This window comes from Lycorma delicatula, chromosome 7 (assembly GCF_047948215.1).
Source record: "Lycorma delicatula isolate Av1 chromosome 7, ASM4794821v1, whole genome shotgun sequence".
In the NCBI taxonomy this organism is placed as follows: domain Eukaryota; kingdom Metazoa; phylum Arthropoda; class Insecta; order Hemiptera; family Fulgoridae; genus Lycorma; species Lycorma delicatula.
In genome coordinates this window covers 12,968,816-13,040,904 of record NC_134461.1, presented here as the reverse complement: position 1 = coordinate 13,040,904, position 72,089 = coordinate 12,968,816, and the positions used below count along the sequence as shown (strand labels likewise).

At 29.8% G+C, this 72,089-nt stretch overlaps 1 protein-coding gene across 1 annotated transcript; it reads right to left on the bottom strand.

Annotated features, from left to right (window-relative positions):
• Positions 1–40,083: 40,083 nt before the first annotated feature.
• LOC142328063 (partner of xrn-2 protein 1-like) lies at positions 40,084–47,357 on the bottom strand. The gene is made up of 3 exons (XM_075371532.1): positions 46,854–47,357; positions 45,831–45,973; positions 40,084–40,226 (listed from the first exon to the last, which is right to left on the bottom strand). Coding segments are annotated over exons 1-3 (318 nt in total). The 5' UTR covers positions 47,027–47,357; the 3' UTR covers positions 40,084–40,224.
• Between the last annotated feature and the right edge of the window lie 24,732 nt (positions 47,358–72,089).

The window sequence follows — 72,089 nt, the reverse complement described above, 5'->3', positions numbered from 1 at the left end:
AATACAGACCCGCAATTGTATATGCGCGCGCATATACAATTGTGTTATTATTACGGTATTTGTTTAAATATCATATCGGAGATTAAAAAATATATATATTAATTTTTTTTAGATGTAACGTGACCTCCACGCTATTAGAGGGGTAGCTTCTTACCTACCAGACTAAAAGTTCCGAATTCGATACCCGGTTAGGATCTGGAAAATTCATAATAACGCAGTCCCTAATAATGAATTTCATAGTCATCAGCTCAAAAAGGTAAATAACGAGCCACATCTTTTACGATATAAATTATAGAAACCACAATGGTACGTAAGGAGGTAATGATTAGTATTATATCTAAATTTCAAAGTTATATCTAGTCGACCTCCTTATTTTACGGTTAAGCCCGTCTAGAATATTCAAATAAAATGAATGTTGTACGCCAGCGCGTACATACACCCGCAGATCTACTTATTAATACACTTTCTTATACACGTAAAGCCTAATTTAATTTTATTTAGATCTTTTAAAATATATTTCGTTGTTCTTAAATAATACTTGGCTCTCGATGAATGAAACAATTTAATTCAAAAATTATATTGAAAGTCCATTAAATGACATGGAATTAAATTTTGTCGGATTTTTGTAATCTATTTTGTCACCTCCGTAATAGAACAACCGAATGATATACTGAGGGTTTTGGGTTCGATTCTTGGCTTGAACGCTAGCTCACATGTTTAATGCTTATTTGGGTATTGCCAATTAAAAAACGTTTATCATAATCTGAAGATCTAAGATTTTTACTCGGCTTAAAGAAAGTTCGCAGCGTAATATGCTTACCCGAGTATCATTTTAGAAAAAAAAAAAAACATTGTTCATAACGTTAAGACCCTGTGATTGACTCTTAGTCGCCGCACAGAATTATTTGCGTAATGCTTCTGTTTCAAATCGCTTATATTCATATAAATACTAGATACGGAATCGATTTATGCCTCGCACAGTTAAACTTTACTTACGTAAGAATCATCTGTAAATAAGTTCATAATAGAAATTTTGAAAAATAACCGATTGGATACGCCGGAAACCTCGGGCTCGTTTCTCAGTTTAGACGTAATCTTACAAATCTACAGGTTAACCAGTTTTATTGCCGGCCTCTGTGGCGCGATTGGTAGCGCCTCGGCCTTTCATCTGCAGGTCCCGGGTTCGAATCCCGGTCAGGCATGCCGTTTTCACACACGCTATAAATCATTAATTTCATTCTTCGAAGCGATATCTGACGGTAGTCCCGGAGGTTAAACAAAAAAATTATCCGGATTAAAAAACTGAAGATACTGGGTTCCGCTCTTTGAATTAGCGGTTTTTTTTAATATTTCATTATTAGTTTGCACATAAAAATAATTCTTAAGGCGACAACAAATTCAAAAATAAATAAATAAAAACCATCAGATGGTTTTTATTTATTTATTTTTGAACGAACGTAAAGTGTAAAGTTGCATGTTTTATTTTATATTTTCGACTCTATTTAATTTAGTAATAATATAACACTCAATCCCGCTATTGCGTAAGGGATGTATAAAAGCAATAACCTCTGTTAACCTTGAACGTTCATAGTCGGTTAGTAGTCGGAATGTTTACAAAACAACTATGTTTACTAACTGTCAGCAACGACACGCTGGGGCCAGACAGCACGGCAAAGAACTTTTATCTTCATCACGCATTATTAAAACAAATATTCTTTATCTATTTTATCTTAAATTTTTTATTAATTTCAACTAGCAGATCCGGTATACTTCACTATGCTAGATTTGAATATATATGTATATATATATATATATATATATATATATTAAATGAACACAATTGAAAGTTAAAGTATTAACAAAATGAACCTTACGGAACTTCACAAAATTTAACCTTTCCCTTTTACTCTTTCTCCCCATTTACTTTTCCCTTCCCCCTTCCCTATTTTCATTTTACCACGTTTCCTTTTCCTTTTCCCCATCTCCCCTTTCCCTTTTCTCTTTCCTTTATTTCCCCCCACCTTCCTCTTTTCTTTCCATTTCCTTTTCCCGTTTTCCCCTTCTTCCCTTTTTTGATTTTTCACTTTTCTTATTTTTTCCTTTTCCGATTCTCCCTTTCTTCCTTTTTCCCCGCGCGTAAATCGGTCCAGTAGCTTTTTTAGTCTACAGGGGACATATATCAGGAAACATTGAAATGGAATCGTAAAATATTTAGTACAGCATAAACAATGGTAGATTGTCATTATTTAAGTAATCTTTTTATTACAGAATAAATTAAATATGGATAGTTTTGTTTACTGAGAAATTTAACATTTTGTGTTTTTGAATCAACAAGAAGTTTCAGACCATTTAACTTTTTTTTCTTTTTTTTAGCTCCCGATTCATTGAGGATGTTTACTTATGATATGAAACTTTATATATTTTCAAATAAAATTATAAAGAGTTCCTAGACTACAAAATCATTAACGCTACTTAATTCCAGTGTCAAGGTGGCAGTTACCAGCTTGGAAAGCGACAAAGTTATGTACACCTGATTACTTTTTGATAGTCAATTTCTTTTCCTCAGAAAATCATTAAAATTCATTTAAGATAATGCAATTCTTATTGAAGATAAAAATTAAAAGCGAACCAAATTGAACTGTCAGTTAAAATCCTTTTGTTTTTTTGTGAAAAAAATATTAATTACGTTTAAAAAATACATTTTTTAATATATTATATTGATAATAATTTAAAAGTATTTTAATATAAAAACTATTAACTCGAACATTAAAATTGATTAATGCAGATTAATAAGGAAATAATAGTAAAAAAAACCTAACAGTATAAAATAAAAAGATGGCTTCTGAAAAACGATGGAGGGTAAAAAAATTAAAACTGCTAACTTTGTACGTGGTGGTGATTGTGTACAGAGAATGGAACAATTTAACCAGTGGTGCGAGTGTATCCCTCGCTCGTCCATCCACCTGGTACGCGCTGCAATCGTCAAAACAACTTCATATGTCAAAATGTGTGTTACATTGTTGAAAAATTATATCAGTTTATAATATTATTAGCTGCTTCCATTATATAAAGCGATGTAGTGAAAATAAACAAAACTTACGTAGTAATATTTTCTTTCTGATAACTTATTAATCTAATATAAGTATTGTTAACGATTAACGTTGTCAAATCAGTAAATAATATTTATTTATTTGCGACATGTAGTGCCGTTTTTAAAACAGTATCAAATTTCGTTTACTTGTTTTGTATTTAGAGTATCAGTACATATAGGGATATTTTATATGAATCTAAACAACCGTTTAGAAAAGAATTTCGGGATGTAAACTAGGTAAGTTTTTTCAGTAATATTATTTTATATTAAGGAAAGTTGTACACAATTAAATAATGTAATTTGCATGTATGTTAATATTAATTATACGGTTAGGTTGTTTACGTATATGGGATTTAATGAACTAAACGTTCATTATAATAAAATATACTATTATACTAAACGTTCAATATAATAAAATATTATTATATTTAGCTTAGCCAAATATATTTTAATTCTTGTTATTTTAATTTAAATAAAATAAAATCTATATAGATTACTTTATAAAAATACCCAATAAAGCAAAATAATTTGTTTTTTACGGATACACTAGAAGAGGGATTGCCGATTAATTTGTAGATTTGAATCGCTGAATATTTGATTGTAATATTTTTTACAGTATAAGTTAATATTTTATAGCAGTTGAGCTGGAAAAGACTTTCTTAGTTGGGAATAAGTTTTCAAATATTTTTTCTATCCATAGCCTGAGTATAAATTCCCTCTTTTGGAAATATTATTATGTGTAATAATGTTTCATGTGTTTTTTCATTCATGTCTGTTTTTTTTTTTTTTAAATTTAAACTGAACATTTTAATTTTTACATCTGTATATATATATATATATATATATATATATATATATATATATATATATATATATGCAGCGATTTTTTCATGTCATACTCTTCATATTCATCTAAATGTAGTTTATTTTAAATTACATGACAGAATATATTCTACAAATATCTGCTTAATTTCTTTCAATCTTCACTCAAATAAGAATAATATGTATTTCCATTTCCTTTACTCACCTATCTTTCTTCTGCTCATTCTTTTTGTGTTTTTATTTACAGTTCCTTGTTATTACGGAAGTTGTTTTAATTGTTTACTGGATAAAATTTTTCTTATTGAATCTTTTAATCCCTCCTTGCATTTAAAGACTGAAATCACTTAATTTAAGAAAATTACACTTGTTATTGTAACTGTTTAATTCTTTTTCTTTCCATTTTTCTTACCTCTTATAACTTTTAGATATTAAAAACAATTAAAACTTTTTATGAATAAAATTTACATCTTTAACTTGAAAAACTACATGACCTAGAATACTGAATTTTGTATTCTTATCTAAAATGATGAATGATTATATACAATTATATACACATTTGTTTAGTGTACATAAGTATGACAACTCTAAATAAATTTTTACTCCTTAAACATAGAAAAATAAGATTTAGTTATTGCTTTTCCTCAAAACAATTCAGAATAAGACCACCATACCTTGAAGCACTCAAGGGGCTTAGGATTTAATCAAAAAACTTTAACGGGAAGGGTAGAGTTATAACGGCTCATTTTAAAGGCATTAAAAAAATAATATAAAAATGGCCATAAAACATCAGGTTACAGCAGTTCTAACCAAAATGGCAGCCATATTTTTTTTCAAAAGTGGCCTACAGTGTAATCTATTTCTGTGGTATGAAACCACCACTTCTTATGTTTATAAGCTACTATTTAAACTAGCCGTAAAAGGTGTTAAATGGTCTCCATTTTGGTCAGAGTTGTATGATCATTTTTTATATAACTTTTGTTTTTCAATGCTCTTTAAAATGATGTGTCATAACCCTTTTTCTTTTCATTAAATTTTTTTCTATTATCCCTGTTGTGAGTAGAGATGTGGTTTATGAAAAGTTATTTAAAGTTTGTTATAATTTATGAATATATGTAATATATATTTATTGTGTTTGTGTGTGGCCCATGGATGTGCATTTTGAACACACAATAAATGTTTGTGAGTGTGTGTATATAATTAAAAGCAGCCTATACATTCATATAAATATGTAATGCTTATATCACATACATATTTAAATGTAATAAAAGCAAGTATTCTCTCCCCCTACCAAAAAAACACATTGATATAGTTGCTAGCTATTTTAAAATCAGAATGTCTATTTAAACATTTCTACCGGTATAATTATCTTCTATTACTAAATAATTTTCTTCATGAAAATCTTTTCCTTTTCTTATTATTTTACATGTGATTGGACCTCCAAAGGATCACACATCCTGTCCTGACTTCTTTCTTTTCTAAAATTCTTTCATTCTTTCCTTTATCTTCTCTTTCCTTGTTAGATTCATCCACCGTTTCCTTTTCTGTTTCTTTGAAAATTTAGATTCATCTACTAGTTTTATTTGTCAAAAATTATTTCATCAGAAATATATAATAATTTTAGATCTTTTCCGATTTCTTTGAACTAGCTTATTTTGTATTTTTCATAAAGTAATTTTTTACTTTTACTAGATTTTTCCTAAGAAATTCTGTAGGCCTTCCGAACTGCATAAGACTTCAGGCAAGGCTATTGCTTTTAGTGTCTTAATTTTGATTTTTTTGATAAGGATATTTTATTGTAACTTTTTCTTTAAAATGATAAGCCGTTTCCATTTTTTGTTTTAGCTTTTATTCTTTCTTTTTTAAAAAAGTTTACATAGTCTGATAAAATTATCATACTTCTTTTGTATGAGTGGCTTTTTGACATTGTGCCAAGAAATCACTAGAACAATTTTCTTTTTAACCAATACACTTTTAAAATGCTATTGTAAGTGGTAATTGAAATTTAGTGATGTTTTGTTACAGTTTTAGTCTTAAGTCATTTCCCAATAGTTTTAGACTAATTTAAACAGTAAGAAATGATGAATTATTTTAAAACTTGTGTAAAACATATTGAAATAATACTTTCTTCACCTACCTAACTTTAATTCACCTAATTTGATTAGATCATACTTAATTAAAAAACAAAAAATTATTCCGTTATTTATGATATAAAAAAACTCATGAAATTAATTATACAGAATTTTTTCAGCAGAATTATAATAGTACTCCTGATAATAGTAGTGATGAAAAGGATAAGTTAAATTACAAAAATAATATAATAGAAACATTAGGTTGAATTTATATATTAATAATATAATATATTTATATATGTTAATACTCAAATAGATTCGTCAACAGCATAAGCAGGATAAATAAACAAACCGTTAACAATAAACAAACTGGAATCATTAATAAAACTATTAGCTCAATATTTTGATCAGTTTAAAAACCAAAGGTTGAGTGACCACATTAATCAACTTAACTATTTGGAGTAGATGTATTAGAATTAATTACTGAATATGTCCGGTCGCAGTTTGATGAATGTGAACAGTTATTAAAAAATAACTGTTATTATTTTTAAATTCGGTTATAAAGAGTTCCTAGAATGTCAAGTCATTAAACATTACTTAATTATAGTCAAGGTGGCAGTTAAAAGCTTGGAAAGCGACATAGTTAAGTATAGCTGATTACTTTTTCAGAAAAGTAATTTCTTTTTCTTAGAAAGTCATTGAAATTCATTTAAGATAATGCAATTCTAATTGAAGTACAAATTAAAGCGAACCAAATCGAATGTCAGAAATCCTTTTGTTTTGTGTAAAAAAATTATTAATTACCTTTAAAAAATACATTTTTAATTATATTATATTGAAAATAGTTTAAAAGTATTTCACTATAAAAAATATTGAGTCAAGAATTAAAACTAATTAATGCAGATTAATAAGGAAGTAATAGTAAAAAATCTGATGTGGACACCACATGATTATCTGATACATCTATTAAATTCCATATAACATTTTTAAAAGTACATAAAATTTTTATTCTCTATAATTTAATTTTCTTAGTGTGCGTCAAGTGGGCGAATCGAAGTTCAAATCCTAGTAAAGGCAATTACTTTTATACGGATTTGAATACTAGATTGTGGATACCGGTGTTCTTTAGTGGTTGGATTTCAATTAACCACATATTTCAGGAACGGTCGACCTAAGACTGTACAAGACTACACTTCATTTACATTCATACATATCATCCTCATTCATCCTCTGAAGTAACACCTTACGGTGGTTACAGAGGATAAAAAGAAAGAGTGAAGAGAGGCCCGACATGAATGTACATGTTCTATCGGTACCTGTAGGCTCCACTGTGTTCCTTGTCGACCACTTTCTGACAGGTCCGATCTTCATGAGTTATTTGTGGAGGGGGGAGTTTAGATTGTGAGAGCCGACTCAAAAAAAGACAACTAATATCTTATAAAATATCTGAAGTATATATTTATATATATATATATATATATATATATATATAAACATGTAAAAATTATAAATTTGATTCGGTTTGTTAATACAGAGAAGTATGTGTTTTTAAATTAATATCTCTGACCATCATGGACAAAGATCTATGAAGTAATTAAAAATGATCACTGGTAGTTTAATTTATTAACGAAAATGTTATTTGAATTTTTATGTATAACTACTATGTTTTTGTGTACTTTTAAATTTAACAAAAACATTATTATCTTGTCTCAGGGTTGTTTCACATCCAAAACTCCAGTACGAGGGGCCAGTGAGGCATTCAGTGCTGTGGTACAGGCACATATAACATAGTCCGTACAATCCTACACGTTTCCAAAATTACCCATCCTTAGGTTTTTGGAATGATGAGTTTAGGATCCAGGCCAACCTTTTCTATGGAAATCTTCAAATTTTTATTAATCAATCCAGTTACTGTTATCAAAATGGTAATGACTTCCACTGAAAAAGTCTGTAAATTTCCTTATACTCTATTGCCAGAGGGTTCTACTTCGTTATTTCGTCTGCTTCAGCCTTATTAATACTGTGATCAGGTGGGTGAGTGACATCAATGAGAAAAGTTGTCTTTTCTCTAATGTTGTGGAGAACCATGTCTGGTCTATTCACAGCAATATCAGTATGTACAAGGAGATCACAATACAGTCTATAGTGCTCATTTTCCAACACAGATCTGGCCTTATATTCATAATAAGGACACTTTTCCCTATCATCTACGAGTCCTAATTTCAACGCCAACACCTGATGAACAATATTTATTGTAAGATCATGGCAATGCAAATATTCTGTGTTAGTCACACTGGAGCACCCAGTTATCAAATGATCAATTGTCTCTGATGATAGATGCCACATTCTGTACACATCACTGATGTCCTGATTTTCTATGAACTTCTTGTAATTGTTTGTCACAACGACCTGTTCCTGGATGGGATGGATAAACCCTTCAGTTTCTCCAAATAAAAACCCATCATCCCTCTAGCAATGCATAAATGTGTCCTCATCAGCATTTTCGAGAGAATGGGGAAATATACTGTGGAATACCTTACACTTCCATCCTTGGATCCTATTCCTAGAGGGATAGGAAGGGAGTAACCCTTGTCAGATGCAACTATTGCTTTGTGCAATGATGATGTTTCAGATCTGGAGAGAAAATGTCTGTTCATTGGGGCAATTTGTCTGTTATTGTTCAGGTCTAGGGGGCCTCTACCTTCTTCTTTCCTAGAGATACACAAATGTTCCACTGCGGATTTAGGTTCATGGATTCTGTATTTTGTCAATGTTGTATATACCAGGATGTTCAGGTTTTCAAGATCTGTATGTTTTTCCCTGTTTAGCCTCCGGAATTACCGTTCAGGTATTACTTCAGAGGATGATATGTATGAATGTAAATGAAGTGTAATCTTCAAATATGTATAATTTCAAGATCTCTCTGGAACCAATGAACAACTCCAAACGAGTATGTGACAACTTCATTATTATTATTTTTTTGATTTTAATAACTAACAATCACTTCTAAGAACTTTATGAAAATTTCAGTAAATTTTTTATTTCTATATTAAACCACTAACTGTTCCGTGAACGAAAAATTATTTAGAAAGTCTGTTGTGCAACATTATATGTACGTATATATACATATATTTATATATATATATATATTTTTCTAACATTATAATGCGATATCTAATGTATTAAAGTGCAATTGCATGTGTTGACATCATTGATCGATCAGTTTGTTAAAGCGTTAAGTGATATCTAGTATTGTATTTTCTCACCGGGTTGGTCTAGTGGTGAACGCGTCTTCCCAAATCAGCTGATTTGGAAGTCGAGAGTTCCAGCGTTCAAGTCCTAGTAAAGCCAGTTATTTTTACACGGATTTGAATACTAGATCGTGGATACCGGTGTTCTTTGGCGGTTGGGTTTCAATTAACCACACATCTCAGGAATGGTCGAACTGAGAATGTACAAGACTACACTTCATTTACACTCATACATATCATCCTCATTCAGCCTCTGAAGAATTATCTAAACGGTAGTTACCGGAGGCTAAATAGGAAAAAGAAAGTAGAGTTGTATTATTACTATTATTTATCTGTTATGTTCGCTTTTGTTTTTTTCTGAATAAGTAATTTTATGCCATTGTTATATAAATCAATCGAATTTAAGTTTTGAGTTTTTTGTATTGATGAAAGGGTAGTGTGGGCTTTAACATATAATGTAAATTAATTGAGTTCGTTGTAAAATCGTTTATTAAGGCAACATTCATATGTCGTGGGCTTATTATTATTATTATTAGTCGTTTTTAATTAGTTATTCTCTTTCTATTTATTGGAAATTATTGTACAACAATTTCAGCCACGGAGCAATTCGTTGGTTATGTAAATTGTATACATTAAGTAATGCCGGATAACCAGTTATTAAGCCTTCCTTTATTTACTTTTAAAATTTACATTTTATTAATTAAACATTGCAATGAGTTAAAATAATTTATGTTTCTGGGTATGTTCATGTTTATATACATTAAATATGTCTAGCCAGAACAATAAAGATTTAGTGATGTTGCTAATACATCCTAAAGGAAAGTAAATTCATGTAATTAATTCTAACAGTAATTAAGATAAGCTGGTTCATTAACAAATAAGAAAGAAATGACAGGAGATGTTTACATTAACCTACAGGACAAAGAAAACAAATGAATCTGAACATACTGCCTGTCAAAAAAGAATTTCTTTTTTCTTATAAAACATGAGAATATCAATATAATTAAGTTATAATATAAGGTACATAAATGTTATACTAATACAACTATAAATTATATCAGTATGATTCAGAGGTGTAAGGTAAACCAAGTATATTTATTTTACATTTTTGTAATCAATATAATACATAATAGTGATCACAAATCATTGACAATGTAAAAATAATAGTAATAATAGTAATACAATATGAATAATAATCATAATGCTCATAATTTCATTAATCTTGATATGAGAATCATAAATATATAACAATAGTAATCTAGTATTCATAATGCTAAAAATATTAATAACTTTGTAAAAATTTATGCAAATATATATATTATTGCAAATTTGTACCTATAATCTTATAGCAACTACGATTTATTTAAATATGTTGTTTGTGACGCACCTATTGTGAGAAAATGTACCCAGTGATCCTAATTACCATGGTGTCATTGGCTAGAAAGTGTGACAATGATGACTTATTGCACACTTATTTATCTAATATATAATATCTGTGTGTGTATGTGTTATCTGTGTATGTGCCTGTGTGTGGTATATATGCACATGTAAATGTAGTATAATAATTAGTATGTAGAGTAGAGTGTTAGAAGAACATATGAGTAAAATATAAATATATTGATATAAATACGTAATATTATATTATTTATATATTAGATTTAATGATAGTAAGTTGTTTTATAAAGATCTATTCTGCCAAACTTGAAAGTCCTACATAAAGTATTTAAGTCATTATTATTATATGCTATAGCTTGCTGTAACTCTGCTTTCTAAACTTTATAAAGTAAAGTTACTTCCCTACTTTATAAATCACCATTACTGTGGAACCTGTGGGCGGTTAGATAATTTTACTACTAACTGAGACACAAAAGTGGGCGGTAGGTATAAAAAGATTGACTACCGCTGGTCTACTGCATTGTTGAAAACTTGGAGCATTGGATGCTCCAGTGATGTGTACTTCAAAATACTCAGTTTGATCAGGAATACAAGAAATTCAGGTATTGCTGCCATTACTTATATCAGCTGAATTACTACAGAATCAGACAAATTCATAGTTCCATCTTAACTTTCCTCTGAATTGCCCTCTATAAACCACTGATTGTGGCCCTTTTATTTAGAACTAGTTTGTCAAATTCTGATTTGTATTCAGGGTTTTCATTAGAATCTGTGCCAAAATGAGCATTATCAGTAGAACCATTTAAAAATACATCATTCAATATAAAAGTGATTGCAAATTGCATGGCAATCTCTGGGGAGATGAATCTTTATCACTAAATATAAGAAAACTAGTTAATATAAACATAAGTCAAAAAATGGTTTGTTAGCAAAATATGGCTCACAAAACATTTAGCCCGGCTTTTTGCTCCCTTTGTGAAATTAAACCTTTTCAAAATTTTTGTGTATAAATCGAGGGGTAAATTTGGTGCTTCACTTGGCATTCTTGTAAGCTTATGCATATGAGCCATATGTAGTTCACTTGGTCTCTGATTTGAAGAATCTGTGTTGCAAGGGCCGTGTCACATGGCCTCATAAGAAAATTTAATGTGAGAGCCGTACATGGCAATCAATATTTAAATGTTCGCCTGTTCTTTTGTTTTCATTAAGAAAGCTTGCATCAATATCAAATATAACCTCATTCAAGCCACCATAAAACATTAAGCCAAGAATAATCATTAACAAATTACAAGAGACGTGTCATGAAGTCTTTTTTTTATATACTTTTTTGTTTTATTAAGATTATTTATTTTAATTTTTGTTTGTATTTTTTACAGGTAATGAACAGGCCTGTAAATAATTCTTTTAACAATGAAGCTCTGCCTCTTAGTAAAAATATTAAATTAAAGAATGAACCGGATAATGATGGAGACATGATATGCATTTTTTTACCACATCACAGGATGGAAACTGATACATCATCTTAGTATGTAAGCTTTAATTTTTTTTTTGTATATTTGGCTGTCTGAGAATCATGAAGCAATATTTTGCATTCATTCCTCTTCTGTGTGTTTTCTTTCCTGGTTTTCCTACAATTCTTCATTCTTTTGCTTTGTTTTTGCCTTCTCTCTTCTGAACAAATGTCGTTGTTTCTTCTTTCTCCTTCTCTTTGAAATCTATGAAATCTTTTAGTAGTTTTATGAACATTGTTCTATATTGCACGTGCTCTTCCAGATATCTTCATTCCATTTAGAAACACTGAAATGTATTGATTTCCATTGTTTTTGCTGTAAATTTAGTTGAAGATCTTTTTTCTGAGCCTGGAATCTTTTTTTTTTACATGGAATCTGACATTTTCTCAGTTTCATTGAATTTGTAAATACCCTTGTTATTTCTTAATCAGCATCAATTCTGTTGTATTCTTATTAGTCCTAGCATTTTTCTGAAGCTTTTACTTTCTTTTTTTCTACTGGATTTATTTTATCTGATTTCAAACTAAAGATTCATCTGGTGCAAACAGGCCTTCCCCAATTTTATTTAGTGGTGTGTTCAAAAATCTTTCTTTTTCTTCCCATTCTCTTATTACTTTCCCTAGGATACAAATAAAAAGACTTTATAGTAATTCATTCCCTTGTCTTATTTCTGTTTTAATTTCTAATTCTTCTGACACCTCTGATTTTGTATTTCTAACAGTCTGTTTAGTAAAGTAAAATTGTTTTGGGATTTATACCAAATTCTAGGATGTTAAATGAGGAAGTTTTGTCAATTGAGTTGGAAGTTTTTTTGAAATCTAGAAGACAGTTACTTAATTTTTAAACTTTGTCATTTGTCCCTTATTATTTTTTTAAAGTTGAGATTTGTTTTGAACTTCCTTTTCTGAATCTTTGGAATTCTCCCCGTTGTTAAGTCTACAATTATTCTTATTCTATTTGAAAGTGCTTTTGAAAGGATGTTGTATGTCAGATGTAAGAGGGAAATCCCTTTGTAGTTATTTATTCTGTTTTATCCCCGTATTTGTATAGTGGATGTATTAATTCATTTTTCCAATCTTATGGAGTTTTTTCAGGTTTCCATGTACCTTCTAGGAAGAGGTTTCTTCAGTTTTTCTTTGCTGTTTCATAATTCTTTCCATCGCAATCAAGCCATCACCTGCTAACTTGTTTAATTTCCAGATAATCTTTCAAAGTACTTGCTACTTTTTTCCAATTGTCTTTGTTGTTAAGGCCTAATTTTCCATTTTTATCCTGAGCGATGGTCGGGTTATTGGTAAATGGCTGTTTTAAAATGTAAATTTTAAATTTTATTTATTCAAATAAACTAGTATGAAATCTGTGAATATAAAATCGTATTAAAAAAGATAAATAGATAACAAAATTTTCATTCATAAGTTGATAATGTAGTAACAGTACTTAATCAAGTATTATAGACGTCTAGCCAGCTTAAGTGTACTTTACATAATAAAGATATCCTAGTATTAGGTGATGAATTAGTATTAGTATGAGAATTGATTGAAACATAAAAATATTTCAATAAATTAGGATAGCCAATAAAATATTATTGGCAAATATTAAATCTATCCTTAAGATGTGATTCAGTACTTGCTTATTTTAACAAACTTGAAATGTGGATTAAGTTATGATGAGTAAAGTGTATAGTCACTGATCTTATAGGCAGCATGTGTAAGAAGATTCTATGAGGTATGTCTAGTAACTTTATTTGCAAGTCAGTAAAAGGTCACCATACAACAGAGCCATAATTTAGTACTGCATATATAAACGCATAACCTAAAGTTTTGAAGAGTTAATATTTATAAAATTTGTATAGAATAAAATTTACAATTTTTAGTGACAGATAAGTATAACCATTGTATTCACTGAAGGATAATTTGTTATCAAAATATATACCTAAGTCCGTAACAGTAGATATCTTTTGTATTGTAGTATTATTCAGTAAATAATGTCAACATTTGCAAACCTCCCAAATTGAATATGAAAACAATCTTTTAAAGTTACAAGAAATACCATTTGTCGCATCATTTTCACACAGAACTCAAGTCAGTTTGAAGTAATTGAATATCAACTAGATTTGTAATAAGCTTAAACAATTTTGTATCATTTGCAAATAAAATAAAAAAGTGAGTAGCATATAATTAAATGTAATTTATAAATACTAGGATAATTGGTTGAATCCAAATGCATGCCTTGCTCATAAATAGACTTAGAGATAAAATTATCAACTTTAACACAGAGAATTCAAAACAATTTCTTATTAAATCCACACACAGCAAGGTTTCTAATAAGTAATTTTATATTAATTTCATCAAATACACAATGAAAATGTTTATAAATTGCATCAAGGTAATCATCATTTAGCGCATCAACAATATCTTCTATATATGTGCATAAGGTCATTTGCATAGATTTACTTTGCAGAAAACCATGTGGTTCAGAACTATAAATTACTGTATGCAAGGTCTAATTTTCATACGAACTAGCTTATCTAAGATTTTGACAAAAACATTGCATTTTCTGATAGGATGTTAATTATTGATATCTGAATGTCACTACTAGGAAAAACACCAGTATTAAAATAACGCTTGAAGATCTTAGTTAAAAATTGTACAAAACAGGCAGAGTATTTCTTAACTAAAAGAGGATGAATTTTTTCTGGGCCCATCAAAGAATTATCATTAAATCGACTTTTAATGCATCATTCTTAGTTAAAATAATTTAACTGAAGCGATCATAACAGTTAAATGTTAAAATCATTTTAACATAGAAAAATCATTTACTGTAGTCTTAAATTTTTTTTCATACAGTCTTAAAATTTTTAGCAAAAAGTTATACAGTATCACCGTCCTCATTGGCATACTCATTTTCAAAACAAATATGAGATGGATAAGATCTATTGTCATTTTTATTAGCAAATTTAAAAAAATCTTTGGGAACAGGCTCAACATTACTCAACATTAACAGTATAATTTTATAATAAATCTTTATGATTAAAAGTATTGCGTACAATTTGATCTTAAATAATTCTTAATAATAAGTATCTATATTGTTTTTGAAGCCTATAGAACTTTTCCTTATTAATAGTTGTGATGATAAGTTCACTAGAGAAATGCTTCAGAAAATTGATTTTTTTTTTATAACTACTTTTGTTACATATGTATCAACAATATAAACGTATAGTTGCAATTCCTCAGCAAAAATTTGTCATGATCAATATTAAATCCCGGTTAGCATGGCATATTTTCATACACTACAAAATTTGATTTCCATGTTCAACACATGAGCTTCAAACTTATGTGGTGATGTGTAAAAAATGAATAATAATAAATAAATATTATTTAGAATCAAACTCTCATTTAGTAAATATTGAATCTTACAAAATTAATATTTTTATAATCTGGTATGTATTTATGAGATTTAAGAAATTTGGATGATAACATTTAGCAAAAGAAACATTTTATAGGTTTTCCCATACAAAAGCTGGCAAATTACTTTATTAATAATAATAATAATTGAACTAAGGCTGCACTGTTAATGTATGTGGTAAGTGAATTACAGATACAATTTATCTTTATAATAAAAGTTATACAAAAAATCGTCAACATATTTACTTTGTAGCATTCATTTTTTATTTTGTGTTACAGCAAAAGATTTAGTACAACTGAAAGAGGAACCGCTAGAATTTAATAGTGATATTACAAAAGATCCTTTAGCAATTGAGACCAACTTAGTTAAATCAGAAAATTTAAAAGTTGAACATGAACTGGTAAGAGTGTTATATTTTTTATATAATAGAACACCAATTATCCAGATGGACCTTTGCAAGGCTAAATCTGGATAATTTAAAAAGGTTTTATCATATATATTGGACTGATCATTATAATGTTTAATGGGTAACACAAAATAAAAACAATAAAATATAAGGAAAAAATATTTATAAAATTAAAAAGAAATTGGAATACATACAATACAGAATAAAACTAGAGATTTACTTTTATAAATGGTTTAATTCAGGTCTAAATATATGTATATTTTTTTTAATTAATTGCAAAAAAGTCAGTTAAAAAACCCAGTAAAATAAGGATCGTTAAAAAATCCCTGTTGAATTAAAAATTTATCTGGATAGCATTTCAGTTATTTCTAATTGCATATTAGTTTTTTTTTAAATTCCTTAGTCTGCATTTAAGTAATTCAGTAATCCAAATTGGCATCTCTCTCCGTATTATCTTTGCATTATTGTGCTTGTTAATATGTAAATTTTGTATTACATACAATTCATTTCTTAACTCTTATACATAGCATATGATGATGATCTCCCACAATTTTAATAACTCACTCTATTCGTAAAAATAATGGAAAAAAAATCATATAAACATATGCCCTAAAATACATAATTTGTGAGTTACGACTAGCGAAATATTTTACTCTGATCTCGGCTACCATGGTGAAACAAGGTCATACTGAAATTTTTAGGACTTAATTAAGAGGTAGAATTAGTGATTTATTATGAAATTGCCTGAAAAATCAAATAAAAATGGTTCCAGAACCGTATCTGCAGTAGCTTTTGAGAAATCTAGGGTGAAAACCAATAAATTCTGGTAAAAAACCTTGGTTTTTATGTTTGACATTCAATAAGTTTGATAAATAAGTAGTGAACACATAAAACATGTAAACAAAACTTGTAGAGAATTTAATTATGAAGAAAATGATGTAAGATAACTTACACATGCTTTCCACAGGCAGAAAATATCAGGATAAATTTAATCATGAATTTTTTGAAAAAGAATCAGGAAAAAATTTCAGAGAATTGCTTTTTTGTTACCAAATTAATATTATGTTAATTATTAATAAAATATTTTTTAGATAATGCCAAAATATATTGGATATACTTTCCTGATGTTGGGAAGTGGTGACCCCATCACCCAGCACATTGCAATTTCATGCTTAGCAAATTAACAATGTTCATTTTTATGAAAGATACTTACTAAATTTTTTTTTTGTACTTTGTAATTAATTTACTGAGACTCACAACATTTTTAATATATCTGTCAGGAAAAACAAATCTTAAAATTTGGTGGGAACGCTATTATATCTTCCCCCGAATTCCAATATTAGTGAGGATGATCTGTACAGTCCTTTTTCATTAATTCCTTTACCCTCCCTAATAATTGGTAATTTCAACGCCCATCACCATTCATGGGGCTCTTCATCATGTTCTTCCCAAGGCAGTATGATTGATCAACTGAGGCAGAACTTAGATCATCTCTGCTTATTGAACGATGAATCGTACATGTTTGTATCATCTTCATCAGGTACATCTTCACGCATCGATCTATCGTTGTGTTCAGCATCCCTACCCGTGTCTAATTGACGCGTTTCCAAAAACATTTTTGGAAGTTATTACAGACCGGTTGTTATCTCGGTTGATAGTAAGGATTTGCCTCAGAATCAGGTATGCAGATGGGTGGTTAAGAAAGCAGACTGGATCGGATACAAAGATACAATTAGCCAATACAACGAAAATTGTGACACGATCCACCAGTTTTCCAATTTTGCAACCCTGGTACTCGATAGTACAAGTGAATATATCCCTCTAACATCTGGAAAATCATGACACCTGCTGTTCTGAAGAAGAGAGATTGATGAAAAGAAGAATGCAGAAGTGCTTTAAGGGATTGTCTCAGGGCTTTATGTAATTTCAATCGTACACCTATGATAGAAATGCTTTGCGCCTACCGCAATGTGAAAGCCGTGTGCTATCGAGTGTTTCAGTGTGCTAAACCGAAATCATGGCTAAATTATGTCAATATCATTTCTTGGACAACTCCACCATCTGTTATTTGGTGAAAAGTACAGTCAGGACAGCCACCATTGTCAATTGGACTGAAAAGCAATGGCATCCACGTTACTGCACTAATTGATTTGGCAAACATGTTTAGTTACTCTTTTAGATCAGTTTCACTTAACATCATCGTACTGTCCGAGTTCAAGGTATAAGTTGCAGATAAAATGTGTGCCTTTTATTATTGGAGAATCACATAATGAATTGAATGTGCCATTTTCTTTTCATTATCTGAGGTATGCCTTGGATATTCTCGTGACACTTCAACTGGAAATGCTAATATCAGGTTTAGTAAAAGTTATCTAACTTCCTGTTTACTGCACTACATCTTTTTATTTACAATAAAATATTCTCTAAGCAGGTGTTTCTAGCTTCTTGGTTAGAAGCATTGGTGATTCCTGTACTGAAACCTGGCAAAGATAAATTGTGTCCTTCAAGTTATTGTCCTATATACCCTTGACCTATCCTGTGCATATCGCGATGTATCCTGTGCATGCACAGAGAGTTTTATCTAATACTCGATGGGGAGCTGAAAGTAAAACTTTTAAAAATGATAGGCATGCACAGAGAGTTTTATCTAATATTCAATGGGAAGCTGATCCAGTATGCATGTTGTGTTTCTACCAAGCTCTAGTCCTTTCCGCTTGGAGTACAGTTGTGTATCTTATTCATCTACTTGTTTCACCGCTCTTAGAATGTTAGATGTAGTTTATCATTCATTCATCCATCTTGCTAAAGGTATATTTCATTCAAGCCCTGCGGAAAGTGGTGAAATGCCTTTGGAATAGACAAAATCATATGATCTGCATTTACATAGCTCATATTAAAGTGCAATGAAATCATCCATCTTTTGATTTCATCAAAAGTGCAATGTTCTCTAACACACATCTGAATCAATACGAGGAACAGTCGAGATCTACTGCTGATTTTATTTCGCTTTTTGGGTTTTTAGTTTTTAATTCTTATATTTATTTACGATACTATATGAGTATCCTGATCAGGCACTGCAAATGACATTTCCTTGTGTTCCCAGAAAAAAAAAACAGAAAGGATTCCAGCACACAGATTATCTTTCACTATAGTAACCCATTCCTTGATCAACAACTGATAATGGTGCTAATAGAAGCAGTGTTTAAGGTGACACTCAAATAACTGCAATTCAAGCTTGCTCTGTTTGTTTTTTAAGTTGCTCACATGTGTGTGTATTTGTTTATGTTAGTCTAGGACTAATCCTCATTAGTATAGACACTCTCAAGATTGTGTGGCAACATAAAAATGAATAATAATAAATAACCATTATTTGGAATCAAACTTTCATTTAGTAAATGTTGAAGCTTACAAAATTTATTTTTTTATAATCTGGTATGTATTTATCAGATAAAAGGTTAGAATTCAAAATCTTTGCTAAAGTTATATCTGAAGGTGAATGATATTTATCATGATAAAAAATTTCATCATAAGCAGTATTAACACTAACGTCAGTAAGATTATAAAAAAAACTAAATCAAGAGAATTACCACAAGAGTTGAACAAATTATCTTGATTGTAAAAGATTTCACTTTATAGAAAAATCTGTAAGGCAAGTGCAGCATTTTTAGCATTAAATTAGGATAAAATTTAGAAAAATAAACATTTTCTGGGTTTTCCTATACAAAACCTGGCACATTAGTGATAATAATAATTTATCCAGGCTGCACTGTTAATGTATGTTGTAAGTGAATTAGAGATACAATTTATCTTTATAATATAGAAAATACAAAAATCGTAAACATATTTACTTCATAGCATTAATTTTTTGTTTTGTCTTACAGCAAGTAGATTTAGTCTGACTGAAAGAGGAACCGTTTGATATTATTGATGGTGAAGTTCCAAAAGATCCTTTAGCAATTGAAGAGACCAAGTTAGTTAAATCAGAAAATTTAAAAGTTGAAAATGAAGTGGTCAGGGTGTATTTAAAAAATAGTTATTTATAGCTCTTAAGGAAAATTCCTATTTACATTTCTTAACTACTGTTATATTAGTTAACATCGTACTATGTTCCAAAAACCTGTTTACAGAAAACAATAACATTAAATCAATTCTATTAATCATTTCTATCGCTTAATAATTAATTTTGTTAAATCTTTCAATACAGACCATTTTTACACAAAATCGTGATCAATGAAGTTTTTATCAAAGGTTTTATGAGATAACAAAATTAGTCATTTCATTTCACAAAACTTGAGTGTGCTGTGCTGAAGCAATGAAGACAAAAGAAGGCATCACATACAGAACACTTTGCTGTCACCTTCTTGACAGTTTTTGCTGAGCTTTCTTTATCTTCTGTTTGCCTCTTCATTTTGTAGCAGCCACTGCATCTCTGTCTTGTTGTTGACTTCTTACCTCTTCACTGATCAACCTAGGATGCGGTCTTTTATAGATCCAACTTGACTAACTTCAATTTTCACATCACAGTCAAACATTTGTAGAAAATTAACCCTCTCTTCTGTTTTGATACCGTTTCGTCTCTGTCTTGTTGAAATCATAACAGGGATCTTTCTATTTCAAGACTATATTTTTTTTGTCTTGAACATCGACCTTGTAACTACTTCACCTTTTTTCAGTTTGGTCTCTGTTACTTGTTTTGGATTTCCGTTTTTAATTAATCTTTAAGGTACCAACATGTGTGTAACAATCAAATACCTGAGATGCCAACGATAAACTTGTGTACAAATTGTCACAATAAAATGTTCGTTCAGCATCAAGTAATGGTTTAGCAAACTCCAGCGCATAATTTTCTGTAGCCTCTTTGCCTGAAATTTCTTATTTTCCAGAATTTATTATGAGATTCCACGTGTAATCACAGACAAGGTATAATTTGAAAAGTTTCACCTCATGCTGGTGTGTTTTGTTTGTATTGACGAAAAACAAACTGTACAGCGAAAGGAAATATTTTTCATTGATTTGCATCTCTTCCTGGGGATTCATTGCATCTTGAATGTTTGGGAGAGAAGCAAGTCAATGAGTTGTTGAACTTTGTACAGTCTGCCACCTCCTGGTGCATTTTCATTATTTGAACTGTGAAACATTCTCAGAAGAATTTCAAATCTGTTGTGGGACATTAGCATACTAACCTGGTTAGAATACAACAAACGGGCTTACTGCTTTACCAAGACCGATCCACAAAATTATCCTAAAGAATTTTTCATTTTATTTATATTGAATGGATTGAATCTTTTGTTCTGGATAAAAATTTGTTTCGTTGACTAATAAATTGTAAATGGCATCATTGATGAAAGTGCAAAACACGCTTTTTGGGGGCTCATGTCTGTACCTTTGCTGTTATTTCATCATTAACTAACAGAGGAAAGGCATTGGGAAAAATAACTGGTTTTCAGTGGCAGGTCCCCATATAATATTACCTTATATTCAAGTTATTAACTGCAGTTAGATTACATTATTGTCTTTTCTAGTAAACTGTTGAAAACATTGGAATGTTGGAGACTCCAATGGTGCATACTTCAAAATACTCTGAATATGATCAAGAATACAAGAAATCTGGGTATCGCTGCCATTACTTATGTCAGCCGAATTAATAACAGAATCAGACAAATTCATAGTTTCATCATAACTTTCCTCTGAATCACTATAAACCTCTGATTTTTTTGTCTTGTCATTTGCAGCTGGTTTGTCAAATTTTGATCTGTATTCAGGGTTTTCATCAGAATCAGCATTATTACTAGAATCATTTAAAAATAAATCATCATTCAGCATACAAAGTGATTACAAATTGCAAGGCAATCTCTCAGGAGATGATTCCATCACCAAAAATATGAAAAATAGTTTCTAAAAACATAGGTCAGAAAATGGTTCATTAGTGAGATTTGGCTTGCAAACATTTAGCTCTGCGTTCTGTTTCCTCTGTGAAATTAAGCTGTACAAAAATTTATGTTTATATATCAAGGGGTAAATTTGGTGCTTCCTTATGGTGTTTGTTCTAAGAAATTGAATAAACATATACCCAAACCTCTCTTTTGCTTAGTTTTTAAAAAAATGTGGTAAAACATGAGAAATTTTTATTAGAAAATACACTTTTTAGTTTTGGAATGAAATATCTGTTAATTTACCAATAAACAAAGATGAATTTGTAGTTAACTTTGCAGAGACTTTACTTCTGAGAAAATTTGTGTAGATAATGTCTATTTAAAACACAAATTTGAAAAGCTCAACTTTAATTAGAAACAAAACCCACAATCTGGATTGGGAAAGTGATATAATTTTAAATAGAACAATTTTCAGCAATGTTTGGACAGCATGTAAATGAAAACAAATAGAAAACTTATCAATAACAGAAAAAAGAATTAAAAAAATAGAAAAAAATATAAACAACATACTTTTTTTTCTAAAAATTATAAAACATCAAAATGTTTGGTTATTTGATAAATTTGCAAAAATTTTTTCAAAGCAGTTGCTCAATGTGGCCGCCATTCTGTTTAATATATAGTTCAGCTCAGCAAATCCATGCTAGTTGGGCACATCTAATGTCATCATTATTATTCCCAATAGTGTAGCTCCTGCTTCAATCTCTGTGCACAGAGCCCATGTCGATTTGAAGTAACTGAATATCAGTTGCTTGTAATAATAAAAAAAGATTTGTAATAAAAAAAAAATGCAAATACCTTATAATTAAACTGTAATTTATAAATAGTAAGAAAATTGTTGAACCGAAATGCATGCCTTGTCTTACTCATAAATAGGCTTAGAGATAAAATTATCAATTTTATTGATAATTTTGTTTGTAAATTAGAAAATTTGTAAAACACAGAAAATTCTGTTTGTTCAAAATTAATCAATCCAAGACAACAATTTATTATTAAATCCACATGCAGCAAGTTTTCTAAAAGTAATTTTGTATTAACTACATCAAAGGCACAAAAAAATCTTAATAAATTTCATCAAGATAATAAACATCATTTTAATGCATCAACAATATCTTCCATATATGCACATAAGTTCATTTGCATAGATTTACTTTGCGAAAAACATGTTCAGAACTATAAATTTCTTTATGCAAGGTCTAATTTTCATACAAACTAACGTATCTAAGAGTTTGACAAAAACATTGCATTTGCTGATAGGACAATAATTATTGATATCATAATTTTACCACTAATAAATAGCTATTATTTAGAATTAAACTTTCATTTAGTAAATGTTGAATCTTACAAAATTATATTATCTGGTATGTATTTATCAGATATAAGATTAGAATTCAAAATCTTACGTAATGTTTTCTCTAAAGGTAAACTATATTTATCATGATAAAAAATTTCATCAAGAACAATATTAACACTAATGTCAGTAAGATTGGAAAAACCTAAATCAAGAGAATTACCGCAACAGTTTAACATCTTATTTGATTGTAAAAGGTTATAATTTGTAGAAAAATCTGAGGTGGAAAGAAATAATATTTCAATAAAATATTTTCAATGAAATAGTATTTCAGTAAAATAAAATAAAACTTGGAACATCCATACAATGGGAACAAATTTTAAAAAATTAAGAGGTTAATGGGAATATTGAACTACTAATCCTACTTGTATTATAGAATCGTCTATTTCATTGTTGTTTCTCCATTCAATCTGTTATTTCAATAGATAAAGTAAAAGCAGATACCACTATTGCTTAAGGTATGTTTTGTCGGAAAGGTACAAATAATATCTAACTTTTTTGTCACCTTTGTTTATTTATTTACTATCAAAAAAATACATTAAAATATAAATACAAAATTTGATACAATACAAACAATATGCATTTGTTGAATTCACGTAAAATAAACAATTAATATTCGTTAACAAATTTATTTAATAAACTTATTAATTATTTAACAAAATACATTAAAATATTAAGTGCAAAATTCGATACAGATATACATTTTTAAAAGAAATACAGTTGTGTTGATTTCACTTAAACAAAAAAAATTCTTTTTTTACAAATTTATTTAACAAATAATAGATTATTTAATTCATTTCTTAATTTTGTACTGGTTTTTTATTTGAAACTTAATCTTCAAAAAAATTATTTTGTGCTAGTTTCATCAGTTATGTATTAAAAGTAATGAGACTGGTTCAGAAAAATCTTTTATTTACAATTCAGATGTGGACACTATCATCTTCAAAATAGTTCCAACCACGCAGTGCTTCAAACAGTTTTTCCACTCTTCATAGCAGTGTTGGAACTCAGAAACTGGAATATCCTTTAGATGGTTGGATACGTTTTTTTAAAAATATTTTTCTCTGTTCCAAAATGGTGTCCTTTGAGGTGTGTTTTTAAAGTCGGCAACAGGAAAAAAAACATTCCAGGGATTCAAGTCAGGCGAATAAGGTGGTTGAGGAACTACAGGAATGTTTTTCTTTGCCAAAAGCTCATTAACTGAGAGAGCATTGTGACAAGGTGCATTGTCATGATGCAGCATCCAGTTGTCTTTGATGGGTGGTCTAATGTAGGCAACTCTTTTCCGTGGTCTGTCCTGCAGACAAAAACTTCAAAAGTCTCTGATTCGCAAAACATTGTCATCACTTTTTGTTCTTTCCGTACTTACTTGGCTCCAGGGGGCTAGTTCTTCTTTGCTGACAAAACCTTCTGAAAACACACCACATTAAAACATGAAAGCTAAAAACTCTATTATCGGTTTTTACAAAAGGTTTATCATAATTTTTATTACATATTAGATTATGTTTAGATTACAAGAAAGAAAATATATTAAGTTATAATTTATATTATGCAATTAAAAAACCATTTACTACTAATTTTGTATTAGATTAAATAATTTATTATTTTATAGACTTTATCATTTGAAAAAAATATATAAAAGTAAATTATTAATTATGTAATAGCCCAGTCAGGGTCTGCCACCTGAACCCTCGACGCATTTGTTATTCTCATGGTGGTGAGAATATTAATTGTTTTACAGATGTTCATTAAAGAAAAAAGAATTAGTCATTTCATTTCATTATAGTTTTATTGCCATGATGACAGAAAGTTAATGAAATAAGAGTTAATTTTTGTTTCTTTAATGAATATCTTTAATTCAGAACTTCACCCCAGAGGAGGCTAGAGCCTCTACCTACAACTTAAAAGTATTTTTGTTATTACCTGAATGTATTCTGAAATTGGAAAGCGGTCGGTCAGTTAGTTCTTTCGTGATGCTATTGCAAACAGATTCACAAACTTTTGCATTTACATATCAGATGAACCCTAACATATTTAATAAAATAAAACAATAAAAATGAAATTTTTATAAGTGGGTAGAACAATTCAAAAGTAGTCAAACCTCAGTTACTGACGAGCAACATCATGCCGGCCAGTTGAAATGTCAGCTCCTTCACGTGAAACCTGCATTGACGACATTATTCGTGAAGATATATTACAGTTGAACATACAGCAAACACAGTTGCAGTAAGTTTTGGCACAGTTCATAATGTTATCAATAACAGACTCAAGTACAGCAAAACAAGTGGAAGGTGGGTCCCAAAAGAGTTAACGCAATAAAACAAGGAAACAAGACTCAAAATGTGTACAGACTTGAAAGAATAGTATGAAAGGGAAGGGGTGACCCTTTCTAAACAAGATTTTAACATGTGATGAAACTTGGGTTCACCATTTTGAACCAGAGTCCAAAAGCCAAAGCATGGAATGGAAGCACACCAGCTCACCTGACTGAAAGAAATTCAGAATGCAAGCATCAGTGAGAAAATTCATGTTGACCGTCTTTTGGGATGCCCAAGATGTCTTTTGTGATTATTTAGAAAATCAGCATACAGTAAACGGTGTCTACTACTCAGACATGTTGATGAAAAAAGTAAAGCCAGCAATGACAAAAAACATTGTGGATCTCAAAGTAAAGGCGTGTGATATTGCTACACAACAATGCTTACCCTCACACCACTCAGCTGACTCAAGAAACCATTGGAAAGATGGGTTGGAAGATACTACTAATTCCTCCCTGCAGTCCAGATTTGGCTCCCTTGGATTTTCATTTGTTTGGTCCACTCAAGGTTCAGCAACACCACCACCAAAGTTCAGCAGCAACGAGGAAGTCAATGACTTTGTGGGAAAAGGCTCAAACAACAAGACTAGACTTCTTTACATCATGTATAAAAAAAGTTCATCGTTGGAACAAGTGTGTTAGTATTTGGTGGGGATTATGTTGAGAAGTAGTAAAAGTCTCATTTTGTAAAAATACAGTTTTTTTCTAGATCGATTTTCTTGTTAATTATTGAATGTATCTTGTACATTCTTGGTATGATAGCTGTGGTTAATTTTATTTTAATATCATTTATGCTATTAAAATTATGTTTTAGATAACACAAAAGTGTTTTTCCACCAAAAAAAAATTTGTGAATGTCTGTTTTATGTGTGAATTCTCTAACATACCTTGCTAACAGATATCCTGTTCATCTTTAATGGAAATATACAAAAGTGTGATAAATATAAAAAGAAAAACTTAAATACACTTGTTACATTATGAGTATTCTTAATGAATGTTACATGCAACCATGTAACTTAACGCTTCATTTGCATGTACTTACACTTATCCTTTTGAGTTCAAGTCTCATGGACAACCCTTAAATGTGGCAGTAACTGATTTAAGGGAAGACTGTTTCTTTCATGGAGAATTTTATATATCATGATCTAGGGTGAGAACTCACCCAGTAGGCTATGTGAAAGATTAGTTATGTAATTTACAAAGAAGTAATAAAATTTTCCCAGAATCTGCCCTGCTAATACAGTAATACACCTATTCATTTGCATGAACATATGCACATGCTAACAACTACATACCTAACATTCACTGTAAATTTTTATGTATACACTTTCATTTTTGTGGAATACTTTTTTCAACTCGTGCTCATTTTGTACTATTTGTTTTCATTTCTTTTTAAGATACTTTATATTTTTAAATAATTACTTGATCTTTGTAATTAAAAAAAAAATAATAAGTTTGGCGTTGAGAAATTAATCTTTGTATTAATGTTAAAATTCTAATTCAGCATTTCATGAGCGAAATATATGATCAGAATCAGCCGCGACGGAGTATGCTAGTATATAAAGGTTAGAGTACAATATTTAGCATATGAAATCATTACTGGTATGTATTTCTGGAATAGCAGTTATTCTAAGAAATGTTTATTATGTTGAAGCCTTTGTTTTATATAATCTTCTTTAGTCGTGCGTTCATTATTTTAGAATGAACATTTAATGTAAAGCCTAATACTAAAATCATTGGTATGAAGTTATTTTAAAGTCTAACATTATATTAAAGATTTGAACTTGGTTTGTTGGAAGGCATATCTGACAAGTTTTGTTCTCATTCTGTTATGGAAAGAATATCTATATGTAAAAAAATAATTTGTAAAATAATAAAGTTTTTTTAAAAATATTATTCATTAAGAAATAATTGGCACAGTCGGTAGGACATCTTCAAGGAGGATTAAGGAATATAATTCTCGGTCAGTATCGACTGTTCACCAAGGAAACAAGCACAACAGGAATAAAAATATTATTCTGTGAACTGTAGTGAATAACTGTACATTATTCCGAACAGTCGTTTTTATATTTTTATATTCCAAGTAAGTTAATTCAGGACATAACAGATATTTTAGACAAGCTAGGAAGAGCCCAGTATTTTAGTATATTGCATCTCACCTAGGAATCTTATCAGGTAGAGATGGATCTGAGTAACACAGAGAAAATGGCATTCTCAACTGAAATAGGATACTAAAAATTTTTGAGAATGCCATTTGAATTAAAAGATAGCCCACCAACCTTCCAATAAATAATGAATAATGTCTGTTCAAAATTAAATTTGCCTTGTGTACAATTAAGGATAGAATCTTTTGAAATGTGTAAAAGTATTTTGTCAAATGAACCGGTCTCCGTTATCCAGATTTTACAAAAGGCTGGCACCTTACTACAGGTGCCAGCAGTTTTACTATCAAAGCTGTATTGAGTCAACATAAAAACAGTGCAGATCTCCCCATCACGTATTCAAGTCGGACCCTTTGTGGCACTGAATCGGATTACTCCACAAAAGAAAAAGAAATTACTCACTGTCCTTTGAGCAACAAACCATTTTTATGGAAGAAAATTAAAAATATTCACCGATCATAAATCATTACAATGGCTATTTTCTATTAAGGAACCAAACTCCAGACTTTTAAGCTCTGGCAATTAAAGTTATAAGAATCTGACTACGAAATAGTCTACAGAAAACTAAAGAAGAATCAAAATGCCGATGTGTTATCAAGAATATAATTAAATATAAATGAAAAAACATACAGAAATTTTGAAACCACACCAGGAGATACAAATGAAGTAGGTCAAATTATTAATGAAACTATTAGTTTATACTTTCCTGAGTCAGATGATCAATCAGTGATTGTGAATGTTGATGACAGTGAAAATCGTTAAGAAATTTAACCAATTGACAATCACCTGGAAGAGGTGAAGTCAAAGAAGGTGCATTGTCTGGTCATTACCAGACAATGCATTCAGATTAAAGTTAACACTGCAGCAAAAATATCAATAACTGATGGACCAGTTAATTTTGGAAAAAATTAAATAATATAAAAATTATTAAAAAAGTAACCTGCATTAAGTTAAATACAAAAATTTTTTAATAATAAGAAAATAAGGTTAATAGTAAAAGTATCTCAAAATAAATTTGTTAGTGATATTAATTTAATAAAAGAATATTTAGTTCCTAATGTAAAGTATAATTTGTATTTTGTAGTTAGTTTTGATTTTTTCCGTTCCAGAAAAATTGTAATTAAATCTTGTTCCAGGTTGTTCCTGTTCCAAAAAGGAATTCATTTCGGAACAGTCGAAATTAGAACTATTAATTTGGAAATAGTCCTGATAGAATTAGGTTTAGCCAAATTAGAAGCCTCTTAACATATTCATTCATTATTATAGTTTGGATAAATTATTTAGTCATTTAGAAAATTTTGAATAATGTTTATGAATATATATTAATTTGTTTTAATAATCAGTTGTATAATTTAAGTAAAAAGGAAGCGCAACTGATAATAGTCATAAGTCTAGAGGTGTAAGTGAATATTTTAAAATTATTAATCATACAAAAATGTTAATAAATGAAAAGTTAGAAATAGTTTTGTTACGTAGTAAAGTAAGAAAAAAGAGGAATTTTTAATGGCCTCGGTTCAATTGTTAAATTATTTACTGGTAATTTAGATGTATGTGATGAGAAAAATATGAAAAATTGTTTGAACAAATAAAATATAAACAAGATGTATTGTAATTCAGTACTTTGTTAATACAGATATTATTAATGAATTTAATAAAAAACAGTTATTACATAATTCCTTAAAATTATCTTTAATTAATTATATTAACTTCAATAAATAATATTCTTTAATTAATTATAGTAACTTATTAATAATGATCAAAAATGTTATGGAATTAGAAAAATTAAGAGATAAATATTTTAAGTTTAGTTCAAGATATTCAGAATTCTTTTACATCTTTTAAATTAGGAACGCTGCTTCCCAGCATTATATCATTAAGTAAAAAAGGTTTCCAAATATTATGTTAATCAACTGCCACTGGAACTGAAATTAGAAAATATAAGAGAATTGAAAATTTATTAAAAGTTGTAAGATTAATTCCAACGAGATAGTGTACTTTCTTAAGATGCCAATTGTAGAAAACAATTAGATTATAATTTATATAAATTGATTTTTGTTCCAACAAAAAGACTACAGAATATATTACAATAATACCAAAAGTAGAATATTTGTTATGACAAAAATTAGAATTAAGAAAATAAAAAATTATAGGCTGAGATAGCTAAATCTAGTGATAAAATATACTCAAAATATTTATTATGTTCATTTGAAATAATATTGCATCTAGAAAAAAGTGTGAAAAATTTATTATTCAATCTAGTAATACAGATAATTGTAATATTATATAATTATAATTGTAATATTATATACAGAGATGTAATATTTTTTGGCAATTCTGCTGCAAAAGAAAAAATAACATTGTAATTATAAGGAAACAATAACGAAAACACTTCAAGGAATATATCTTATAGATCTTAATAATAGTAATATTATATAAATAAATAACCTGCTATAGTATGCAATGAAAGTCACGGGCATCCAAAATGATAAGTTTAAGTTTTAAGTTTTGATAAGACTCAACACACAGAATTTTCTATAAATTTAAAAAAATTAGATTTATATAAAATTAATTTAAATAATTTGTCACCTGTTAGAAATCAAAAAAGTATTACTAGAGAAATATCTATTTGAATTTTGTTACTGTATTTAGTTATGGTAATTATTACTTATATAATGTATATTAAAGTCTTGAACTTGGAATTTGGTTTGTTGGAAGGCATACCTGACACAAGTCTTGAACTCATTCTGTTATACAAAGAATATCTGTATGTAAAATAATACTTTCTGTATGTAATTAAAGTAATAAATTAAAGTTTGTTTTTTCAAAAATATTATTCATTAAGAAATATAATTACACACACACACACACACACACACACACACACACACACACACACACACATATATATATATATATATATATATATATATATATATATATATATATATATATATATATATATATATATATATGTAATTATCTTATAATAATTATATACCCCTATCCACTGTGTTTATATTGTATTTGAGTTTATTTTAAATGTTTCTCCAAATTATGAATTCATGTCTTCTACTTTCAAAATTATATAATGACTGAATGTTTTTTGTAATCATAATTTTCTTATGTTTGCCATGATATAGAATTTATAAATATTTAATTGTTACTTTAATTTTTAACTTTGTATATTTCAATTTAACCCACCAGGTTAGTTAAGTGGTTAACCCATCACAATATCAGCTGATTTTCAAAGTCAAGAGTTCTAAGGTTCAAGTCCTCGTAAAGGCAGTTGCTTTTATACAGATTTAATACTAGACTGTGAATATAGGTTTTCTTTGGTGTGTTGGGTTTCAATTAATCACACGTCTCAGGAGCAGTCGACCTGAGTCTGTTTAAGGAGTACATGTTTATTGGTATATTTGCAGCTGCAGGTCTGACAGGCTGGTAGAGTAATTGCATTTGCCTATACACACAACCCAGATGGTAGCAAGCTGGAAAAATGGGTTGAAATATATATATTTCAATTTTTTTTTAACTATTACTATTTTTACTTGTGTTCAAATAAAGTAGCTACGATTTTGCCATTGATAATTGCAGCTTTGGTTAATGATTTAGTCAAAATATTGAAAACTTTGTACTTTTAAAATATCAATTTTAAAATTGTTATTTTTTATGTAAAAAAAATAACTTTAAAATGTTGATTTTAATCATTTTTATGGTAGACGTTTTTTAGATAAAGTGTGTCATAGAAAATATCAAATCACTCTTTTATCATTATAGAAGAGTGGATGATTGTAACCGACTATCCTTTAACACTAAAAAAGAAGTTTTAAAATTTATCCATAATGATCTAAAATATCTCTTTTAAACCCGTTTAGTTGTATATCTTTGGATATAAAATTAATGAATATACTATTAGCTTCTTTTTGAATAAAGCAGAATAAACTCTGCTATATTATTGTTTACTAATAATGTTAAAATTAAGTATTTAATTTATCTGAACAACTGGTTAGTGTGATGCAGGTTGAATTTATTTTCCCAAAAACAGAAAAAATAAATGAAGCACAAGAAAAGCGATCAACTCAATTTAAAATCGTAACCTTATAGGGAGAGTGTGATTTCATATAAATATGAGGGTAAGTCAATTATTATCTGCAATGTAGTTATAAATTTTATTGCAATACAAATAGGAAACTTAAATGTACATAATTTTTCAACCTAGTTCCCTTGTATTTCAACACACTTGGTCCATTGTTGCATAAGCTTCCTGATGCCTTCATAAAAGAAGGTTTTCGGTTGAGCTGCGAACCAGGAATGCACCGCTTCTTTCATTGTTTTATCAACGGTCCCCTTAATGCCTCTTTGAGTGGACTAAACAAGTGGTGGTCAGAAGGGGCAAGATCAGGACTATACGGAGGATGAGTCAGTATTTCAAAATTGAGTTTCTGGAGCGTTTCAGCAGTGTGGGCAGCAGTATGTGAACAGGCATTGTCGTGTAACCAACACAACACCTTTAACCAGCAGTCCTCGGTGTTTGTTTCAAATTGCAGGCTTAAGCTTGGCAGTAAGCATCTCACTGTAACGTTACATGTTTATTGTCATGCCCCTTTCCTCATAATGTTGAAGTACTGGGCCTTATGAGTCCCAAAAAACCGTAAGCATCAGTTTTCCTGCGGATGGTTGGGTCTTGAGCTTTTTTTTGCAGGGTGAGTTTGGATGTTTCCATTCCATACTCTGTTGTGTTTACTCTCTGGCTCATAATGATGGATCCATGTTTCATCACCGGTGATGATTCTGTCTAAGAAGATGTCCCGTTCGTTATTATAGCAATCCAAATGTTTTTGGCAGATGTCCAAGCGCATTTGTTTATGCAACTGTGTGAGTTGTTTTGGGACCCATCTTGCACAGACTTTATGAAACCCAAGTCTGTTGTGAATGATTTCATAGGCAGAAACATGACTAATTTGCAGACGATGTGCCACTTCATCAATAGTTACTCATCTGTCTAAGAAAACCATGTCACGTGCACGCTCAAATGTTTTCCTCATTTGTGGCGGTAAACAGTCGTCCGGCTCCTTTGTCATGCATAACACTTGTGCGACCATTTTTTAATTTTTCAATTCATTCGTAGACACTCTGTTGCAGCAACACACTGTTCCGTACTGTACCGAAAGTCTTCAATGAATTTCGGCCTCTGATACACCTTCTGACCACAAAAAATGGATCACTGAACGTTGCTCTTCTATGGTACAAACAGAAAGTGGAGCAGCCATGGTTAATGACAGGGCAGTGATAATGGAACTAACCTAGCAGCATCAAACCTGCACAGACATAACAACAATTAAACCATGCATGCGTCATCTACGCAACACAATAGTACTACCAACATAAACAAAAATATAACTAAATTGTGGATAATAATTGACTTACCCTTGTATAAAAATATGTTGAATGATCGATGTAGTGGGCATGCTGGCTTCTAAGTCGGTGGGTGAGCCACCCACCGAGTTGGTCTAGTGGTGAATGGATCTTTGCAAATCAGCTGATTTCAAAGTCAAGAGTTCTAAGGTTCAAATCCTAGTAAAGGCAGTTACATTTATACAGATTTGAATACTAGATCATGGATACCGGTGTTCTTTGGTGATTAGGTTTCAATTAACCACACGTCTCAGAAATGGTCAATGTGAGACTTCATTTACACTCATACTTATCATCCTCATTCATCCTCTGAAGTAATACCTGACTGTGCTTCAGGATGCTAAACAAGAAAAGTCAGCTGAGCCCGTCTTAGGTTTAGTTTCTGGCAAGGATCTGATATTTCTTCACTATCATTTCCTCCTCCGTATCTTTCATTTAAATACATGTAATAATAATATTATATAATAAAACGGTTTCTTACTGAACTTATTGCTTTTCGAAGTAGGTTGGCCAGATGTGGTTTGATTAATTCAGGCTTGTATCCAGAGTGTAGGACCATTGATTACGTGCTGCAGTTTTATTTGGCTGTGGCATGTTCTATATGTCTACACCAGGTACGAAGCTGAACGTACCGAAGTACCTAGAGACCTTGTGAGCATAAATTCTGATTTAGATCTGTAAGTTAATTGGAAAACCAAAAGGGAATGGATTATAGTTGCTGGCTTCCTGAGATTCTTAGCCCTGTGGAGGATGACTGAGGGGGTCTGATGCTGTTATAAATGTATAGATAGAATAGCAACCTGGATGGCTAGGGACCCGCCCAGGTGCTTACTTCATCAAGACAGACATGGCATTGAGCCCTAGTTAGTTGAGATATTTGCTGTTAGAATGAGAATGAATGTGTGAAGAACTCTGTGATGGAGCTGTGGTGTAATCATTGACCTTGCGCTCCAAAAAGTGGACCAGAATAGAGAAGATAGGGTATGTTTTCATTAGAGGTTTATTAAATTTGTGAATCTGTTTCTTGATTTTTAAGTAAATCAAGAGGGCTTTAAGTAATTGTCAACATTTGTTTTGTTCATATGAGGATAGTATTTTTGTTTGAAGATCCGAGTAATGATCTGAGCACATAGTCTAATTGAACTAATACTTATATTCTATTTTACTAGCTGCCTAATAATAAGCTCAGTTTGATGAATTTCTAAACCATTGATATTTAAATTATTTATAATTTAAAGAAAAAAAATATATTTCTGTAAGTAATGATCGCTCTCAAAAATTGGTTTTCACCCAAGTGAATGATCTACAGAAAACTTTAGAATGAAAATTATTTGTCTTCACATTCGTCTACATGCCGCACTCTACAATATAATCTATATTGGCTATAAGTTTTTATAGCCATAATGTACTTCTTTCACCTTGCAAATTTATACATCAGTTATTTAAATTGTTTTCAAAAACCATTTCATTATTTCACCTTAGCAATAATGTTTTTTTCTTTTTAAATACTGTTTTCTTACTCAACTTATCAAAATTGGACAGCCAGCTTTAATATTAACCACTACTGACTTAAAAAAATAATACTTGAATATTATTGCTATGTATTGAAGCAAGATTCCTTACCTCTCGTTAAGCATTTAATGCAATATTATTTTAGTTTTTTAAAACTATAATAAAATATAACTAGGTTAAAAATTATTCATAGAAAAGTAATTTCTTTAGTTTTATAAATAAATTATTTCATGTAGAAGATAAATTTTAATAATACAATGTCTTTGCACAGCTTAAAAGACAGCCAATGAAGCTATAAAACCACCTGAAAATTTTTACATTTATATAAAGCATATTAAATTTCAAACTTAAAGTGTAAAATAAATTACTTTAAATGAAACAGAAAATAGCTTAGGCTATTTAGGGTTAATAATTGGCATCTGGATTATTTCATAATAAGCAGTCTAAAAATATTTAACACAAAATAAATTGGGGCAGTTAATTGTGTCATATTAAAAATAAATAATTATTTTCTTTAATGATGGATACAAAAAAATGGAAATTTTTAGAGAAAACTATTTAGCAGCTTATATACTCGTACTCCCCCCACCGTGTTGATCTAGTGATGAACCTGTCATTGCAAATCAGCTGTTTTTATGTCAAGCATTCTAAGGTTCAAATCCTAGTAAAGGTAATTAATTACTTTTATACGGGTTTGAATATTAGATCGTGGATACCAGTGTTCTTTGGTGAGCAGGTTTCAATTAACCACACATCTCAGGATCTGCCAACCTGAGACTGTACAAGACTACACTTCATTTACATCATACATATCATCCTCTAAAATAATTGATTATGGTGGTTCCAGAGGCTTAACAGAAAGAGAGATGTAAACCAGGCTTATATACTGCATCATGTTAAAAAAAAATCTAATTATGCTATATAGATACAGCTAAATTTATCATAGCCGCTGTTGAAGAATATCGACTATGTTATTCTTTTTTTTATAAATCCTAATGCAGAATTCCAGATACAAGCACTATTAGTGCAGCATTTCGTACGTTGTGGGAAACAGGATCTCTTCCTAGCAGTAATTGTATCCTTATGACCGCCCTCTCCACCATGATGTTGATGAAAGAATTATTGTTGCTGTTCAGCGTAGTCCCAGTGCCAGCACAACATGTCTTTCTAACCGGTCATGAGTTTACAAACCAAAGCACGGAAGGTCCTTAAAAACAGCAACTTTTATCCCTATCATAAACGAAAACCAAGAAGACCCTGCCCTGCTTGACATTCTGTAATCGTTATACTCATCGACAATTCTGGTATATTTTATTTACTGATAAGTCACAGTTTACTTGTGATGACAAACAACATGAGAAATCAACAGTCATGGTCAGAAGTGGAACCTCATGCAACAGGAAAACATAACTTTCAACAACGATTTGCCATTAATTTATGGTGTGGGATTATTGATAGTTGATTGGACTGTTTATTTTCCAAGGGCGCTTAAGAAGTTTGGCACACTTATAATTTCTTCAAGAACAATTACAACCATTACTTAAATATGTTCCTCTTGCAACACAACAGCACCTGTCCACATTTCTCTAATATTGTTTCTGCCTACTTAAATCAGCAGTTCCCAGATAAATGATCGGTCGGGTTGAGGCAGTTCACAATCTTGGCCACTCAGATCACCAGATCTTACGCCAATGTATTTTTGTGTATGGGGTTGAATGAAGTGTAATGTTTATAAGTTGAAAGTAAATACCCTAGAGGAGTTACTTGCCCATATTACTGATGCTTTTGCGCCATTAAAGAACAGCCCTAATTAACTAAAAACAGCAACAAAGAATCCACAAAAATGTGGTAAAGTGCATTGAAGTAAATGGAAACATTTTCAAAAAATTATTATAAATTTTTTATTAAAAATCATTTTCCAGCTCCATTTACCTTTCTGTATTGTTCAAAATAAAAGTCCATTTTATTTAACTGTTATTCACTTTCTGTTTACAAAGCTAGTATAAAGTTATTTATACTCTTATGTTTAGAATTAAATTTCCTATAAGTTTTATTTGTTTATTGGTAAATTTAACAAAGCTATTAGAAGTCAACGTAAAAAAGGGTGTTTTTTGACTCCCGTTTTTTTAAAAAGCTATAAAATTACAGTTCTTGTACTCACTTTTTCAATTTATCAGATCATATTTCATATGAAACCATCAAATTAGCTTACATTTTAACATCCCAAGAATTCCTGTATGGCACCATTTCACTGTAGGAGATGAAATCTGGTTGAAATTTTTTGCCAGCTGTAACTTGTTAATGAAGCATTTCCGAACCTGTGTTTTTATGTACTTTTTTCTTTATTTTTACATGTAAAATGAGCTTCCAAAGTATCTGCATATCTTGGTAAATCACTCTGTGTTTATATATTGGAACTAATGTATTGAGTGCAGCTTTTGATTAGAATTACTGTTGCTTGTCGAAGAGCTTTGCTGTCATGGTTTCCAGCCAGAGTTGTGGGCTTGCATGAATGATGTTGAGTGAATAAGAGTATTTAGTGTTTACTTATCCCCTAACACTGAGCTTACAGTTTTTGAGGAAGAGTGAATAAGAGTATTTAGTGTTTACTTATCCCCTAACACTGAGCTTACAGTTTTTGAGGAAGAGTAGACGGAATAATGAATTCTGTCATCAATAGTGAAAACCTGTGCATTGTGGCTAAAGATTTCAATGTCCAATGCGTTGAATGGGGATGCCAGACTGTGAACCGTAGAGGAGCAATCCTGGCAGAGGCAATTGAGGTGGCAGGATTACAATGCACCAATATATAAGGAGTGGCCACTTTTAGTAAGAAAATACTAGAGCACCTTAGGCTATACCATACCTTCATCCAACAACCACTGTCTAATAAGATTTCTGGATGGAAGGTGCTCGAGGAAGAGTCCCTTAGTGATCACTATATTGAATTCGATGTGGTGCAGGATACAGGATCCTCCCAGGGGCTGGAGGCTCAACTGTGCAGAATTACATGAATTCAAGGAAGTAATTGCAGACAAGCTCTCCAAAGGTATTGTCACACCCGATGCCCTTGTAGGAGTTCTGTCCGAGGCTTATACGATGTCCGTAACAAAAATAATACCTCCCACAAATGCAAGGGGGTATATTGGTGAAACCATGAGATTGAATCTTTAAGGAATGTTTTGAAAGCTAGTAGGGTTCTTCAGATTAGAAGAAGGATCAGCTCTGACACAGGAGATGCCACCCAATGACTTAAGAAATGTAGAGAAGAGATGCATTCTAGCATCAAGAGGTCGAAGAGGACTAAACAGGCAAAACTCTGTGACGAGGATCCCTGGGGAGCAGGGACCATGACAAAATCGTCATGGGACGATTTGGATGGAATTTACCCATTCTCTCAGGCACACAAACGGAAGTTATAAGGAGACTATACCCCATAGAACATCTATGCCATTACAAGGGAAATTTTGGTGCAGGAGATCCCTCATTTCACTGTCAGAGAGTTATAAGTTGAAGACTGGGATAGACAGGATACCTGTAGAGGTAGTGAAAGCAAGTGGTCCAACTGGATGTCAAGAATGCTTCCAACAGCATGAGGTGGGGTTATCTGGAACGTATAATCAAGATTACTTGTCCCAGAGAAGTATCACAGCTTTTGCGGCAGATGCGACTATATAGTTCTTGATGGAGTGCGGTGTTCCCAGAGGTCTCTTCTTAACTTGATTGGTCAGAAGGGATGATGGCTGTTGGCTATGCTGATGATGTTGCGCTGGTCTCTGTGGATCGGGATATGGAGAGGCTAGAGGAAAAAACAAACTTCGCCATTAAGATGGCCAAAGACTGGCTGGAGAACAAGAGGTTATTCCTGGCATCTGATAATACCTGTTGAGGAAAAAAAGTTTATCCCCAATCAGAATTATGGTGGATGATGTGGTGCTCAAACCAGTTAGGCGGACCAAATATCTGGTTGGACTATAAGTGAAAATTCACCAAGGACATTTAGGAGGTGTCTGCTAAGGCTAATCGAGCGGCACAGGTCCTACTGGACTCAGCTCCCTCGGCCAACAGGATCAAAAAATAAAGCCAAAACTGGGAGATTTATATATGTAGCCAAATATTTGTGCCAAGTTTCAACATTTTCAGTCAATGGATTTCTGAGGTGAAGACTATTCAGAAATAATGTTGAATTTCCTACCACCCCTAATTCTGATTGACTTAAAATTTTTTAATTTTAAATAACTAAGTATTTTCATTGTACTAAAGCTGAATTTTTTAAGACCATCACTACACAAAAATTCAAAATTGCTAAATCCACTCTTCCCTCTTTTCATTTTCCCAAAATTTAATGCCACCAATGCGTGATATAGATATTTTGGGAGCAATTTTCAAAGAATCTAATACAGAAAGATTATGATAAGTTGACCATTTGAATAACAAAGTAAAGCAAAAATTTAACAGATGATTTGAGCCTACCAAAATTTACACTCAAGCTGTTCTTTGCTGAGCAAAAAGTTTGCATTGATTTTATATAAGACTGTTGTGAACAGTAATTCTGATTTTCTTAGTGTAATAATAATAGAAGATAAAATATTGTGTAGCCTTATGATATACTTACTACCTTCTAAATCTATCAGGGTAAAGAAATCAAGACAGGAATATATCTTGATGATTCTGTGTTTCCCTAAAAATAAGACTGTTGAAACTATTTCCACTCGCTGGTGCTTCACATTTTCCTGAATGATTCCCATTTTAGACAAAAACACTACTTTTCAGATATGGCTTCTTATTGTTTCTGGTTATTTACTTGATTACAAATTGAGAGCGAGACAAGGAATCATTATTTAAAATGGAATGAACAGTTCTACGGAGATAAAAATTTTGTCTTAAATTTTTTCATTCCAGATATAACAAGCTTATACCTGATTTTACTTCTTAATGATAAGATGAATTTTGTAGTGTATGAAAAATGCCAACCTGACTGGATTCAATTTCAGAATCTTCCAAACAAAAGGAAAATGTTACTATGTCATAATTTTGAGGTAAGTTACTGCTTACATTAAATAGATGAATTATATCTTTGTCAAAATTTGCAAGCTTTTGAAAGGTTATAGATCGCGAGTATTTTTAGAAAGGTTATGATTATATTAGTTTACATAATTAAAAGTTATTGGTTTTGAAAATGAATGAAAATAAAGAAGATAGATTTTGAAATTTTATTGCAAAAAAGATTTTAATATTTGCCAATTGATGGCATAAATATAGACTTATTCTCAGTTTCAATAATAAGTTGTAAGATAAACCCAGAGTTTAACAATTTACACTGGTCAAAAACAATCAAATTTACTACTGCAGTAATGTGAGTGTACTACTTTTTGTGAAACATATCAATATACTGTTTCAACTCATTAGGAGAGATTAGGATATACAAATAATAATTAAAATACAATAAAAATTGATGAGATGTTTATTGTATAAAAAAGTATAACACTTGTCAATGTATTCGTTTATTAGGCATCTTGGTAGTTATGCAAGTATTTTGTTGTAACTGAATTGTTGTTTCAAGTCGGTAATCACTCTTCATAATTTATTCTGAAAAATAAAATTTTAAATATTTATAAGTATTTTTATAATCGGTTTAAAATATGGTAGAGCGTTTAATTTCAGTAATACAAATTTAATTTTGTTAAGTGAAACAGTAAGTAATGAAAATTACACAATTATATTTCTGTGATGGTCATGCGATAAATATTTATAAAACAAAACCAGAATTTCTCGCATTCTAAGTATTTCAATGTATCTTTTCAAAACTTAAGAATACATAGCTGAATAAAAGTTCTTAAAGATCTGAATAGATAAAATTTTTACAACTATTGTAATTCTTTCAGATAAAATGGCATAATAATTGTTTAGCACCCACACATAGTCTGTACTTTAGTATTTTCATGTACTCTCAAACAATAAATTTTTGATGAATTTTTTACAACACAGAGTCTGCAAAGATGTTTGATGATATTGATTGTTTGTAAAGAAAAAAAAATAATACTCAAATTTTTTAAGCTTTTTAAAGGAGTAATTACTATACTTATTCAGTTACATCTTAAAAACTAAATCATTAAAATGTTTTCCCCTCTTTATTCAGGTACTCGCTTAACTTTACTCTGAAAATTCACATGGTTCAATAAATTTATGAGGTCTGTTCAGAAAATATCCCAACATTTTTAATTTCGTGCTAACAGAGATATCTAGTGATGTCCAATTGGCAGGATTGTGTTCTGCATAACCTCCTCTACAACTACATGTTTTTGGATTGTTAATATCTTGTTTAGTTTTAGTGTTATTATTATTCGAATGCATGTTTAAGTGTTAGTAGCAATTTTTGTTATGTACAATTTTCAGAAGCAACCATACAACATAAAGTTTGCATGAAACTGGGTAAAACTTTCACAGAAATATTTCAACTTTTGAAACAAGCTTACGGAGATGATGCTCTGGGCCGTAAGCAATGTTACGAATGATTTTGATGATTTAAAAGTGGTTGTCGGTCAATCAAAGATGACCCTTGAGCAGGAAGGTCTTCGACTTCAACTGACACCTGCATTCAGAAAATCAACGATCTGGTGCATGCAAATCGCCGATTGACTGTCAGAGAACTTGCAGAAGAGATTAGCATCGATCAGATCATGCCGTGACATTTTGACTGAAAAATTGACCGCATTGAATTGCAGCAAAGTTTGTTCCTCGTTTGATGACCAAACAGCAGAAAGAACATCGAGTAGACATTTGAAACATCTTGAACAAGCTACTTCTTGAATATTATGACAAAATATTCATGCAAACGATCGTAACAGGAAACGAAAGCTGTATTTACAGCTATGACATCAAGACAAAAGTTCAATCATCACAATGAATTGATAAAGGATCTGCACGTCCCAAGAAAGCATGTCAGTCTCGATCCAATGTCTAAGTGATGTTCTCTGTTTGCTCTCAATTTTAATGGAATTGTACATTTTGAATTCTTGTCTGAAGGAAGTGAACCATGCGTACTATAAAGGCGTTTTACAATGCCTACAGTTGCGTGAAAAAATTCTTAAAAAGAGACCAGGGTTGTGAGTTGTGTATAGTTCCTTCACCACTATAATCCGCCAACATACTCAGTTTTTTGCCAAAAATCAGATGAATATCCTCCCTCAGCCTCCCTACTCGCCAGACCTTGTTCCTTGTGATTTTTTCTTATTTCTGAAATTAAATTCAGTGATGAAAGGACGCCATTTTGAGACTATTGATAACAATGAAGCAAATTCATCATGGATCCTTAAGGCTATTTCAAATGAGGCTATCCAGTAATTTCACAGTGGAAAAAATGTGTGAAAAGGAGAGGAGAGTACTTTGAAGCGGACAAGGACCAATAATCTGTAAAAATTGATAAAGATTTAAAAAAATGAAGTTCAGTTATTTTCTGAACAGACCTTGTATTTGCAGTGACACTGCTGCAATTTATTGTTGGTTAGCATTCTTCAATTCATCAATTGTACAGGATAAAATATTAACACATTCCATGTGAATGTGATAGCTCTAGCACGTAATGTTGAACCCTACACAGCAGCAGTACTACACAAGTCCCATTACGAAATGTAAAAAAATTGCTATTATTTCCTAAAAATTAAACACAATTATTACTCTACTTGTATGATACCCACACCAAACTGTTACTTATTGGGTATGCATGGGCCATTCTTATTTGACCCGAGGATTTTCTATACAGTAAATGTGACAATTTTGCTTGCTGACATACACACTACGATGGAAATGTACTTCGTCACTAAAATGATTTTCTTAGTAAAATTGCTGCTGTCTTACTGGAAATGTCTAGTGTTTCATATGGTTGTTGGCTTCAGTTCCTGAGTTAGCCGAATTTTAAATGGTGCAGATGCAAATCTTTTGTTAAAATCAACTGGATTGTGCTTTTAGAAATGCATGTTCACAATGGCAATATTTTTGATTGAACGCTGGAACAAGTTAAGGCTTTTTTTTCAACTGAACTTGTTAATTCAAAGCACATTGAAATCAGTGTTAAATCTTTTCAATTTTTTTACACCGTTTTATTTAGGATGTTTTCCTATCAAAAATAAGCCTTCATGGCGCAAGTGGTAGTGTTTCAGCCTTTTATCCGGAGGTCCTTGGTTGAAATCCATAAGGCATGCATTTTTCATACGCTACATTTTCATATCCCACGCACAAGCTTCAAGCTAATGTGGCAATCCAAGCAAAAGAAAAAAATAATTACTCACTCCATTTTGACTAATTTCATCATTTTTACCACAATACGTGACCTCGGTTAATGCTGCCAAAGTTGCAAGGAAAAATTAGTGCACAATTTAAATTCAGCATTAATTTTGAGACACCCATTATTTTGCTATTTTTTAAAAATAATTTAATTACAAATAAAAAAATGATTTTATACATTTTTATGTAAATTATAAAGTTTTTTAGAGGTAAAGTATTGAAATGAAAATTTCCAAGTTATAGGTTAAAAACTGCGATACGAAAAATTAAGTTTTATGATTTTGTATGCCAGCATTGCAATTTTTTAAAAACAAGAAAGTTTAATGTAAAATTTAAAAAAATAAATAAATAAAAAACTAACTAAAAAAAAAATAAATAAAAATTTTGAATTTCTTTTTATACTCTAATATAATTAGGAATTAATAATATAAATAGATATTTATTTATAAATATAAATAAGTAATTATGATTTTTTTTTCAGTTTATTACAGTTTAGGCCAATTCTTTTATTTATGGAATGTGTTAAAATCTGATTCCACTAGCATCACCACCTGTCCATAAAGAGCTTCTATTGATATTGTCAGAGAATTCTTTCCTGGGCATCTCATTAAACATCATGATTATATTGAAGGTTGTCACAATTGCCCAACCTTGCCGCAAGAAATTTTTTTTATTTCAACTCGTTTTTTAAAGAGACTTTAAATTCATCAGATTCGGTTGCTGAACTTAAAGGTGAATAACCAGCAAAAAAAAAAATTATCAAACCATGTTAAGTTTCTGAAAATAAGAGTGCCAATGAAGAAAAATATTTGCATGATTTAGTTTTTAAAATGAAATGAAAAATCATACCGATTACACTTAAAGAAAGTCAAAAATTCAAATAAGATGACCGTACACTGTATGTATGTATATATATATATATATATATATATATATATATATATATATTTCTTTTTTCAATAATTATTTAATTTTGTTATAAATTATCTTTTCTTTCATTTTATAATATTTATATAACATAAAATAACTGTACTTACAAAGCCTACGGATACATAAGACCTTTACATGTGAAAGATACAAAAAGGAATTTACAATAAAAAGTGGAAGATCCAGAATACATTCTCACTTTCACAATAACATTTTGAGTAACTTCATATTTTACCTATATAAATGTTAAGTTTTGTTTTGTGAAATTATGAATTTCATATTGCTAGGAAAAAAATTAATAATTCAAATTAATAAACAGACAGAAGATAGTGCCTATCTTATGACTGTAGGAAAACTATAATATTTGAGGAACATAATACACTAGCTATAAGTTAGAGTTATGGGAGATTGAAAATATTCAAGCAGATAGATAGTTTAAAATGAGTCGGTCTTAAGGCAAACAGAAGGTAACTGCTTCCTCTGAACTCTGAGTTAGGAACTTACCTCTGAGTGTGATGAAATTTGTAATATGTCTTATTTAGGATCTAAGTTAATCATTACAATTATAATTTTTCATCAGAAACACCTTTCACCTTAGTTAGTCCCTAGTAAGTTACATAGTACCCTCAGCAAAAATGTTATAATTTAACACTGCACAAGTGAAAATACATTTCTTTTTTGGATTAAATAATTTGTTTAGGTTTGTTAATTAAGTTAAGAATGAGATTAGATTCATTTAACAATACATTAAGTAAGGTTAAGTGCAATATACATTATTTACAGAGTAAATAACTTTGTGTAAGTAAAATTCAGTTGAGTTTAGATCAAGGTTAAGGTTAACATAAAATACATTATTTTCAAACAAAATAACTGATAATGGTGTATAGTTAGTTATGGACTAAGCCTATCAGTCAAGTTAATAATTAAGGTAATTAGACAAGTTAAGCGAGCATTATGTTATGTTGATATCATACAAAGTTCAGTACACAGAACTGTTACATCTTTTTTTCTTTTTTTTCCCTGTTTTTCGGTAACTACCGTTTAGATAATTCTTCAGAGGATGAATGAGGATGATATGTATGAGTGTAAATGAAGTGTAGTCTTGTACATTCTCAGTTCGACCATTCCTGAGATGTGTGGTTAATTGAAATCCAACCACCAAAGAACACCGGTATCCACGATCTAGTATTCAAATCCATGTAAAAATAACTGGCTTTACTAGGACTTGAACGCTGTAACTCTCGACTTCCAAATCAGCTGATTTGGGAAGACGCGTTAACCACTAGACCAACCCAGTGGGTAGAACTGTTATACCTAACCTAACTAAACTCAACTGAATTTCACTTAAAGTTATTTATTCTGTAAATAAGTATTTTACACTTGTGCAATGTCGAAATCTTTAGAGATTGTGTAAGATTCAGAAATCTTTAGAGGGTACTGTGTAACTTATGAGGGACCTAAGTCAGATTTCTGATGTCCGATGTCGGTTTTCCGATGAAAAATTTCAATTGTAACAAAAAACTTTGTCCTGAATATGGTATATCCCAAATTTCATCAAAATCAGAGGTGATTCCCTAATTAAAAACAATTACCTAGAACAGCAAGAAGTTTTTAGCACACAATTTATTTAGTGGGTTAATACAGAGCCAGGTTAATTATTTGTTGACAGGGAGATGCAGAGAGTAAAAACTGAATAAAATAACAAAATAATAACTTTTATTTTAAGTGCAAAAATAGAGAAAAAAGAAGTTATAAATTTTGTTTTATAGTCTACTTGCCAGTGTATTGCTCTGTGAATGCACTGTATTTTACATGCATGTTTCCATGAATATTTAAAATTTTTGCTATTTTGATACATTAAGTGGTCACAGAAACTCTACGGCATGAAATAAATATATTGTAATAAAAAAAGATTTAATTACATTTGTACGTAGATACAAAGATTTTAAACTTATTAATTAAGGAAGGAAAAGATCTACATACATTTTCTTCCTTTTACTTTTGCTCCAGCTGCATCAGAAGCCCCAACAAAGGTTCTTTGTAATTTCATTTTTTGTTGTTCACGATATTCAGCTGCAATTTCCTTTGATAAATTTTCAACTAATTTCATAGTTTTCTCTGGATACCTGAATAACATAAAATAATCCTTGGATTTATCTAAAATATGGGTAATTAATTACTAAAATTTATAAAATAACATTTTTTTATGTTATGAGGGATGTTACATAATTTTATGGTGTTTTTGGCTAAAAACAATATGCAAAATATTTTTGTATATTATATTATAAAAATAAATATGTTATACTCATATAACATCTATAAAATGCTTGCAATGTTAATGCGCAAGTCATGTTTCCGTTTATTTTGAACATTAATTTCAGTCTACTCGTACTTAAACATTTTTTGTAAGCTGGGTGAAAATCAATCTGCTGTTTGTAAAGAACAAATGTAAACTTTTACTCAATAGATAATATATATTTACACACACCATACCTTAAACAACTCTTTAAAAATTTTATTTACAACATTTTTCTAACCAGTTATATTTATTACCTCTATAATTATTTTTAAAAAGAGCTAATGTTGTTGTAGTTTGATATTTATGTATGAATGTTTCAAATTTATAGGTTTACATATTAACTTTGTTTCGCCTCAGTTAGGTTAGCTTTCAATTCTTTTATGCACGGCTAAATTATTTCAATGTTTTTAATTTACCCAATTATCCAGAGAGAGAATAAATTAACAGATTGATTTCAATAAATAAATCACTTAACTCATCATTCAAATGTGTGATTGTAGTAATTTACATTAATTAAAATGAAGTAATACTATTTTCCATAGTCAATTAACACAGATTTGAATCATGAAAACTATATATAAAACATTAAGTTCTTTTATTTTAGAAGTTGTTATTAAGAGTACAAAGACAAAAAGACTTTTCTGAAGTAATATTATTAGTTTATTCATAAATTTGAACTGAAAACAATAAAAAATAACATAACTTACTTGCATCCTAAGAATTCAACATTGTAAAAAACTTGGGCGAGACATACTAAACGTTCTTCAGGATACTTGTTTTTGTGAGCTAACAAGAAATCTTGTCTAAGTTTCCAGTGATCTTCAGACTCGAATTCAGTTTTATATTTTTCAATATCCCAATCAGTACTGAAACCAGTCATTGCTACAATTTATAACGAATAATACTTATTCAAAACGATGTAAAATTAACTTTCAACACTATATTTTAAACTGATTCAAAACGGTAAAATATATTTTTTACATCATATTTACATTTCATATATATTTCAATAATTTTTAGCAAAAAAAGAAATAATAATCTCAAATTTTAATTTAAAAAATAAGTTTATTAAATCATTGAAAATATTTGTAGACAAATTTTACGATTGTAAAATTTAATAAATAGCACACGATTCCAGTTAACTACAAACGTGTTTGTCGTTTGACAATTTAACCACAAAATAGTATAGAAAATCAGCTGATGCGAAGAATGTCAACAAATCCAAGTTTCTTAAACGAAAATTACAATAGATCGCACTACCGCACTGTTATCAGCTGTTGGAGAGTTTAAGCTTGCTATTGATTAAACTTAAAAATAACCGTGATTAAAACATTCATAACGTATTCTTGTTATCTAAAATTGTTTCATTCCCTTAAAAATGTAAGTAATTATTACTTAGAAATTGTTAATATTTGTGCTCACAAACGGTTAAGTCTATTTATAATTTCATAGTCCTAATAAGCTTATAAATTAATGTGCACTGAAATAAAACTTATTAATTGCGTGCACTTACTAATTCATTGTGCCGTAGGTTACTTCTATAAAACGTCAGTTTATATACCAGTTATCGGGGTTTTTAAAAAATATATACATCATAAACAATCCAAATCGAAGATATGTAAAACGAAGTATACTTTTTTTGTATTACTAGGAATATTAATTTGTCTGAACTTGTACGTACTACACCAAAATAGGCCAGTGTGGAAAAATGTAATATATTTACTTTTATATTTTTTACACGTTCGTTACTTATTAGTTGTAGTTTGTTTTTTTGTTTTAATTGTCATGGTATTTTCTCACCTGATGAATATTTTCATTTTTACTTTATGATTTAGCTACAGGTACTGTAAACATATTACAAATATTTCCTTTATCACTTTTGAGAGAAAACCTACTAGCATCAACAAAAATCACAGATCACAGGGAGGTAGGGAAAAAAGAAAAATTGATAATGGGATTGAATGATATATTCAAAGAAAAATTACTAAACTAAACAAATAATCCTAACCAAAAAGTGTTTTATGGCCCCGTGCAGACAATGACCAGTTACTCTTTGGAACTCTTTATCTGATATAATTTGTTTTTCCTCAGAAATTAATGAGCCAGGCGAGAACTGTACACAAGCTTAATGAGTCAAGCTTCTATAATCAAACCTTTGCTCATCCTTAGAATTATCTGACTTGTGGAAATTTTTAATGAATATAAATCATTCACTCTAGTAATTTTGTTTGGATTCTTAATGCCAAACGAAAACAAAATAGTTTAAGATTGTATGCTGTTTTGATTTGAAATTAATGAAATGCTAAGCTTAATATCATCAAATATGTATTATACTTATGTATATTCCCATCTGAAGTATATTATCAATGCTTGAGAGTCAGAAATGTGTTTTTAAGATACAAAAATGGGGTGTTAGTTTATTGTGTGATGCCAATAAGTATGAATCATGTTGGCCAATATTTAGGAAATTCAAAATTTTAACTTATCTTTATGTTTACATATACAAAATTGCAGTCTTACTAAAAAAAAGTATTACTAATGACTATTACTTTATTGTAGTGGTGAATATTGTTACTTTTTAAAAAAATAACTATCACTCTATCAAAACAGACAGAAGTTTTTTTTTTTTTTGTAACAACACAATACTTTGGTTTAACAAGAAAGGGCCTTGGAACTTATTATGCTAATGTTACCATTTTTCTCTCTATGAATCATGAGACCTTGCCGATGGTGAGGGGGCTTGAGTGCTCAGTGATACAGAGTAGCTGGACCGAAGGTGCAACCATATCGGAGAGGTATCTGTTGAGAGCCAGACTAAGGAATGATTCCTGAAAGAGAGCAACAGCTCTTTCAGTAGTTATTAAGGGTGTACGTAGGTCAAGAGGACTTACCCACCGGGTTGGTCTAGTGGTTAACGCGTCTTCCCAAATCAGCTGATTTGGAAGTCGAGAGTTGCAGCGTTCAAGTCCTAGTAAAGCCAGATATTTTTACATGGATTTGAATACTAGATCGTGGATACCGGTGTTCTTTGATGGTTGGATTTCAATTAACCACACATCTCAGGAATGGTCGAACTGAGAATGTACAACACTAAACTTCATTTACACTCGTACATATCATCCTCATTCATCCTCTGAAGAATTATCTAAATGGTAGTTACTGGAGGCTAAACAGGAAAAAGAAGAAGAAGGTCAAGAGGACTTAAACGGCCATATCAACATCACTCAATCTTCTGAGTACTGCGCAATGAAAATAAACATACATTACTGCATGAAAATAAACAAGAACAAAACGAACGTAATGAAATGTAATAGAAATAACAAAGATGGACCACTGAATGTAAAAATAGGAAGAGAAAAGATAATAGAAGTGGAAGAATTTTGGGAAGTAGAATTACTAAAGATGGACAAAGTACGAGTGATATAAAATACCGAACAGCATAGGCGAAACAAGCTTTCAAGCAGAAATATAATTTGCTTACATCAAAAATTAATTTAAATGTCAGGAAAATATTTTTGAAAATATACTGGTATGTTTGGAGCGTAACTTTATATGGAAGTGAGACTTGGACGATCGGAGTACCTGAGAAGAAAACATTAGAAGCTTTTGAAATGCGGTCTATAGGAGAATGTTAAAAATCAGATGGGTGGATAAAGTGACAAATGAAGAGGTGTTGCAGCAAATAGATGAAGAAAGAAGCATTTGGAAAAATATAGTTTAAAGAAGAGACAGACTTATAGGCCACATATTAAGGCATCCTGGAATAGTCGCTTTAATATTGGAGGGAAGGTAGAAAAAAAAAATTGTGCAGACAGGCAACGTTTGGAGTATGTAAAACAAATTGTTAGGGATATAGGGGGTATACTGAAATGAAATGACTAGCACTAGATAGGGAATCTTGGAGAACTGTATCAAACCAGTCAAGTGACTGAAGACAAAAAAAAGTTACCATTTTTAATAAATTACAGGAAAATTTAAAAATTCTTCAACTAATTATTAAAAATATAATTAAAATATTTTCTTTTACACAACAGTTGTTGATGAATTTAAAAAAATACTATTTAAAAAATCCCTTTCAGCACGCTGGAAGGCAGAGGTAGATTTCAGTAGTGCTAATTAGGGGATAAAAAAGATTTCCACCTTAAAGTTGAGAAAAACTTTAAATTTACTGAATACAACAATGGTTGCATGTGAAAAAATTTCACATGTTTAGCGTACGACAAGTCCCATCTTCTTACAGTTACAGTAGCATTTTGGTTGTCCCTTGTGATAAGGATTGGTCATATCAAAAGTTGTTTCAGACAAAAGTTTTAGGTAATTAAATATTACCTAAGGACTAATGACCACCTTAAACAGATTTGATACTGTGCCTATTGACACAAAAGATTTGATTCTTGGGAGGTATGATTCTTTTTTGTCTTTGAAATCCAATTTTTTCAAACCCCTGCACCAATGGTTGGTGATATCAAAAAAAATTAGATAAGTTTTAAGCCCTTATCCAAAGAATAGTAGGAACTTTAAATGAATTTGATATTTTTCTTAGTAAGAAACTTAAGCAATATTATGTTTTTTTCAAAAAAGACCCCCATTTCCACCCCCATGGTCCGATTTTGGCTTTTAACGAGCTTGATCAAGATTTTGGGACAAGTTATTTTTAAGGAAAAATTTAGAAGTGATTGGCACAAAATTACTGCAGTTATCTCATCCACAAGAAAGTGATATAAATATAAACTCTTGAGCTCACTGTGGTTTTGGGGTCTGGGGGATGTGAAATGCGAAGATATGTCAAAATTTTTCTAAAGTCGAATCATGGTACCCATTACAATATGTAGCTTTCTTATGAAATCTATCTAAAACTGAACTTCCTACATTCTGTTCAACATGTGAACATATACATACATACACACATATATATATATATATATATATATATATATATATATATATATATATATGCTTAAATAATTGGTATTAATGTCTTATGAATTGTAAATTATTTTGTACTTATTTTATTTATTTAGTATCTTTATAAATTTAATACTATTTTGTGTTTATATTTTTTGTATAATTAATATGGAATTTAATGATAGGAATTTTCTGTTTTATAATTTATTTTTTTCCTAATGTGTACATTGCAATCTGTTCAGCTACGTCAACTATAAGCAATCTTCTCCCATAGATCAATGAGATGAGGATGATATTTATCACATGTAAATGAGGTGTAGTCTTGTACAGACTCAGGCCAACCATTCCTAGCCCACCGGGATGGTCTAGTGGTTAACTGATCACAGATCAGCTCATTTCGAAGTCAAGAGTTCTAAGGTTCAAATCCTAGTAAAGGTTGTTACTTTTATACAGATTTGAATACTAGATCATGGATACTGGTGTTTTTTGGTGGTTGGGTTTCAATTAATCTCACAAGTGGTTGACCTAAGACTGCACAAGACTACACTTCATTTTCATTCAGAAGTACATCCTACATTTCATCCTCAGAAGTAATACCTTACGATGGTTCCGGTGGCTAGACAGAAAAAGAGAGTGAGGGAGAGGGGCCAACCATTCCTGAGATGTGTGATTAATTGAATCCCAACCACCAAAGTATACTGATATCCACTGTTCAGATCTGCATAAAAGCAACTAGGATTTGAATCTCAGAACATTCGACTTCAAAAATCAGCTGTTAAGCAATTGATTTGCGACGATGTGTTAACCACTAGACCAGGCCAGTAGGCTTATTTTATAATTAAATGTGCATTTTGTGATACTGCTCAGATTAGCATTTTACTACGGTTTCCCTTGATTCAACCAGGTAGATGCTGGGGCAGTTGTTTTTTTTATTCATAGTGTAGCATATCTACCCATTCGTGATGAGATCTGCGTAACGTGTAAATCTCTAATTCGTAACTGATCTATGTATTTGAGTAACAATCACAATAAAAAAATTATTTAATTTTATTCTCAAATTCTCCACCTTCTACTGCAGTTGAGTAAGAGAAGGTCCACATATTGAAAATAAAACAAAATACAACACAAGTTTTTCATGACAGTTTATTATTTTCAAATTAGAAACAGTATTACTATTAGTTGTCATATTTTTTTTTTCAGTTCTGTAATTACATTTATCCAGAAATTATTTTTAGGTAATATCAGAGTAAACATTTCTACCATATTTTAGGGTTATACCTCAAATGATTGTGGGAGAAACATTTATTTATGTGAAATAATATTTAATTCCCATTGGTAAAGACAAATTCCCAACATGTTACCATGTTTCAATATAATTACACTATAAGAATTTATATGCAGATTATGATAATTTTAATTCAGTAATTTTTGTTTATAATTACTTCTTAATCATAATTTCATCCTTCTGAAATAACATGAAATCTCAAAATACCAGGTGTCCTAATAAAATTTATACGCTATTGCTCATTTATTAACAACTTATTATTATTATTAACAATTATTGATAACTTTGGCACAATTATTAACATACAGCCAAGATTCAGATTAATTAATACAAATGTAGAAGCTTGTCAATTATCAGAAGTGTTTGAATTGTTGGCTGTTATCTTCCAGGCACTGCTGATAACACTGCCTGATAGAGTTGGAAGCCTCACTAAGCATATCAGTTGGTATTTGAGTGTGTACTCTTTCAAGGGCTGCTCTCAACTCATTGTTTGTAGCTGGTCTTGTGCTATAAACATTATGTTTGAGATGTCCCTATGAAGGAAGGATCCAGAAAGCATGAAGGGAATTCAATGCTACTTCTTCACTATCTGTTCACTTTGAATTTGATTAAGGCAGGCTCTCACATTGCAATGATAATGTGGAGGTGTCACTAGATTCCATGTTTGCAGGAAGTATCATTCTTAATTTCCAAACACCTCTTGAATGTGTGGTATAATGAATTCCTATTGCAAATTCAGGCAAACTTCATCAGTCACTATACTCTCAAAGGAGAAAGGTCCAATTATTACAAATGCTAACAAACCACATACACTCTCTTTTTCTGTTTAGCCTCCAGAACCATCATAAGGTATTATAACACCTGGTAAGTTTCACATGCTGTTCCACTATAGTTGATGATAATAGTGTCCAGTAACTGCAATTATGGTGATGCTATTTACATCCAATTTAAATGTGGCCTCATCACTCCAAAAAATCTTTTTTTGAAATTGATTTTTCTTTCCACATTTTAAACAGTACCACTCACAAATTTGGATTCTTCAGTCAGGGTTATCGTCATTAACAGTGTGGACTAACATCAGAATAAAACTTTTCCACTTGGCACGCTTCAAAATGCGATGGATGCTTGATTTTGAAAGTCCACTCTCAAGAGCCGCTTGCCGAGCAAATTTTTAGGTGATCACTTATAGTTTCTATGACCTCTCTTTCTTTTGTGAGGCTGGTGGATGTTCATAGTCTCCTGGAATCCTTTCTGTGAACGTCATAAATGGTTCTTTCTGCTTCAAACTTATCCCAGATATTTTAGATAAGATAAATCTCCATTCCTCAAAACTTAGTCTTGATTCAACCATTGTATGAATTAATCATACCTGAAATAAAATGAAAAAGGTTTGTTAGTTATAAGCTGTATACATTTTTTGGAACACCCGGTATATTTTCCGATAATTTTGAAATAAACTTTTAAGCTAAATCATTAGTTTCTATTCATTGGGTTTAAAAGTAATACAGAAGTTAAAGAGACATTTAATTTTAGTTTTATTGTGCGAAGGTAAGTGAGGAAAAATTCCTTAGTGGTAACTTGTGCATAACTTTTTCCATCTATTTTGGTATGAACTGGGTGTTGATAAAAGTATATGAAGATGCTTTATAAAAGAAAAAACATTATGCTTTTTACATTTCTAAAAATGTTTAATTCTCTTAAATGATTAAGTGACTAGGGTTTTATAGTTCATTTAGATATTTTGAAATTATGTAATATGAAAACTAAAAAGAATTTTCTATAGGAAACGTACCTGATCTGAGAAGAATTTGGAGGAAAGCATTTTTTTTGCAAATTTGAGGTGCTTATAATAAAAATTCTTTGATTACAAATTTCTTGTTCCCATTTTGAAGAAAAATATATTCCAATTTCCTGAAGAATTCTGAACAGGATGATCACCCAATAGATGGATCTTAAAAGACTCTGTTTGGGTTTGTTTGTCTAATTTTATTGTCTGATTGCGGATAGATTTCCATTTCACCTCTCTTTGATCTCTTTCTCCTTATTAATATTTTATGAGTTTTTTCAAATCTCTATGCATTCATTCTACAGTTCTGGGGACCAGTTGATTTAATAAATGAATCATTAGCATTTGTGTGGTTAGTCAGGGTACCTGGCCTATGAACCTATTCAAGATTACATAGCCTATGTGGTAAATATTAAAAGCATAACCTGTAGCTGAGGGTCCTATTAGCTGCACCTCAACTGACTTAATAAATCATAATATAAATGCAGTCATAATACATTAATGCATTTATGAAAATTAAATTGAAAAAATATATTTTGTTTGCGTATTAATTATAATGGAAGAATTTTTTAGGTTTTATATATCGATGGCATATACTTATTAATTGTAGACATCCTCATATAAGACATAAGTTATCCCAGAAAAAAAATGGTATAGCCATTCTCAGAAATAACAAGCATCTTATGCTAGGCTTCTTAAGTAACATAAGGATTGAAGAGATTTTCTGTTACCTTCTTCACCGATTCAAGTATGTTGTTGCAACTCAGCACACTAGTTCCAATTAAATACAGATGATTTTTAGCCCTAAAAGTGCAGTTTCACCCTGTTCACCGCAGGGATTGGCTAAATAATGAATTACATAAAAAGCCAATCCCAACGTCAAATGTTTTGTATGCATCACAGCTTAAAAAAAAAAAATAGTCATTGTTAAAGTAACAAATGAATGTATTCTTTCTGTAAGAAACAAGTATATCTTGTCACCATTCACTGTACAACAAATCTAACTTAGTTTATGTTATGATAAAAAATAATATTATGTTGGCCACATAAAAATTTTCATTTCTTTACATATTCTCAAAACTTGCAAAATATGGTATAATGAACATCTATATATGCATGTGTGTGTGTGTGTGTATGTATATATATATATATATAAAACATATTTAGTTTTATTTACGGCATGAGAAGATTTAGGGTTCCATTCACCCATTAGGTCATCCATTGTTAGGATGTTATAGTAGTAATAATAAATCTCTTTTATCCAATAAATTTATTCAGCCTTTAGACATATTCAATTGTGTGATCTAATCTTTTATCACAGACAGCATAAATTTAATTCAGTATATTAATGAAAGAATTTATATTTTAGTAACTCAATAAATTACCATTTAGTAAAAGAGTTTATTATAATTGTTATTTAGTACTATACTATTTAACTAATCTCTGTGATAAATTTTTTATTTTCTTGATCTTTTATCTGGAAAGATCTGGGTTTGAATTTGACAATTTTTCACATTATACAAAAATTTTATACAGTTTTATTCATGAACTTCAGTCTTAAAAGTGTTGAATTAAAATAATCTATTAGAATTTTATTTACCGAGATGTATATTTTCTTGTCACCTATAAAATAAAATAAAATTTTACTAAAGATATTTGTACATATAAAACTGTAATATTGTCTGTAAACTACTTAATAATATGCTCGTTACATATATTTTCTTTTGTGCCTTATATAAATCAATTTAGCCCGTTTTGTTTATATGTATCCAATTTTTTACATTGTCTTGCAAATGCTGAATTGAATTTAAGAAAAAAACTCTCCAGATAAATTTATTATAATCAAATCTAAATCCAGTTTCTGTCTTTAATATAAAATAGGTATTCCACCTATTGAATAAATTTTTTTTTTTATATTTACTCTTCCAGAATTAATTTTTTCTATAAATGTAAAATTGGAATATCTGTGTCAGTTATTGTAACAAATTTATTTTTTAATTTCAAGTATTAGCTGGACATATATTTCATTTTTAATATCATTTGATTAAATACCAAATTTATTTTATAATATAAAATATTTTTATATTGTAAAATATTCTTTTCTATAAATTTTTATTGGGAGTTTATCTTTTTAATACCAGAGGAATTAGCTGTTGGAATTTTGGATGTTACCTATTTTTTCAGTAAACGTAATTACTGCACAGATAGTAAGTTATATTTGTTTACACTTAGAAAAGTTTTTTTAATATTTTATAATTTCTTTTCAGTTGTCATAATCAAATGGTTTTAGGAAACCTAACATGAGATATTCATAAAATGAACATGGTTGTTCTCGAGTATGACAAGCACATTATATTAGGTATAGTAAAGAAATTGAAGTCTAAAGTAGTTTCCTGTTGCCTTCTTCACTGAGAAATGTATGCTGTTACACATTAGTATGTCAAGCCTATTGAAAACTGTGAAGTACTTTGGACTGTAAATAATTTTCATTCTTTTAACACTAAAGAGGGGGATAGTCTAGTTAACATCATTACCCTCAGGGAAAGTAAATTTAACTGGCACATCAAAAACCTTATTTCCTTTGCATGTTTGCTGTTCTGTTGAAAAATAATCAATTCTATAAATTATATTTACCCACAGCAGAACTTTTTAAATTATTAAAAACTAAGAAACAAATATATATATATATATATATTAAATATTGTACAAATATTTCACAAAACAATTAAATCATATTTTTGTATAATTATTGAGCTGTTTTTTTTTGTAGATTAGTCTCTGATCACTTGAACAAAACTATTTCCATAATTTCTAGTTAGTCTATCTACACACCAAGGTTACACTCATTGAGTCAATGGTGTTAAAGATAATGTATTTGTATATTTGTTTTTCTGTCTACAAGAAAGAACATTACTTATCATATTAAGTTATGAATTAAATTGGATGCAATTGAGAGTATTGTTTGTTTTTGATTTCATAATTTTTTTCTTTGTATGTATTTCTGTAACTGTGGCATTTAACTTTTATTAAGGGGAATCTATTTATACCCTTCAATATAATAAATTAGATATAACCCATATGTTTAATTATGTTAAACACATAAATTTATTTCTCTTGTTTTCTTCTTATTTATAAAACATCTCTTTGTGTGGCTTTTTCTATATTCATTTGGGAGTCATTAAGTCTTATTTTTTTGTCTTAATTTATTTTTTTATTTTTCTCTTTTTTATTTTTCTTTGCTTATCATTTTTATTATTTTCCCATCTATATACTTTTATTATTCTTACTAAATTCTCAATTTTATAAAAATATTCTATCTTAATCATTTTGTAATCTTATAATGCGGTAATTTATTACACATTTTGTTATCTGTTCTTACTGATCTCCGTGGTAGATTATTAGGATTAGCAATTTTACCTCTAAATCCTGTAAGAGTCTTCTTAATTTTACAATCTTTTACACAAGAACTGCAGCTACAATAAACTTGATAACTTTCAAAGAAGTTACTCTGCCTTATGACATGTATACTTCGAATGTTTACATGCATTTCTAAAAAAGGACAGGCGGATTGTGTAAGCAACAATTTTTTTTTTTTTTTGGTTGATAACACCACATAAGCTTGAAACTTGTGAACTACATGTAGAAATGGAATTTTTTTAGCAAATGAAAAATGCTGTGCCTGACGGATTTGAACCGAGGACCTCCAGATGAAAGGCTAAGATGCTACCACTCCACCGTATAGATTGGGAGTTTATCTCGCCTTTAATATAAGAACCGGTGCATTTCATATAATGTCTTTATTCTATACAGAAAATTATTTATTTATGAGACAATATCAATAAAGCAAATAAACAACTTTTAAAATGTTTAGACAGTTATAAATTGAATATATGTTGACCTCTATAGCAAAGTGGTAGTATTTCAGTCTTTTATCTGGAAAGGCCCAAGTTTGAATCCGGGTTAGGCATGCCATTTTTTGTTTGCTGTAAAATTTCCACAATCCATATTCTCATATGTAAGCTTATGTGAATTAACCATAAAAAAAGAATATAAGAGATAGAACAAATATAATGTGGAAGCTCATAAAACATTGTTTCAATGTAAAACAATTTTATGTACGGTCAAAATTTATGGACAAATCACCTCATAATAATGAAATTTTTAATAACACAACCATTTTTCTCAAAAAGTTTTGAAGTTCTTTTTACCTGAAAAATAATTTTATCTCGTAAAAAAATTGTTATTTTTTCCTGAAACTGAAACTTCAAATAATATTTGGTTTAAGTAACTTCTGACTTAGTTCAGATTAACCAGGAGGTGTTAGATAAGAAATATCATTTTAATAGAAGCAGCATTTATTTTAATCAGCTCCATATTTTTACTGAAAAATATATGAATCTTTTCTTCACGTAAATCTACATTTATACTATGCATTACATTTGAAATTAAAAAGAAAATATAATTTTTTATAGTTGTATATAGATTATAATTATAACCTTTTTTTGTTGCAATAGAGAAGTGATGTTGAATAATCAAACCACAATATAGTTTCCATGCTCTGTGGATTTTTAAAAAATCCTTCAAACATGAATTTTAACCTATAAAAGGCAATATTGACTTAACCTATAAAAGGTAATTAATGTAGTTCTTAATGTGAGGAAAAGATTTTTGAAAGTGTATGTTTGGAGTGTCGCTTTATATGGAAGTGAAACTTGGACGATCGGAGTATCTGAGAAGAAAAGATTAGAAGCTTTTGAAATGCGGTGCTATAGGAGAATGTTAAAAATCAGACGGATGGATAAAGTGACAAATGAAGAGGTATTGCGGCAAATAGATGAAGAAAGAAGCATTTGGAAAAATATAGTTAAAAGAAGAGACAGACTTATAGGCCACATACTAAGGCATCCTGGAATAATCGCTTTAATATTGGAAGGACAGGTAGAAGGGAAAAATTGTGTTGGCAGGCCACGTTTGGAATATGTAAAACAAATTGTTAGGGATGTAGGATGTAGAGGGTATATTGAAATGAAACGACTAGCACTAGATAGGGAATCTTGGAGAGCTGCATCAAACCAGTCAAATGACTGAAGACAAAAAAAAAAATGTAGTTCTGAATTTTGTTGTATTTCTATGACATCAGTGTATGTGTGTTAAGTGACATGATTGTGTAGATGACTTGACATGAAATTGACACAGACTTGTTTTGAAAATGACACAGACATTTTCAAGATATCAAGCATCCCGTGGCTTATATACTGAGGAAAGTGAGGAGAGAAATGGCTTTCCTTCTCAGCTGAGTATATGATAGCAGATCAGTCTGTATGTCAGATCCATAAAAAAAGGTCTGGAATAGGTAGTATAAAGCAAAAAATTAGTGTAACTCATTCTATTGTGAAATAAAAAATTTATATGCGCTTCTCCAAGTTGGTAGGAGAGTGACTTAATTTAATTTCTGTTTTCTAAATTCACAGTTATCTGCTTCATACATTCTACACTTGGATTTTTCTTGTAGTTTTTACATGCTATACTTTTCTTATAACAAATTAGTTAACTGAGTAAAGTCGTGTTGAGCTCAACTTTTTGCCTTTGTCAGTTTGTATGTTTTTGGCCTACTTATGCCCAAATTTGATTTACCAGTTTTTATGAAATTTCTGGTAAAATGTTGGCTTTTAAGGAAACCAATTGCTTATATAAATTTTCTGTTTTAAAACCATGATTACTGTTTCTCTTAGAAAGGGTTGAAGGAGAAGTGCGGTGGCAGATAAGTTACATATGTCAAGCCAGATTGAGCACAGGGTTTCCCTTCCATTTTTGACATGACCTACTACTAATTTCACCCATCATTTTCAGGTTGTCCCACATTGGTTATGTCTAAGAGATTTTTACGTTTTACTGCTTTTTATGCCATTAAAATCATGTCATTTATTGTAATTTATGCCATCATATTTGTATGATAATGCTTTCTTTCTACTGTACAGCATCGTACCTTGATGAGTTTGCTATTAAATATTTAATTTTTGCCAGAGTTTGACAATTTTTTATTGTTTTCTTCTCAATTGTAAAAAAAAAAGCTGGAAAAAAAACACTATAAAAAACATAAGGAAAGAGTGAAATATCTTTAGTGATCAATCAAGGGTGTCCAGAAACAATGCTTAAAATAATATTAATGCAATGCAATTCTTTATATCGATTGAAGCATTTACAATCAATTATTATAGTAAAAATTCTGTTATCTGTGTTATTCTGATTTTACTTTAAATTCAATCAAAATGATGAAGGTGTGCTGTTTACAGAACTACTAGTTAACCTTGGTCCAAAATTAACCATTATTTCTTTTCATAAGGTTCTGCCACAAATTTTCCTTTATTTGTATTAACTTCATTCTTTACTCAACCATAGGTAGGTTGTTGTTTCTAATTTTAATATGTTTTTGTTACACCGTTTTGTAAAGCCTTTGTATTTTGTACCTTTTGTACTTTTTTATTATTTCCTTGTACCAAGTAAAGGAAGTATTGCGATTGTGAAAAATTTCAGTTTCCGAATTTCAATTGAAACATCCATTTTGACCATCCCTGAATCCATTTTAACTAGTTTCGGCATAACGTCTGTATGTACATATGTATGTATGTACGTATACATCTCGCATAACTCAAAAATGATTAGTCATCGGGTGTTGAAATTTTGTTTTTAGCACTGTTGGACCTAAATCCAAAAAAATTTGAATTTTGTACTTTCTCATAACTACAATAAGAAGCCCTCACTGAGGGCTTATTCAACTATATGTCGTAAGTGGTTGTTATTTTCATTAGTCCCAGAGTTATAGCCAAATAAAATTTTAATTAATGAAGTATTTGGATCTTAGAGAAAGGCACATCGGTTCGAATCAGACTTCATCTCCTTTTTTTAAACTTTTTTTTTTTTTTTAAATTTATATGTATTGATTTATTAATAATTATTAACCTCTCATTGTGAAAAAAAATGTACGATGAATAATAATTCAATAAAAACAACAACAAAAAAATATCAATAGTTTTTAATGAAATAAAATTTTATGTACTTTCATTTTTTTTTAAATATGTAAACTCAAATTTAATAGGCATACAAAGAAGTCATGTGTTGTCCACATCAGATTTTTATCCACATTTTACTTTAACTATATGCTTCAATAATTTTTTTTATTAATTTCTCCAATTCCTAAATCTCTTTTTTTTATTATCAGACTTCTTTCTATATGAAAGTACCCTTTTCTTGTTAGTTTGAATTCAGTCGTGTACGTTTTAAAATGTTTTTTTTAAAGAAATTTTAAAGGTCTCTTGGCATCTTTACAAAATTGTATTATATTATTTTAAAATACACTTACTTATGATACTTTTTTATATGGTCAAATGACAAACTATAAAAAAACAAGTGTTATTTTAAATTATTGACCTAATAGAAAGTTTATTGGCAATATAAATTTAAATTAATTATGTCATTGTGTCCTACATAATTGGTTTTATTTTGTTTATTATTTACGGACGTAAATTGTTTAATATTCTAGATTGGTTTTAGTATGACAGTAAAATGTATTTCCTTAAAATCTTGCTATTGTTTTTAGAAGGAACAACCTTGTATGTTATATGAACAACACTTTCAGATTTTATTTAAAGTTGTATGGTTTTTGAAATCATCAGATACTGTTATTAACAGATCGATAATGTTAATTACTGAGATAAGGTAAGTTTTAAATCTGATATAAATATAGTTTTTTACCGCATCAAAACATTTTTAATTGTGCGTGTTAGCATTTGTCACTAATTATTATTCCATTGTAATTCAAACTGAATTTACCATCGTTAGTTGTTTCGAGTCATAATGTCATCTATTTAAGAGTACGTAGAACTGAACTGTTTACTCATTTAGTATTTTATCATTTTTTAAAAATGTTTATAATTACAAACTAATACTTTTTATTTATCATATCCTATTAATGTTAATAAAAGAATAATAGTTTAAGGTAGAATTCTTTCGCATCATAAGGTCAATGATGGAGCTATCACATACATTTAAGTGTTCTTTTGAAATAAATGACATTAACAGATATATCACATTATAAATCTGGTTTGCTTTTCTTAAAAATAAGTATACTTTATGTATTGATTTCATAATATTTTCATGTTTTTTTCAGTTTATTTAATGCATCTGGAGAAAACTAGGAACAAGCCGCTTATCTTTTACTTATATTATTGTATTTCATACCATCAGTGCTATCTAGGTATTAGCGTCAGAATAAATCGCAAATTAAAAGGTTTTAATGAAAGTTATTTCAGTAAATGTACACATTGAATGAGATGCAGAAAATTCAGATTTTTTAAAATTATATTTAAAAATGCATTGGTGGAGTAATATTTTTTTTGTAAAAGAAAATCTTTTAATTGAATTTAAAATAAAGTGGTGGGAAAATATTTTAAATTGTCTTATAATTCATTAAAAATAACAATGTAAGCATAAAGCCCTTTTTTATAAGATAAAGTATTCTATCAAGCTGTATGAAAATAATCCTGTTTCTGGTTTGGTAGAGGTGGATATTATTATTTTTTTTTTAAATAAGTAAATATTTAGCAAAAATTGCACTTTCATATATGTAAACTCAAGTTAACATTTTTAATTTTTTAAATATATCAGTCTATATGATTCGTAATTCTGGGTGCCAAACAATAATGTGACAGCCCATTTTTATAAATTAAAATTATGTATGCATAATAAGTGCCCTGACTGTTGAGAGATTCGTCAACACCCAGCTCAAATCACTTAACTAAGCAGGTGAATTTTGGAGAGTACCTTATTTTTATAATATAGGCAGTTATTAAGTAAGGATTTTAGAAAACATCATCTGTAAGAGAGTGAAGGAGGGCAAATTTGTTTTTGAATATCTCAGGAACCAGAGCTGTTGCAGTTGTGAAGATTGGTAAAGGCGTGTATAAATATACACGCCTTTGAAAATAAAATTATTATTATTATTTCATCATTTGTTAAAAATTCAGTTTGTAGGTTGGTGAAGGGGGAACAAAGTTATTCACGAAAATTCTCTACCTCAGGAACTGAAATGTTACATTCTTAAAAACTGATGTCTATACACTCCTTTGAAAATGAACTTATGTATATTTCACAATTTTTCAAACATTTTATTTGGAGGAAGCAAAGTTTTTCATAAAACTAGATAAAGCCAAAAGGTGTTACGCTCATTAAAATTGTTATTTAGACTTGTCATATGTTTCACTGTTTTTCAAAAATCCAATTTGGATGGCAAGGGGCGGACAAACATTTTGTATGCAAATTCCAAATCTCAGCAATACGTAATGAATAATGACTATTGTTAGAGATGACTCCAGTCTACTTTTTCTGTCGTTTTATAGCTCAAATTTGATACATAATAATGTTACTTTATTACTCAACTAAGATTTAGACCAATTTAATCAATAACCCGCTATATCAACCTTTAAATTATTGTAGAATTTTAGCTAAAATCTAACGCTTCTTTTGAAATCTTATTCTAGGTACGAATACAAAATCCATGCAAATAAAAGCAAGTAACAGCTGGTGTACACATAAATGGGCAGAATTTATTTACCCAATTTTTGCATTTATCAACCATTTTTGGTTCTTGATTCCAAAAACCAAAAATAATGGAAAGATGATTTTTGACACGATTACTATTTTTTTGCCTTTGTTTTGTTATAATGTAACTGTATATTGTAATTGTTATAATGACTGCAACTGTCAGGAAAGTAAAAATTAATAAAACAATTTTAGATATTGCAAATGATTGCAGTCATCTTCAGCTGTACTATTCTTAGAGTCATATCTATAATGTAAATTTTTTGTTATATTAAATAAACTACAGAGCAAGCAACTATTTTTGCTACTTCATCTATAGATACTTGAACTTAATTAACAAGAATGTGGACTTTGGTTCAATTGTCAAAGTATCTTTAACAACTCTTTTTCTTGAATATATAAAATTAAAATTTCACTATTGTTGCGAGATTTAAATAGTATGATTAACTGAGGTGAAATACTTCATACATTGAACACCATATCCTCGTAAGTAAACATGCTGAATCATCATATTGAGAATCTAGTTCTCTGAGTTTCACTTTCATATACTCGCATTGTGAAGGCTCTAGACCAATCAGCACTATCACTGGTAAATATATTCTTTCACTGATTATTCTTTTTGGTGTATTCATATTTATTTAATAATGTTTTTTTATATCTATATGGGTACAATCTAATGTATCAATTACTCTTCGACGGTCTGAAAAATAAATAAATATTTTTGCTATAACTTCACTTATGACTCGTGCCATACTGGGAAAATGTATCCAGTTTTTTCAATAGTGATATCCATTACCATGTTTACTGTTTTACACACAGTAGAAAGGTGAACTTCAAAATTTCTGAGCTATCTCACTGTTAAAACTTATTGACAAAACAAAATAAAATGTCCATTTTTTTTTTACTTTCCTAGCAATATATACTGCTACAGCTTTAACAATAAAGTACATAGATAGATAGATAAAAAAAATTGACCTTTTTTTAGTTTTGCAACTTAAGGAGACATTTAAAAAAAATTGTTTAATACAAAAAATGAACTTAAATAAATTTTAAGTAATTTGTGAATAAAGGTTTTTATTCCATGCTCTCAATTCCAGTCAGATTAACGTTTCAGAATATGTGTGTGTGTGTGCGTATGTATGTTGGCCTGTATTTGCTCTTATAAGTCCGGATTTCATTGACACAACCTTTTTCAAACTTTGTAGACAGGAATCGTCTTCAGGGGAAAACTTTCTGTGAAAATTTGAAAAAGGAGTAGGGATGTTTTGGCAGAAATAAAATGTCATATCTTTACTGGAGCGCTTTAGCAAAAAGGTTTTCTTCCAAAAATGAAGTATTTTTTATCAAGATCACAAATTAGCAAAACATTTTATTTAATATTCACCCCCTCCCCAAAAAATGACTTTATATATAACTTTTCTTAGCTATATCTTGCTTCAAAAAAGGAGTTGGCAATTTTTTGCATCTACATATTCTACTTCAATAGTCATTCAAACCACTGTAAAAATTTTTTGTCTATGCCTCTCCAGTGGTCGGTGTGGTAAAAACAAAATATTTTTTTAATTTTTAAGCAAATCTTTTTAAATTTAAATCCATCTCACAAGTTACCTGTTGCATTTAAAATGTAAAAATTTTATTTTTTTTTGTAGCTTTACTCTTTAAGTATTTCTTTAAAAAAAAATTAGCCAAAACTTTTTACTCCCTTCCTTGAAAATTAACACTTTGCTTATTTAGAATTACATTTGTAACATATTTTTTGGACAATTTTAAAAAGTTCTTTTTTTTAATTTATCACCGATTAAGAATTATTTTCTTAAGAATTAATTTTACCAAACGCTTCCCCTTGAGTACGGGAGTCCACAAAATGGAATAAAATTCTTTCATGATTTCAAATTGTTAACTATCAAAATGTATTTTGTTTAACAAAAAAAGCCACTAAAATAACTTAACACCACTCCCCTGATGAGCTAGTTGTAAATTAAAAAAATGAATTGAAAAAAAATTTAATTTGATTTTAATCTATTTAAAATCAATTTTAGTGAATATTTTAATCATTAAAAAACCATCTGATATATGAGCCCCAAATTTTTAAAAAAGTCAAACATGTTTTCTGAAATTGTACTGCTAATATACTAACATTTAAAATTTCATTATTGCTTTATTTTGTTGAACATCTTGGCTTCAAAAATTAAATTTTAAACATTTAAATGTAATCAAATGAGTAATTATACATTTAATAAAAAATCAATATCATAATTAATTACGAAACATGTACTTTTTATTATGTAGGTGAAGAAATAACTGATGCTGGCTAATTGAACATTTTTGGTTAATATTTTCTAACGCATTCACTCATTGTACTTTTTCTTTCTCCTAGCTACGGAAGTTTACATTTATGAACATTTTGAATATTTTTTGCTGCATTTTCTCAATGGTAGAGCACCTCTGCAAGACACAAGATTCAGTCTTTTTTATTAGTAATATGTATATCTAAAGATGGACGAAGCAGGAGCGATATAACTTGTGCGAATAGCACAAGCTAAACGAGCCTTCAGTAAGAAATATAATTTGTTTACATCAAAAATTAATTTAAATGTCAGGAAAATATTTTTGAAAGTGTATGTTTGGAGTGACGCTTTATATGGAAGTGAAACTTGGATGATCGGAGTATCTGAGAAGAAAAGATTAGAAGCTTTTGAAATGCGGTGCTATAGGAGAATGTTAAAAATCAGACGGGTGGATAAAGTGAGAAATGAAGAGGTATTGCGGCAAATAGATGAAGAAAGAAGCGTTTGGAAAAATATAGTTAAAAGAAGAGACAGACTTATAGGCCACATACTAAGGCATCCTGGAATAGTCGCTTTAATATTGGAAGGACAGGTAGAAGGAAAAAATTGTGTAGGCAGGCCACGTTTGGAATATGTAAAACAAATTGTTAGGGATGTAGGATGTAGAGGGTATACTGAAATGAAACGACTAGCACTAGATAGGGAATCTTGGAGATCTGCATCAAACCAGTCAAATGACTGAAGACAAAAAAAAAAGATGTATATTTATTTCTAAAGTATGACATCATCTCTTGGGGTTTCCCAAAAAAGTTTCAGAAGAGTTATTCAAGATACAAAAATGGGTTGTCAAATTATTGTTTGACATGCCTATAAGTATGAATCATGTGTATATTGATATTTAGAAAATTAGAATTGTTAACTTTTTTTTTATATTTATGAAAGTGTAATCTTCACCCCCTCCTCAAAAAATGACTTTATATGTTCCTTTTCTTAGCTATAACTTGCTTCACAAAAGGAGTAGTTAATGACAATTTTTATGAAAAAGTTCAGCCTCTTGTTTAAATTATTCATAAAAAATAACATTCACTTCTACCAAATTAGACAAAACTGCTTTCATTCATGAGCTTGATTCAATGCTTTATCTCACAAGAAAGAACCTTACATCATCCTTTGTCATTTTTAATTAATTATTGAACCGTTTAGAAAATCTTTCCACCGATTTATTTCAAATAGAATTAAAAGATTTTCTTTTTCAGAGAAAAATATTGTTCTACTAGTGAATTTTAAAATAGTAATAATAAAAAGAAAATTATGAAACCCCTATATGTTCTGCTTCTTTCCAACATGAACATAAATATATCTTCAATAATTTTCATTAACATTTTCTAAATTGTGAATTGTTTTTTTACTTATTTTTTTTTAATATTTAGTACTTTCATGCATTTACCTTAATGTTATTTCGTGTGCTTATATTTTAAATAATCAATATGGATTTTAATTTCATAAATTTTTTATTATACGACTGCTCAAAAAGGGGTTTAATATATTTAGGGTGTATGTATGTATATTTTTTCCACTAGCAGCTCAATGGCCTAACCGATTTAGATGTATGACCCTGCATAGGAATCCTTTCATTACTGGGATTGTCATAGGCTATATAAATATGTATATATATATATATATATATATATATACTGTGAAAATTTGCCGGTTGAAGCATAAACTTTAAACTGTGAACCACTATCACTGTGTGAGACAGGTTTGAATTGAATAATTTGAACCAATCGAATGAATAATATTACAAAAATAAAAGAATTAAATTTATGCTAAATAGAAAAAGAAAATAATATTAAATAAATTATGAAGATTTATATTTAATAATAGTGGGCTTCGTGTGGGAACTGTGTGTGGGAACTGTGTGTGAGCATAGAGTGATGAGCTGATGCGAGCACCTTGTAAGAGGATTTTTACTCATGAAAAGGTGTCATTTATTAATGCGATCTATATTTTCATTAATGAAATTAATAAAACTGCATGTGTTGTTGAAATTTGCCCATGAAGGAGTGTAATATATTTAGGGTGTTTGTTTGTTTGTTTGTCTGTTTGTTTGTTCCACTGTAGCAGTTCAGTGGCTGAACTGATTTAGATGTATGAATCCTTTGGAATCCTTACGTTACAGAGTGTGTCATTATAATTAATTGTCAATTTTGTGGTGCTGCACCGATCAAAGATTTACCATGGTCTCCGTTGATCCATTCAGGCAACTACTAGAGCAGTTCCTTTTTTATATGAGTAGCCTATCCTTAGTGACCTACATAAAAAAATTATTACTTATCAATCAGAATAAGCTTCTGGAGAAACCAAGTTAGTAATTTCTTAAATAATAATGTATTAGAAACAGTTAATTTCTATTTAATGAATTGCATGTCACTTGTAGGATTGGAATTAATAATAATACAGAATTCATTAAAATTCAAGATTTTTTTAATTTTGTAAATTAAAAAGTAACAGTTTTCATAACATGCTATGTATTTGCATAAAAATAAATTATCTAATTATTTAGTATGATAATAATTATGCTTGAATAATCCAGTTTTCATCACTTTCTATATTTTTAATACGATACAGCAAAAGAATTTTTTGAAATCGCAGAATATAATTCATGAGATTTTTAAATTTTCTTGTAAGTGTTTCAGTAATCATTTTTTATTCATTTGCTTTGATTATTTTGTTTTTTATTTCTGTTAGTTCATATTTTTAAATATTTATTTTTAAACGTGATATAATATCTGTTGTCAAAATGAGATGAAAATGTAATTTGTTATTCGTTTAAATTAATAGAATGAGTATGATGTAAAAGTATTTATGCTCATTAACAATTATTATTATTATTGTTTGTTACTTAATAATAATAATAATAATAATAAATTCAGCATTCGCTTCAGTTAATTTTTTTTTATAGATTTACCCATTATATTTTGTATTAGTTTAATAATGCCATATCTAGGATATATTTTGTCTCTCCTTTTGTTCTTGTTTTATGTCAAGTGCCCTTTTTTATTATTCTATTAATATACATGATCGTGAAATTACTCTTTTCTTAATTGTATATTGTAACATTTTTTCATCTATTTCTTTTTTTAAATATTAAAAAAATGGTGGTTAATACATACTTTTATTATTTCTATTCAATTAAAACAGTAAATGTATGTTTTCAAATATGTATAGTTTTCACTTCTTAGTGATTAGAAAAATGGTGATAATTTATTTTTTGTCTGTTAATATTTTATTAGTAAGATCAACTTCTTTTTAATTGTGATTCTTTTGTAGTTATTCTTTATAATTAGTATCTTCATTTTTTTTTACCTCGATATTATTTCATAATTTTATATTTTAAATTATTAAAAGTAGTTTAAAATCATCTATTTTAATTTATGTGTATTTTGTTATGCTGCTCCTTTCAAGGTTTTCTTTGATTCATCAAGCAAATGCTGGGACAGTTCATTTATTTATCTATGAATTAGCACATCCATCCATCCGTTTCAGAACACAATCAATCTAATGTGCTATTATGTACCGAGCAGAATAACATTTTTTTTAATTTACTTGTTATATATAAATTATCATTATATTAATATAACTTAGATAAAATAAGTCATATTATTCAATATGCCAGGAAAGATATACTTAAATTAATTTTCCTGAATGAAATAACTTGCTCCAGAAAAAATGATGAATATTACTTATTGCTTTTACTTTTACACTTAATATTGCTTTATTTATTTATTTATTTTTTTATATTCTGTGTCTGTCATTTAATTTTGAAATATTTATTATATATCAGTTATTTTCTTTAATCTCAATCTCCAGTTACAGTTTCATAATCTCCCTCTTCTTCCTCCCTTAAGGTCCTTTCAGTATAGTTCTTTTTTATCTGTGTAACTTTCAGTTCAGAGTCTTGCTTTATCCAATAAGCACTCCAGTCCCAGAATAGAATTTAATTCGGGCAGGAAACAAGTTTTGAAATAGATCAATAGACAGTCATTTACAGAAAATTTTATATCATTATCTTAGCACAGATTTATCAGAATTCTAGCTAAAAAATAACCATCATAGAATAGAACTAACTCATTACTACCAACTATTTGTTTTTTGTTTATTTTTTTTTCAGATAAAAGATCTGTGATGAATAGTAATGAAATTACTCTCTTGGAAAACAAAATTACTCTCAAAAACATTTACAAAAATTTTGTTTAGAATTTAATTCTAGATGGCCATTTTGCTTGTTAAAATTTTTTGGGTGATTTTTCAGCCCCTAGTAAAGGCAGTTCTTTTTATATGGATTTTAATACTAGATCGTGGATATCGGTCTTCTTTGGTGGCTGGGTTTCAATTAACCACACATCTCAAAAAAGATCGACCTGAGGGTGTACAAGACTACACTTCATTTACACTCATACATATCATCCTCATTCATCCTCTGAAGTAATCCTGACAGTGGTTCCGAAGAATAAACAGAAAAGAAAAAATTAGTATGATGCTCTTCTGACCAATGCTGCATCATCATTGAAGGCTTTAAACTACTTCACTCAACTACATGTGTTTTCCCCCACTTTCTACATAGATTTAGCGTGGCGCTACTTTTACATCATCTAATTGTTCTGCTTCACCCAGTATTAACTAATAATTGATTTTATGGTATCATTCAGTTCTTTTAACTAATTTTAAGACAATTCTAAAAATGAGAACTATTCTCTATAATAGTGATTCTCAACCTTCTTAGCTCCATGACCCCCAAAAAGTAAAAAAAAAACATACTGAATATTTCACAATCCTCTAGTTAGCTGCACTGATATTGATGGGTATGAACATGCATGTAAGTAGAGTTCAAACATGAGCAATTTACAGGTTCCAAATTGATGTGTATGTGCTTCTTGTAATTTGGTCGCTTGCATATTACTCACTGTGAGAGTGTCATGTTCGAAGATGCATATACAATTAAGCATGTCGTGCTCTGAGCAGTACAAAAGAGACAAAAGGGATTGCAGAACATCAGTTTAGTTTCAAATTTGTGAAAAACGATGAAGTGAACGTGAAGTGAATCGATTGGTAAAAAGACAGGATTGTACAATGACGGTTATTTATGAATTAATTATGGTTTTACCTCATTGGATGGAAAGCGACAGTGCATTGTTTGCTTTCAAGTCCTCTCCAATGAAAGTATAAAGCCATCAAAATTAATTTAAGACTAGGAAATTGACACTCTCAGATCATAAACGCAAACCCTTGGGATTTTTCGAAAGAAAATTATGTACGTTGAGAAATCAACAAGCTTCTGTTTGTAAATCAAGCCATACTGATAAAAGTATCACACTTGAAGTATCTTATCTTTAAGCATTAAGAGTAACTAAGATGTCCAATCCCTATGTAATCGTACAAAAGTGCAATTGATATGGTGCAATTGCTCATTGCATTTGATATGGTCAGTGTTTTAATACGCATGGAAGAAGCAAAAAAATTGAAAAAATTCCGCTCTCGTAACAGTATCAAGGCGAATCAATGATATGGCTGCCGATGTTCGAGATCAGATAATTCAGCAAATGAGTTCAAGAATTTTTATTATTCATTTTCTCAGTTCATATGTTTTGTGAAATATAAATACAATAGGGACAGATCAATCAAAGAAAACGTGTTGTTTTGCAAATCAATACATGATCATGCACGAAGACAGTATCTTTTTGATGTTTTTTATGAAGCAACTAAAAACTATTAACTATATTGGACAAAATGTATTGTAGTATGTAGTGACGGTGCAAAGGCAATAACAGGAAAGAACAGTGGGTTTCTGGGAAAAAAAATCAAAATACCAACGGTGGAATGGATGCACACTGCTTCCTTCACAGACATGTTCTTGCCACAAAAAATATGCCAGAAAATCTTAAACAAATTCTTTGTAAGGCTGTAAAATTCGACCATTACAGAATTGGCTGTTTGCTAAACTATGCGATGAAATGGGTGAAAAGAAAAAATCTCTTCCTTTCCATACAGAAGTCAAACGGTTATCGCGTGGGAAAGTTTTAAC

Excerpts from the sequence above, each read along its gene's own strand:
- LOC142328063 (XM_075371532.1), bottom strand. The coding sequence starts at position 47,026 with ATGACTGGTTTCAGTACTGATTGGGATATTGAAAAATATAAAACTGAA. Across the intron at positions 45,974-46,853 it reads GTTGAATTCTTAGGATGCAA|GTATCCAGAGAAAACTATGA; the intron begins GTAAGTTATGTT and ends TATGTTATTCAG.